The sequence below is a fragment of the Diadema antillarum genome, unplaced genomic scaffold (assembly GCF_040938485.1).
Source record: "Diadema antillarum isolate AM-2024a unplaced genomic scaffold, OU_Dant_1.0 seq00000597_RagTag, whole genome shotgun sequence".
In the NCBI taxonomy this organism is placed as follows: Eukaryota; Metazoa; Echinodermata; class Echinoidea; order Diadematoida; family Diadematidae; genus Diadema; species Diadema antillarum.
The window spans coordinates 186,451-250,000 of NW_027271528.1; the positions used below are offsets into that span (position 1 = coordinate 186,451).

A 63,550-nucleotide genomic window follows, 5' to 3' on the forward strand; every position below is an offset into this window, starting at 1 on the left:
GACCTCCAGCTAGGCAATATAAAAGATTGGTCATGTGATAGCTCTAAGCCAATCATTTGGCTAGGTGCCATAACATAATTGGTTTATTTTAAAAAAATTGTACCATTACCAATAGAACGCAGGTGTAATGGAAACAGGAAGCCACCCATACTTGATGTCACTCCTTGTTCTGACATAGTCTCGTTTCAGTCGCAACGTCACAACGTCAGATCTTATCAATCTTTTGTCTGCATCCTTCATTTAACTATGTAATACGTCAGAGGAAGAAGCCACTGCTCTTTAGGTCATGTATTGTTAAATACATCCTAAAGCCGTATATTTCCATTCAGAATATTTGCGTAAATTTGCTCGTCTACGCGCACGTAAGTTTGTGCGTTCTGGTCACACACAAAAACGGGATCGCTGACGACTTGAACGTTGAAGCCTTCTTGCACCAATTGCGTCTTCTTCTGTTTGAATGTGGCCGTATGTTCCAGCCGTGCCGAAACGCGCACGAATCGCGGACAAGCGTAGTTTGGTAGGCTGGATGTCACATGTTTGTATGTGGCGCGGGGATTGAAGACTTCGCCATCTTTGAGGGCTATGGCGGTCATCCCTGCCTTCCCATAATGCCCTGCATTTAGTATTGAAATGACAAGAATAACATCTGAGAAGTCTTGAATTGTGAAAATGCCTAACGAAGGCATAAAACATGACGAAGCATACATTTTTTTTTAATGGATAAACTACCAAAATTACATTACGGATTGTCCGTTCTTAGCTACTCTGACTGTTATTTAGACATGATAGCGCCCTCAGGAATATGCATTTTATAGCAGCAATTTTGTTTGAATTTGTTGCTGTTAAAATGCAAATTACACTAGTGTTTGAGTACTGCGATGAAATGATTTAATGCAGAATTAAGCTTTCAAATATGACTTGAATTTATCAAGATTATGGGACTAATATGAAAAAAATAATAATAATAATAATTTGCGCTGGCTTACCCGGTACGGTGACGCCATACACACTCGCCTCCAGAATTTCTGGCAGTTCGTTCAGGGTTTGAGCCACTTCAGTGGTCGCCACGTTTTCACCTTTCCACCTGCAAGACAACGGTGACATAATCATTGAGTGTATAATTATTCAATATATTTTCAAAATATATGTTCACTGAAAATATTTTATGAATTAAATGTTGCCTTGTGTTTGGAAATCAAGCAACTTGGCTGCTTCTGCACATAATGATGGTTCTAATCATACATCTTGTACTTTTTTGTGTTTTTATGTAATGGAGGGCTTTGTAGAGGGCTGCCTCATACTTTTAAGTCTTTATTATCCAGTGTATCAACGGAACTTGATTGGGTGAATACGTGAATGAATCAATAAATCAAATAAGTGAATTGGTAAATGAATAAAACGTCGAACAACGGACAAACCCAATTACGTCATTTTACGTTCTTATATTACAAAAAGTGCCGATCTATGCGATCGCAACGAAACGCGCTCACACTCGGCGCGTGCATTCCTCACAACGCCTACCTAAAGGTGTCACCAATACGATCCTTGAAGAACAGGTTGAAGTTCGCGTCTCGCACGAAGAGATCTCCGGTGTTGAAGAAGACGTCGCCATCTCGCCGCACGTTCCTGACTAGCTTCGTCTCGGTCAGGGCCTTGGAACCCACGTAACCCTCGAGTGGGAATATCCGGTTGATCGGGCATATCAAGAGTCCCGTCTCACCTAAAACACACATACAATGTCAAAAGGTATATAATGCAATTAAAAGTTAGAAAGATTGACGTTAAAAAAAGCTGACGCAATTCTACAAAATCGATGCTTATCAGTGTAAAATATAGATTAAGCCATCATTAGGCCTACAGAGTTCTCACTGTCTTCATGTGGCAATATTCAATTGAGATTTAGATACGTTTAAGACACACACAAAAAATAGGTATAAGAGCCTCTTTTTATGTGTACCGGATATTATGATTGCACAAAATTCTATCCGTCGCATATTCGCTTCTATTTCAGGAATATTCTGAGAGACTTCGAATTTAAAAGCAGTTTATATAAAAAGCAGACGAGAAAATAACGACCAAGGTTACATTGTTGTCAGTATTTCAGGGTATCGTGTGTGTGAGTGTGTGTGTGTGTGTGTGTGTGTGTGTGTGTGTGTGTGTGTTTAACTTCGATTGAAACGGGATGCGAATATGTACGCATTCAATGAAAATGAGCGTGTTCATAGTTTTGGTTTGACATTCTGTGTGTACTGAGTTTGTCTCGTGTGTAGAAGGCTGTGACGTCAAAAAAAGTCCCTCTACCTACCTGGCGCCACTGGTATGCACCTCCCTTGCTCGTCTCTGATTGGCTGAGACGTCTCATAATCGTACTGGATCAACTCAATCTTGCATATCGCCTACAAAATAATTAGAGAGTCATGCAAACGATAAAAATATGCATAACTTCCGATTCTACACAATGAATGTGCCCTCAGTTAGGTTTGTTGCTGTCAAAACAATTTCCACCGAAAGTGACTCCAAATCCTTTTTCCAAATTGAAATGTAAAAACTAGAGACCTATCATACTGTATAATAGTCGCCAATTATATATCTTCTTGGAAAACCACTCGACCCCAAAACAAACATACATACAAACAAACAAATAGTATATAGATCATCACAATTTGTCATCACTCATATATACAAAATGGCCATTTCAAAATTACTACTCGGACTGTAAAATTGCCGAACGTATAACACAAAGTTGAGTATCGTAACCTAATACAAAATACTGTATACAGAAAGGAAACAATGCATACTTTGTAAGAACGTATAACCTGAGTTAAGTTTAACAACTCTGTGCTAATTTAAAGTCATTTCAATTTCGTATTTGATGTGTTGGAGTATACGTAATTGTCCTTGAAGAGAACCAAGCTACTCTCATAGCAGACTTTCTTTGGCAAAACTAATGTACTGGAACTTTTAAGTATACAGTACATTGTAACACATAAAATATATCATTGGAGGTACAGGGCATCATTTTCTCAATACGGAAATGGGATGATTATTGATAATATAACGGTAACACATTCATCATACAATACATAATTTTCAGTCTCCCTTTTATGCGCTCAAGATCATGAAAAGACAAAACCAATGTGGATGGGTACAGATTTACACTGGGTTCTCATCTTATACACATAAGCAAAGCCTCCCTATAAATAGGAACGCTTTCATAGCTTCCTTATAAATACATCCAACGAAGCCTGCATTCAAACTTACGTTTTATGCACGAGGTTAAATACTGCAGGAAACGAGCTGGTGTTATGTTTGCTCTGTGATAAACCTCTGTTGCAGTAATCATACACTGTAAAAACATTGGTGTTAGATTTAACACCATGGGTGTTAAATTTAACACCGATCAAGTGTTAATAGAGGACCACACCCACAGGTGTAGAAAATGCACTGTGATGGCGTTGAAAAGTGTTCACCTGACACTTCGTGGTGTTAATTTGACACTGTACCTGGTGATATTTTGACACTGTACTGGTGTTAATTCAAAAATGACACCACATGGTGTTGATTTGATATTTGTTGGTGTTAATATCAATGGTTTAACACCCGTCCAGCTTCAATAAGAGACCACACCAGCTGGTGTTACTGTGGTGCGAATTTATTTTCACATTTTTTCAAAAATCTAGTATTTTAATGTAAAATTCTTGATTGTCTTGTTTAAATTAAAAATCAACAAGAAGTGCAGTTACTAAGAAACTCTTCAAAAAACAGTTTTATATTTGGAAATGACACCCGGAGGTGTTAATTTAACATCATAAATGAGCACCGAAAATTTAACACCAGCTCGGTGTTCACTATTTAACACCGGACTTTTTGCAGTGTAAAGCGCCATGTATAGTTATGCTCTGCCAAATGACTGCCTCCCAAAGAAATGATAAGTTTAAAAAAAAGAAAAAGAAAAGTGAAAGTCATAGGTATAGTACCTGAAGAAGTGGCGACCAACGTCCGACTGAGCCCACTGTGTTGTCGACGTTCATGAGACCGAAGTTGGCTTCGGTGGCGCCGTAGAGCTCGACGATGCGATCGATGTCGAAGCGGTCGCACACCTCCTGCCAGATGTCGGCGCCGAGCCCGTTGCCGATGGCGAGCCGCACGTTGTTGACGCGGTCCTTGTCCGTCTGTGATGGACAGGAAGTAAACGGTATTGAGTATGACAGAGTCACATTTTTAAGAGTTGACTTTGTTGACCATTCCATACTGAATTCTGAAATCCCCACAGACTTAATACACAGGCCACCAGGTTCCCGTATGGAACGGGTTAATGGTGATGATTAGCTATTGATAGTGACGTATAGTGGTCGTGTTGGACGCTGCCAATGGTTATGATGAAACTGATGATGTTAGTAATTTTTATGACAATGATGACTACTATTATACAGTTGTTTGGTGGTGATGGCGTACGTGACACAGGTCACACGAACAGACATATTATATTTCAAGCACATTTGCCTATAACAAGTCTCAACATTAACGGTGGTCCGGGGCCATTGAAAATTGATGCGAACAATTCAAAAGGCTAATTGGTGGTCCGATCGGGCATCTAAAGTTCAAAATGAATTCTTTATATTTCTTTTATTTCGGGTCACTTAGTAGTCTACATTTCTTTTTTGGGCCACCAAATTTTCAAAGTGTCGAGCCCTGCAAATAATATTAAATAGCACACCTGTATGTAATAGGCACACGAATCTGTGGATAACCAGAAAGAATCAAATTGAATCACTGATTGCTGCTGATAAAGAAAAAAAATGATAGTGCTTTTATTTCAAAGAATTATGAAAGGCATAAGGGATTCTATAAATATGTTTATGCTGAGTGGTTAGTGAATATGTATTCCACGCAACGATTGATTATGTTTTCATCGAGATATGAATGTCTTACGAAATGTTTGAACGTTGAAGGATCTCAAAACTTAGAGGTAAACTCACCTTTGGTTGAGCGATGAGGTAACGAAACAGTTCACCGATATACATAAACATGGTGACGTTGTGCTTACGACAGTCGATCCAAAATTTCGACGCCGAGAACTTCCGGCGCAGCACGCATGTAGCTCCTGTAAGAAACCGTCACATGTCATAAAATGAAGTCAATTTTACATTTCGCATGAGATATAAAGTTGTATTATGTTCACTTACTTAAAAAAAAAAGATCTTAATTCGCTTCTTTCGCAAAAGTTGCGATTCATAGTTTAGTAGTATAATGAGCAAACAGTAGAAGTAGATGCCGATACTGACAGTCTCCGACCGCAGTGTCTCTACGTCTATAAAATGGAAAGAAAGAAGCTACAAGGTGCCTGCATTAAATTCTGCAAGTACCTCCTCCCCACCCCCATTAAGACCATATTAATCACAATGACGTCAGAGAATGTGACAATATCAGAAACAATGTCAAGCTGAAAACTGTAAAAAAAAAGAGAGAAAATGGTCAACAGAATTCATTTCGACAGGACTATCTGATTGGGTGCTGAAGGCGATAGAAAGTTACTTGTTTAATTTGTAATCCGGGTTTCCAGTATATTACTGGCAAATAATCACCATGCAGACACAGACAGCTTTCATGGTGATTTGTGGTTGTTGGAACGGGTGCACGTCACGAGACCGACACCCACGAGTCATACAGCCCACGAGTTATACAGCCCATGAGTCATACAGCCTACGAGTTACAGTTCACGAGTTATACAGCCCATGAGTTCAACACTAAGAAAACAAGGCCAACGAGACCGACACATTTAGCCCCGTGCTGTATCTGTCGAACTCGTGGGCTGTTTTTACCTAGTGTCGAACTCATGCGCTTTATTTGCCTAGTGTCGAACTCATGGGCTGTATGACTCATGGAGCTGTTTTCAATGTCGAACTTGTGGGCTGTATGACTCGTGGATGTCGGTCTCGTGGGATGACCCCGTTGGAACCCCGTCACCATCAGAGCTTAAAGGGATTGTATAGTATTGGTGAAGACGAGACTTTGGCTTTTAACTTTTTGTGAGATATTAAGAAACCACTTATGAATTAATAGTACAGAGCATACAATTTTAAGTGGAATTCAAAGTTTATTAGATGAAAATCGGTTTTGAAATTGCTGAGACATCCAAAAACAAAGCTCTTTTTTAGATATCTCAGCCATTTTGAATCCAATTTTCATCAAATAAACGTTGAATCCCTCTTGGAATTACATGCTCTTTCATATTTCATGAGAGGTTTCTCGTTATCTCACACACACACAACCCCCCCCCTAAAGTTAGGTCTCAACCAAAATTATACGCTCCCTTTAAAGTATGTCATCAATACGTTAAATTGTCTATCGTGTTGTCGAAGTCGTGTCCGTGTACGCACCGTTGTTGATGACGTTGCTGAGCCCGATGAAGAGAGCCGAGATGTGGTATAGCGGAAGCGTGATGTACATGACGTCATCACATGTCATCTGGAAGGAATCGAGCATAAATCCACCGGCAAGTAGTTTAAAGTGGGTGAGTCGAGTAGCCTTGGGTAAGCCTGGAAGGAGAAAACAACAAAGTACTAGTAAGCAATACGTGTATAGATCCTTTCTTTTTCTCAATTACAGAATCATGGGCGGTAAGCTTAGACAATGAGTGTGCACTGCGACAATTTGTACTCAAGCGTTTAAACAAACAAACAAACAAACAAAACCAAAAACAGCCGTCGACGACTGTTAGCTGCACAGGTTGATGCGCGTACTAAACGTTACTTTGATTACGTAATCACGCGTTCTTCAACAAGAGATGTATGCTTATACTAACTTACTGTCCCATTTCTGCTAAAACGCAGATATGCAATCGATAAAACTGAACGGAAGGAAGCATTTTGGCAACTGCAGTGTCGTATTAATGATAATATAACTTTTAAAAATATAACAATGTGATAGTTTACCCGGTCGAATCATCAAAATCCACAATATTTCCTCCCCGTCACTTACCAGTCGTTCCCGAGGTGTAGATGTACGCGAACGCGTCTCGTATGTTGAGGCCATTTCTGACGCCACGTGGTAAATTGGTGTCGTCATCGGTGATTTCGGACGGCAGGGGAAACCCCGGATCCAAGGTCCAGACGGATACAGACCTCTGCTTCAACTCGGGTCGGATGTCATCGACGTGTTTCGATGACCCATCTCCTGCGATATGATTACGATATTGAGAAAGAGTACAATAGAGGAGTTTGACTCAATAATTTCAAACTTTACCAAGCTATCTCTTTTTCTATGCCCTTCCATCAACTTTCATGAGACTTGATCAATTTTGGCATTAGCGTATTAACTGTAGAATTCAAACAATAAGTCCCAATTTGGATTTTTTTTAATGGAAAATGAAGATAATCGTCCAATCTTCCTTTGTTCCCATGAAAACCTTTTCTGTTTATATCGGATGATGCAATATGCCCTGACCTGTTGCGGTTAGGTGCATGGTTAATTATTGTTAATGTTTCAGTTACAGGTGTATAATGTAATATAACGTGAAGACTTCGATCAAACTCCCCTATTTATAACAGAAATAAGACCTAAAATTGTTCAGACGATCAGAAGTTTATCGTGGTACAATGTGTATAATAAACAGACAAACAAAAAGAAAACACACACAAGCACACATACACACACAACGAGAGCACATTATTATGAATCCCAACGCATATACCAGTATACCCTCTATGGCATCAGTGACTTGTTATAATTTTTCTTTGCGGTAATGAAAATGGGTGTGTCCGTGTTGTGTGTGTGTGTGTGTGTATGTGTGTGTGTGTGTGTGTGTGTGTGTGTGTGTGTGTGTGTACGTGTGTGTGTGTGTGTGTGTGTGTGTGTGTGTGTGTGTGTGTGTGTGTGTGTGTGTTGGGGGGATGAGTGTGAGTGTGCGTTTATGTATACCTATACGAGTGAGTTCTCGGTGCCACTTTCCATGCGCCTTTCATCGCGATGCCAAACAACTATGATACTTTGTGACTCCACGGGGATCAACTATGTTTATATCGGTGTAAATTTTTGTCGTTGATCTTTTCTTATACCGAAAAAAAGATTTATTGCATAAATTGCGAGTGATACATGATGACTGCTACTTGTTTTATTGCTCATCACTTTTTCAACTATTACACTGCTCCCGCGGGTAGTTATGAAAGCATTCCATTTATTGACATCGTTATACAGAGATTACCCCCATGGGGAGCGCACCAGGCACGTTGCTGGCGCACCGCCAGAGTTGGGCGATGCCCAAAACACAAGGCGCAGACACTCGATTCGGTACCAATTAGTTTCGGATTGATCATCCCAACATTTAAATTCAGAAAGGGTATATGCTTGAAAACTGCCCTATATACACGCGTTAAAGGCATAATTTACCATTTGCTGATAAAACAAAAACCCAGCATTAGTGCTTCAAAATAGTTCTAGAATGTGAGTTAGGGATAGAAAGAACCAAGGTAAAAATTTGAATCAGTATAATTAATGTTAAGTATTGTTAAATATATATAAAAAAATGTGATCAATAGTTAAAATAAAAAAGATGTTTCTCGACTAAACCGTCTACCACGGTTACGGTTTATTGAGAAAAATAGTGATATCTCCTTATATTTTAGGCTTTATTGCAAATTTTTTATATGGTAGGATGTTTTGTGATACAACTGACGTACGCATTATGCATCGATATGTGATATCTCAAACATTTTTTTTTATGTTACTGCTCCCAAAGGTAAACTGTACCTTTAAACAGCCCTCCGTCAGAAGAGACAGCGTTGATAAACAGATTAGATAGATATCTATAGCTTACATAGATTTCTTCAATTTGACATGTATATATGTATTAAAATATACACAAAGATTGGTCGCAGACTCTTTACACACAAATAAATATAATCACGAATATAAATAAAATTATTCTGAATATGATATAATGAAAATATACAATAATATGTTCAACAATGATATAACAGAAATACGGCAATATAAACTTTATGAAAGCAGTTATACATCTCCATCCGTGGAATCGAACTCAACAGCCATTCTTTGTATTAATTCAAAACCAGTTTTATCTTGGGATTGTATCAATGAAAGAATGTTAGTCTCTGCTGTCTCACAATATATTTTTGTAAGAGAAGCGAGCAGGGGGTCATTACCCGGGACTGAGTCGAGCCGCTACAGAGGGCGAGGGCTCGTTTGGCTTCGGTTCCCTTTGCTCACAACTTTCAGTTACTATCAGCGAAATGGCCTTCATAGAAACAAAAATTAGTGATTTGCAGTAAGTATTTGAATACAATCACCCCCCCCCCCCCCCAATCACACAATGCTTCTTCGTGAAAGCAATAATGTCAGGGTTGGGGATCGACGAATGAGTAATTTATCCCATGTGACTGCTTCACTGCCAAACTTTGCTAATGCACATGCTCGGTCACGAGGCTACTACTACGAAGAAACTCATCTTCACGACCAGTCCCTGATGCAACTTGCCAAGATTCATGCACGCCGGAGCATTGTTATGATTGTTAAATTCATCATTTTCATCATCCTTAGTGATTCACCATAGAGACGCAGAATCAACTCCGCAGTAACATGCCCGTGGCTTACACACGTGTGCAACGCCAACTATGCGATCTATGACCGCCATGGGGCAAAGGGCTACATGCACGTTCTTCGCTTTACCCCTGAGATGCTCAAGCCCCCCTTTGTATAATATTATCTTTTACGCTGAGATGGTATTTATAACTAACAATTAATCATGCTCCTGTAGTAATGGCCTCGATGGAGTGTGTAGAATTATTCTGAACTCGCAAATGACTCCTAGATGAACTTCGTGGAATTATAGTGTCACGAGGCTATAAATGCACACGATGCGACGCGATCCTGGATTTCGACTTGCAACCCGCAGCTTTCTGCTTTCAAAGCAGGGTCTATCTATTCTGGTTGCTTTAGTTTATGATTTTGAAAAAGTTGGTCGGATCGAATAAAGTCGGTGGCTTTTCGGTGCACTCAGAATGGGCTGAATTCTTGTTTTACCCAAAGTCAGAATATACGGCAATTACTAACAATTTAAGTTACTGTTCTTTTGTTCGCGACAAACGACATTGGTTTTGGTCGCGATATCCAAAGAAGCTATGGAATATGTAAAATCGTAGCCATGAAATTCCTCAATCATATACATTCTATAAAAATTGCTTTTCAGAGGCGACTTGCAAGGACAGTCAACGGAATAATTGGCGGACGTAAAACAAAGATACAAGAGATAAGAGGACACAAACCACTGGTCCAGGCATCCTTACCTGACGAGGTGACGAGAGTCGATGCCCCGCTGATCTCGAAGCAGTGGAGGAGCGACTTGGATCGAAGGTTCACGTTGAGCAGAGCGCAGGTGACCCCCAGCTTGCAGAATCCCAGTAGAGTCCAGATGAACGCTGGTTCGTTGCCAACGAAAAGTGCGACCTGTCGAGGGGCACGTGAGAAAAAAAAAAGCAAAACAAAACAAAAAACAAAACAAGAACGTCAATCAAAGGTCAAAAACTCCAATCCTTTCTCCTTCACGTAAAAGGAATGATCGTCAACAGTTCTTCAATGGAATAGCATGTGGACATGTTTGATAAAAATCTGCCTGCCTGCAAGATTCGAATATTTATTGTTTGTTTGCTTTTCCCCCCTCCTAATCCTCCCAATTTCTCCGCATTATTACAATAGATAGATAGATATAATAAGAAAGATGAAAAGATAGATTCATGATAATAGATACGTAGAATGAAAATTAAAAAAATTGATACATAAAAGTTGATAACGATTGATATGATTGTGCAGAAATAAATCAAGAAATCAACGAGATTACGGTTCTTCCAATCGTGAACATCCATGACGTGCTTTTATTGCAAAGGTGGCAATTCATCATTAATATCACAAAAAAACGTAACCTCTGATAAGCCGCGGTAAATACCATTTTTTAATAGCCTTAAAGAAAGGCAGTCATCACTTTCCCTTTCCTAGAAACGTCTGGCATTATCATCATCGCGCCTTTTTCTCTTTGAAATGAAAACGTGCAAAGCTACATGACGCTATCATCATGTGTCCTAAACATAATATCCGAATCATTACATGGTGCAAAACGTTTCCGGATACTAATAGGCCTACCTGGCTTTATGGTACTGGATGTATACGCAGCAGCCGTTCAATAAAAAAAAAATGCCATTTTCAATTTATGTTTGGATTTCACTTTGTTGCCGCTTGGTGGCATTGACCTGCATGCATGGTCACGCGTCACTTGAACGCACGCGCCAAAATTTTGCTCAATGCCAACAGACGTCGTATAGAAAAAAAAATCAAATGTGATAAAAGAGGGTTATAAATATTCTTGAAAAGAGGGTAATGGTTAGAATCCTACCCCGGGAACACGTGCATACATGCTGCAAATGATTGTATAGTTTTAGCGAAAGGGATGCTATTTGACAAGAATGAGCTATTTGAAATTGATGTGTAACGATGCGATTAGCCTTGACCTAAGACGCACCTTGCGAATATTTTATTGGGGTCACTCTTCACCGCTGTCATACTAAGATTTTAAAGTGGCAGTTGGTAGAAGAATGCATTTTTTAAAAGCACAATCGTGACCATTGAGAGAAGTCTATGTCGCTCGACCGCACAAGCCTTTTCCATTTTGCTTTAACCAGGGAGGTGTTCCCACCTCCCTGGTTAAACAGCCGTTCTCGAAGCTGTCATGTATGTGCTTCTTCATATAGGGCCTATTTAACTATTAGCGATGCAAAACGATTGAATTTCTACTTGATTTGCATAACTGATCTCCGGAATGTGACTGACCCAGGAATATTATGTAAATGTTGATTCTTCCATCAAAAGCAATATAATAATTTAAGATCCATAAAAAGGTGGCATAATTATTATAACTGTGATGAATATTATCATTTGTCAGTGGTTCTGAGATATAGGTCGTTTTTTGACATACAAACGTGCTGTTCTGACATGTTTGTTTTGAAACCAAAATTGATATTCATATTCAACTTTGGCTTTAACTATAATGGTGTAATAAAGGTATTATTGCAGTTTCGATACATTTCAAATGACTTTTGTGTTCTTTTCCACCACGAGGTCCTATTAAAGTTTTCCCCTCATTGCCACCTTATCGATCTCGTTTGAGGAGAGATTATTAATCTGTCAAAAAACTACTTTCTTTCTCTCTCTCTAATATTCATGTCACTCACCTTATCACCTCGTTTGAACCCAAGGCGTTGGGCCATCCGAGCAATCCTATTGGCTCTCCGGTTGATGTCGTCATAGCTGTACGTCTTGTCCTCGAAGATGAGCATCGCCCGTTCGGGAGTTTGAGCGGCGTGCTCCTCAAAGCGATCGACGATCGTAAACGGTATCGCCATCTTGGCGTACCGTGACAGGGTGTGCTGTCTGCGCAGTTGGGTGAGGATGAAGTTGGCGTCGCTGAGTATCGTTGGGTACCGTAGACGCACGCACACCATCAGGCACACCGCCAAAAGGAGGACTACGCCAAGAATTTGCAGCATTGTTCTATTCTTCGGCGCAGCTGTTCACAGAACAATAAATGATAATTATTGGTGTGTTTTTTTAATTCCATTCTTCTTGAATTCTCAGATTGAAGCACACAGAGGACGTGTTGAGGACCTTCTGATAAAATAATACACATCAGCAGACTAGATAATTTGTCAAATATATACTTTATATTATTATGTATTACCTGTTATTATGTATTACCTGTCTGGATGGAAATAAAGTATAACTGAATTGTAAAAAAAGAAAGAAAGAAGAAATGACGTGATATTGATTTGTATTCAAAGCAATGTCTTTTATATTTTATTTTGTTAAGATAAGATGATTGCAATGAGGGCATTCTATTACAGTATAATCAAAGAAGTACTCCTGAAAACAGTCTTTCGACTAATGATTACTTATGACAGTATAAAACAAATTGATCTTAGGACCATTATAAAAAAGAAAATCGATTAGTTTAGACATTTCAAAAGTCCATTAAGAATTCGTCTCTCATGTTTTATGTGTTAAATTCATTCATTCAAACAAACCTCGTGATAGCAGGTGGTGGTGCAGATTTAGATTAGATGTAAATTTGCTCACACCATAACGCTTATATTATATTATCTTTGGAACCTGACCTCCTACAAGCTTTGCTTTTTAGTAGGTTCCTTATAATATCATAATATCATTACACATCACTTGATTATGTCCTTATACATTTAAGCAATTTCGATTCAAATTGACTGTTGTGTTTAAAGTTTTTTTTTCTGAAATCAAATGGAATATAAAACTTGCATGAGATATGGAATATGGAACAAGAATTAAAAGAAAGTGTACACCTTTTACCATTTTACTTGTTGCCTTTTGTATTTTGGAACAATTCATGACTGTAATTCTGATGTTGTTGTTGTGGTTTCTTTTACATGTCATTGTTTTTTATGTTCATCTGTAACACCGAATGCTTCATGTTGTTTTTATTGTGATTGAAATGGAAATAAACGAATTGAATTGAATTGAATTGAAAAAAATGCCCTCACGTTTGCACGGAAAGTCTGCTGCAATATCTGCCTATACCAATCTCGTGGCTGAAATATTCCTGTATCACAAGTGTCCAGACATTATTGATTCCGTGTTTGCTGCTGACCGTCGGCGATTTGCAGTCTGTTTATTTTCCCGTCAACTGAGCAAGATATAACTCAAAATTGGCCATGAAACTACGGCCAGTGTGTATCGGTATCCAAATTATTTGTGTTCGGAATGCCATATTACTCTCAACAATCATCCACGGGGACCACTGAGTGCTTCGCATTTTCCACGAAAAGGAACGTTAACTACTACCTTGACCACTGGGTGTCAAGGTTCAATGGACATTCATAAAATGGACGTTACAAAACCGTTAATGACCGAAAGTACTTTCTCCGTCACCTACCCCCCCCCCCCCAAAAAAAAAGGGGGGCACCCCAATAATGGAATGTTCTCAACGGACGAATGGAAAAAGATATAGAGGCTATATATACAATACACTGTATAATATTGATATCAGTTTTTGCCTTGGTGCATGCGTGAGCGTGGGAGCGTATAATTTTGTATTGTGTGTGTGTGGGGGGGGGGGGGGGCGTGAGGGGATTTTAAAAAAAAATGCTGCACAAATTATCAAACCGACACTGGATTTGCATTTGGGGTTTTAGTTCGATCCTGTATAGGCCTATAGAATATTCTAGTCTGGAGTCTTGTATAGAAAATAAGAATATTCGGAAGCATGAGAGCATAATGGAAACATTAATGCGTGCGGAATGAGAGAGAAATAGATGGGGGGGGGGGGCAACTGCAAATTGCAAAGAGCAAATTGAGCGACATCGATTGTAAATAAAGAGTGAGCATGACGGTCAAAAAGTTATCGATTTTATCAGTGTATAGCGATATTTCTACAGGGCTATTGGTAACACTGTGTGTTGAAAAGACATACATGCAATAATTACCAAACACCATGTTCTCGTTTTTCAATTGACGCCGATATTATTTTCCAAAATTTAAGGTCAAGTGAATTTTCTTAATTTCAATACATGCAGAGAATAGTGTTCGCCTGCCATTGATAAAACGTAAGTCTGAAATATTGTCTAAGTGACTGAATAATGCTCCCGGTTGAAATAACGAAAGAAAATAAATACAGGGTTAAAGTGTAAGAACTATAGCACTGGACGTTCAAAATTTTCTCGTAAATTTGTTTTCAAAATACTTTCACGTGTATATTCAAATCAAAGAGGGCTATCCCACTTGATTTGATTGTTCCTTTCGTTTGCATCATGTCATGTTATCATCATAGCCTGAAGTAAAAAGTCAGTACTAGTATTCACAAGGTTCTTATAGAGTCGTATATATAAATAAGAACACGATAAAAGAAATAATCAAAGTCAAAATTATCAAAAAGGACAAAACTGAAGATTTTCAAGCATGTCATTTGATATGAATTTATACCAAATCATCACTACCATCGTGGTGAAGGTCTCAAAACTGCATAAGGTGTGACTTCCGGCGCATGACCCTGTAGACTGAAAACAATCTTTAAACCCTGCTTTGTACCAACTGGGACAGAATGACTAATAGTTTACTGACGAACAAGGTTTGATCTAGGTAAGAAGAGTTATTCTGTCAGGTTTATTTTACCTTATCCTAGACGACACATACTTCATTTCTGGGATTTATATTCTACCTTATTGTGCTTATTTCCTGGTTGACTGAGGATTGAGATAATTAGTTTACCTAATCAACTTATTAAAAATAAGTAGGCCTACAGAGTTTAAAACCAAACTTACGATAGCGTTATCTATAATATATCCGAGAAAAGAGAATGAGAGGTCCACTAAAATCGATGCCTGTGTATGCGATTATAGTGAACAACTCGCGCAATTTATGCAAAACTGACTTTCTCGATTACAAAAGTAAAAGCAGACGTAATTCAGGATAGACATTACAAAACAGACAGAACAGGAAAAAAAAAGCGTAAACACACACACTCACACACACCCAGATAAAACACGCAACATTTATAATTGCAAATGTTGAAATGCCTTCAAACTGATAATGAGCAATAGGAGAAAAGATGAGCAAGACAGTGTCACGGAATAGCTGGCGATTCCCTACAGCTGAAAAATTGAGCTTGCTAATCACAAAACAGAACAAAACATTCAATTCATTATCTTGGGATGATACTTGAAATTGTCGTTGATGAATTAGAAACACTACCTCGGCATAATAAGGACTCAAAAAGAAAAAATTTCAACTTGCGTTTAAAAGAATTCAGCGACAGAGTGCTGTTTTGTTGTTGTTGTTGTTGTTGTTGGGTGTTTTGTTTTTTTGCAGTCCTGAATAATTGAAAAATGTATGGCCTGTGCATTATGAATGTATTTTGAGCCACTAAAGTTCTTACGAGAGGTAAACGAAAGTCATTAGGCCCCTACCCCTTATGGATGATACAAATGAAATGGTGCGTTTCTCGGAAACATGGAATCGAAGATAAGATGGCTTGACAATAACCGATACATCAGAATCTTGGATGCAGTCAAGGATTGTGAGAGCAAAGAATATTCGTAGTGAATATACAGTATAGGCCTACATACTAAGTAATTAGAATTGTCAGTATACATTCAGGGCCCTCGGAGGTATTTGACATCAAATTAATGACCTGAATGGAAAACGGTGTACATTTAGGCCTACACATACAATCATAGTTCTTAGTGATCAAGGATGATATTGTATGAATGAATTTCGGAGAAAAAAAAAAACCCTGCAAGCTGTTTCTTAGATCAAAATGATAAGGAAGACCCGACCACTCCCAACCCCCATAAAGAATGATTATATAAGGTCGATTATAAATATACCTTTAACTCTGTTTCCCTCTTTGAAACATGTTATACCACCACAAAGAACTAGAAAGAGAGACAGGCAAACTTGTACAATGTTTGCTTTTACCATAGTAAAAACTGCCAATAGTTTTCGGTATATACTCACCAATTTCTAGCCAGAGAAGATACGAGAATCACGCAAAGGGAGGTTAGCTCCTCGCCTCTCTGAGAGACAGACGATCTCGTTCCGCTAATCCTCCTCGCACCCCGAGTGAATACTGTTTTCCTAACTTGACCCTTGCGTTGCACTTGGACCTGCCTTTCCAAATTCGTGGTTGACGTTTGAAGCAGTATGACTTTGTCCGACTAACAGCATGCTGATAATACTTTCAGGTACCGTATTGCTCTCATTTATAATAATTATTGCTGGCATATTCTTCACAAACTCGTACACAGCGCGCGCTCAAGGACGACAAAGAAACGAAGCATCCTGATTGGATGAAAGGTATAACACGTAAGACTACAGTCATGACGTGTAGCCCTCGAAAGCCAACCGCCCTGGGAGCTGCGTACGTCATAAAGATATTACACGTCAATGGTCAATATAATTTTATTTCTTTACACGTTTTAAAAGTTGAAGAAGGGGGTAAAAAAAATGCTTTATTTCTTAATTTGCTTACATTTGTACTTCCTTTTGTCGTATCAGAAATTTGGTGATACGACATTTGCTCCTGCGACTATTGATCTGGTCTTATTTTCTCCAAGGACTTAATAAAAATTCGGGTAGACTTATAGGGTTAGGGTTGTGATAAGGTTTTAGTTTTAGTTTGATATGGGATTAGAATTAGGGTTAGGGTTACGTTTGTAGGTAGATTTTATGCTTGGCTCAGGGGTAGATATACTTCATGGGAGCAATAGACGCAGGAGCAATGTCATCGAACCACAAGAGGGATAAAATGTTCTATTGTTGTGGAAAGAGAGGAAGAAAGAGACAATTTCGTTACTTATTTATATGAAGAGTTTGTTTGCAAAAACCGATAAGTCCATATTTGCCAAATGGAGATATTTGCGATTAAAGGTCAAGAAAAATGAAGAGAATAGAAAGAAAATTTTTGCTTCTTTTGACCATAACTTTAAAAATGTACCTTTATGTAGTGACCGATGTATCATTCAAAAGGTATTATTTTGTACTTCGTGACAGAGACATTACTTGTAAAACGAGGAATTTTCGCGTGCATTTTAATTTCGCGAATTTCGCGAGCGCCAAGATTCGCGAAATTAAAATGCACGCGAAAGTCTTTGTTTACACTATACGCATTGAACGCCAGTGGTATTTCGCGAAAATTTCATGCCACGAAAAAGGCTGTCGGCTCACAATTCGCGAAAAATTCATGCCGCGAATATATTATGTTTTACTTCAAAATCTTCAAAAATGGACTTATCGCTTTTTGCGAACAAACTCTCCATATGAATGAGTGTTTTTCCCACTCTTTATTTGATCTATAAATATTACAATCTGCAGTGTTGAAGCAGATAACATCTCATGAGAAATTTAAACGAGAAAAAAAAAAAGATCGAGAGAAAAAGTTTCTATGCGTGCGCTGACAATGTTCTTTCACACCAGAAACTCTACGTTATTATCATATGAATGACTCAGTCTCATTGATGATGGGGACGCTATCACTTCAAAATCACCTTGCGGAGGATTTTAGCTGGATGATATCGGGTGGGGGGAGGGACATAAAGTGCTCTCCATTGTACAACTAATATTATGGAATACATTCATATGAGTATGCTATTGGTGTCCCTGAGGTGTTTATCTTCTTCACTTTTCTTTGTTCCGTATATATAACATGGACACCGTTTCAACTACACCTCTTCCCTATTATGTGTGACGTTACTGTCGAATTTAAAAGAAATGATTCGTGCGTTGAGTTGTTTTTATTGCAACTGATAGACATTATCAATTGCTCTTCATGGACGTAAATAAACACCAGTTATTCAGTGCCCGAATAGTTACATGGTATACTATATAGTAGCCATGATAAAAAAGTATGGGAATACATACTTGGATGAGATTCGATCTAGCATGATGAGGTGGACAGTGGCATGGTACCCGTATTTTACGAGTATCTCTTTGGCCACTTCCAATTTAGCAGGAGTCTCGAGGGTTCTCGCTGCTCAAGGACCACAATAAATTCCACAAATCTACACATGGTGCTGTTGATTTGTTTGTTTGTTTGCTTGTTTGTTTGTTTTATTTAAACACGGGTTAAAATACTTGCACTCAGCCGTTAGGCTGTTTTTCAGCAAGTCCGTATGATATACACGGTACAAAAAAACAACAGAATGTTGTACAATCAACGTATGGGATATTACAGAGAATAATCAGTAAAACGAAACAAAAAGATGAGTGAAAAAAACATTATACACAACACTCTTTAGCAGAGTCAAATACAAAAACAGTAGGTAGCAGAAAAACAAAATCTCGGAGAGAAAGTGAAATTAAAAACAGAAATTATTACTTAGTACTCAGAAATGGGAAAAAATTATGTATTGCATGATGTGAAGTTTTGAAAATCGTCTGGAATACCCCTTTAATCGTGGTTGTACCTCTGACACTGAGTAATCGATGTGTTATATCATAGGCTATTTACGTCGATGAAGGGGAATTTATCAATCCGTTGCAAGAAATGTCGAAATGAATGTCTATCAGCTGCTTGTTGTTGCTGTTGTTGTTGTGTCAAGTGCTTTTTGCTTAAGGGATCCCTTTCAGTTCGCGTGTTTCTATCAAAAAGCGAGCAGGATTTTATGCCTGTGGTTCAGAGTGGGTGAAAACCATAGAGCGTCTCCTTGCTAAAAATCGTTATCTTGCATTTCCGCATGGTATTTTGTTGGTTGATCCATGGACCTGTGTAGGTCCATGGTTGATCCTTTCCTTTTTTCTCCCTCTTACAACCTGACCTATGACTATACCAGGAAGAAAGAATCCTTTAAAGTCACATTTCCCCCTCTCTCTTCTTTCCCTAAAATTGCAGCACAAGGCATGTTTATTCGATGATGTACAAAAATTTTCTTGTTAATGGTACCTACTTAGGCCCTACTTACGTGATAAATCTACTTACAAAGAAACCCGTATATGCTCCTAAAAATTTTGTGAGAAATTCCGAAACCTAATTCTCAAAATTGTAATCGTACGTTTGATATATCGTGACATTAAATGATCATACAGTGATCTGCTGCCTTTGTCTATAGTTCAGCTGCCTTGCTAATTTCAATGAGGAAATTACAAATCGTGTATGTAGATTCTGAACTGTAAAATAGTAGAATTATTCAAAGTGAACTGATGAATATATGCTTTTTAATGATATATATAAATTATATATATATATATATAACCCATCAGAGCTTTAAGATGAATACTGGGGGGGGGGAGAAGGGGGAAGGGGGAAAGGGAGGGATTGTTCTGAGAGATATCTGTTTATTTTGTATTATGATTTTATTGTTTCGGAAATAAAAAAATAAAAAAACATGTCTGTCTGGTTTCCTTCGGCTTATTATTATTATTCTCTCTTTTTTTGGTTGTTGTTGTTCTTTCTCGGTTCGTTTACTTATCGCATTGTTTTGATTTACGCAATATCCTGTAATAATGACAAAAATGGTGCTGTTATAGTATGCAGCACATGGGTGGAGTACGTGCCTAAAATTGGGGGGGGGGGGGGGGGGGGAGAGGACGAGGCCGAGGGTCGCGGGGTCGGTGTGGTAGGTGACCTACGTACGTACGCGTACGTGCGCGTCCTGTTTTTGCAAGGTTTCTTGGCGAAATACCGCCTCATCTGGAAAGTCGGAAACGGCTTTATTTTTGTGGTCTATTTGGCCATTTTCAGCACCCCAGTTGCTGACAGCGTTAAACTTGTGCTTCATAGCACAAGTTTGGACCCATTTCATCGATTTTACGTCTGTTTTTACCTCATTCTACAGTGGTACACTTCGTCTACTGTTGACCTTTTCTTCCATTTCATCAATATGGCGCAACAGTGAAGAGCTAACATGTCTCCTCAGTCGTACGCTCGTAACCAAGTCTCCTCCGGAGCGGTTTATCGCTCAAAATTGTATATTCTAAGTCACTCAGTACATGGCCAAAGAAGGCAGGGATATGGAGAAGAAAATTGTGTCTTCACCAGCACGACTCAATTCGTGTGAATCAAAGAGTAAAGGTAAATATGTGAGCATTTCATGTACCCATGTTTGTGTGCCGGTTTCGGCGGTCGAAGACGGTTTCCACGGGTAGAGTCCTTTACATAACAGAATCCATAATACACGTAGCTGTATTATGAGCGCGCGTATGCTATCAACGGCGCGGGCTTGCCCGCATCTATATTATGCAGGGACCATCAGTCACTCCCCAGTGCGCGCTCGCGCAGATTCACCACAGTCCGCCTAACTAGTCTAGCTAGTGTGCCAGCGTGTAGGGTGAACGGTGTGTGAAGCACTAATTTCTGGAGTTTGCAGTAGATCCAGACAGATTACAATTTGCCCTTGAGCCTCGGCCTTGGATAGATATCAATACAACGATAGATAAATACATTGATAAAATAGGGTCAAACAATGCCGGGCAATCGATCCACCCATCCATCCACAAAACCGTCATTGCCACATTGGAATGCACCTTCTCCTCAACTCGGCATTAACTTGCATGTTCCCGCGCCATGTCTTTTGTTAGTCACATCACAGAAACATGTAGGCAGCTGAGCTACGAGTGGAGGGGAAGGTGCATTCCAATGTCTTTTGTTAAAGGCAGTGTATAAAACCACACGCGTGTGTCTTTACCATCCAGCCACACGAGTATGGATGTAGCCATGGCCCGAGTCACTGGATACAGCCACACTCGTGTGTAATGACATGTATATCCACACACACGGAGAAGCTGATTGCCGTCGTGCGTGTCAAGCACATGAACACAACACAACCAGCTTGCTCGCAAAGCGATGAAAGTAACCTCATTTTCATAACTTCATTATTTTCTTACAAATATTTTTTTTTCGCCCCATTCTCATTGTATTTGCTTGATACGATGGGTTTAGATTCGAATAGAAAATTAGAATACATAATAGCAAAGTTACAGCTGCCGCTAAATCGGGGGACTTCGAATTGACATCACTAGACTGCCGGTGCAGTGGTGGTAGGCCCTACATCGTGACTTCGGATGCTAGCGATCGCTCAGAGCAGCTGCAGCCAGCGCAGTCGTGCCGCCCGCCCCAGCACGGACCCGGGCGCCAGCTGCCTGTGTACGCGGTAGAGAAAATGCGCTGCTAGCTAGCTGCGTGATTTTCGAGTACCCGTTCACATGCATAGCATGCAGAGCAAGCCAGCTATGAGAGACGAGCCAAACGAAGGCGGAAGTCTCAATACGTACAGGCCAACGACGCGATGCATGATCAATCATAAATCAAAGTCCCTAATCAATTGTAACTTTGCTGTTGATTTTAAATTCATCTTTAATATCAAATAAAAGAAATGAGAATAGAGTTTAAAATGAAAAAAGTAAAAGGAAAAAAGTGATATAAATGAGGTTAATCTAGGAGGTAGGTTATTAATATTTCATCGCTTTGCGGTGGTACATCGCGTGTTGATGTGGCCACACACAGCGTGTTCCCCGATAGGACCTACGCAATATAAAGCTTCTCCGTGTGTGTGGATAGGTATATTACACACGAGTGTGGCTGTATCCAGCGATGACTCGGGCTATGGCTGCAACCACACTCGTGTGGCTGGATGGTAAAGACACACGCGTGTGGTTGTATACACTGCCTTTGTTAAACATATCAGTACTTCAGCGATGATTGACAGATGAGGTCACATCAGGAATATTGGTTTGGAAGGACTTTTTTGTGGGCATCTCCATATCCAAGTAATCTGAAGAAAAAATAAACGAAGAATTTGTAAAATATTATACATATGGAATGTTTCTAGAATCACTAGATCGATGTTAAATCAAATGGTGTAAGTTCTGATTCATCTAGGTACCTTTGTACCTTTATAGATCGATGTTAGTTTCACCGCAAAAGTGATGTTGAGGGTATCATATTAAAATCAACACATATCAACATGCATTTGTATTTGAGAGAGCCTTTAATTGATTGCTTCAGGTGAACCTTCTAGTAATATTTAAGAGAGTGGATATCAGCTTGTATATGTACTCTTGTATCTCGCCTTGCAGAAAATGGACGTGGTAATGGCAGCAAGACACACCGCCATAACAACAGAAGTAGGCGTGACCTACCACAGGGTCGCAGCCCGGCAGACCCTGCCAGTGGTCAGTCGCGCCGACCGGTGCCTCAGAAGAGTCGGGCCTTGGACAAGAGGCCACGTAACAGAGGTCTTCCTGCCAGCAGACGCGATGAGGTAATTATGAGAAACGAAGATAAAAGTAGTACCCAGTAACTAACATCAGCCTAGGTACAATATTGAACTTTCTCTGAGATTGACCAAGTTATGGTTTGAAATGCCTTCCCATTCAGTGCCATGTGTCCATGTCCTGAAGAAAGCAAATTTTGTATCTGTCCTAACTTGAAACATTTAAAACTCTTGTGTGTGAAGATTTGGTTCTTTGGTTGCTGTTATTGCTGCTTGGAACAAGAAGTGCTTTAAACCCATCTTCTAGGTCCATATCTAAATGTTGGGTTAGTTTTCAGGGTTGCATTTGAATCATTTATTAGAATGAAGAAACAGTCATTACTTCTATTTTATCATCTTTTTCAGTAGTAACATGGTAGAAGTATGTAAGATATTAGCATTGGTAATTAAAATATAGTTACGAAAATCTTGGCAGTGATGAGCACTTGAGCATTGATATCAGACCATGTTCATTAGTGAGGATTTTTTCTTCTTCGTTTTGTTTGCATACTTGAGATAATTCCTTTTCTCCTGCTGTTTCAGGTGACGGTGAATCAGAGGGCCGAGTTTGGCTCGGCTCTTCCGCAAGGCCCAAAGAAGATTAACCTGAACCACCTCATCAACTTCACCTTCTCTCCTCGGGACACGGAGGAGTCACGAGGCGCTTGGCGTGGCCGGGCGCGATGGGGCCACCGCCATCCCCGCTTCAACAAGGATCACTTTTTGCAGGCAAAGTAAGTCCTGCTCGAAGGCTTGTCAGTTTTGAAACATTCAAGGCCCTGATTATGACAGACCAGAAGAGAAATATGGTCATTGATGTTTAAGATTATATGTATTGTAATTTGTTTTCTGGTACTGCTAAGGAAGAATGAGTGCTTGTAAGCAAGCTACACATACCAGGAGACCAGCGGCGTCAAGTCTCCTCCGAAGGCCTAGGCAATGAGGATAGAGTGCCCTACTTAGGGCTGAGCTACCAAGTCTCCTTAATTCTACATGATTCTCATGGAAAATTTCAAGATCTCTTCCTGTCTTAACATGAGGATATAAAGATCTTCCTGATTTTGGAATCAGTTTTGCCTAATAAGGTACACGTACCACAAAAATATCTCTCTGATTGCGCTTCGGGTTCTCCCCAGTTTTGATGTGGGAATGTTGGAAGCTCTGCTTGAGTAGAGGCATAACTGCTGCTGCCAGGGGACATGAACCAGGGACGTCATGATTGATAGTCTGTAATCTTATCCACTGACCCTCAATTGCTCCTCGTATTATCATGAGGCAAGCATTTCATAACATGGCCATCCATGTCGTCATATAACACCAAGTTTGGAATATGAATCTTGTTTGTCACAGAGGTATCCACATGGTTTGTCAGTGATTGAAAGGATACCAGTAGTCACCAATTCTCACTTTATGACCCTCAGGAAGGTGTAGAAATTGAAATGTGACTTATGCATTGTGAATGCCAAGCACTTTCTTTCACTAGAATATGGAAGTGTAGGCACTCAGAAAGTGCTTCTACAAACTAACCCCAATGCAAAAGAACAAAGAAGGTGGTCATATGAGCTCATGTGACAATCAGTTCAACTAAAATTGAAATCAACTTCATTTGATCACAGCTTGGTCTTGATTAAAGAAACAAATCATATATACTATATGTATACATACATTCTTTTAAACTACACTTTATATTTAGCTGAATTGACAAATGAGAGAAATGGAATAAACAACAAAAACGAATTCCCAAAACAGCAGGGGTGGTTTTTTTTCCCTTTCTTTTTTTTTTCTTGCTAATCATGTAAACATATATAATACTGTCCCTTGTGATCCTGCATGCCTTGAATTGTGGGCTGTACACGTTTCACCCTCCCCCAGCTGCCAGTTTGTGGTGAAGTCCAGCGGGGACTACGTGCAGCAGTGCGTCGACCCCGACGCCCTGGTGGACTGGGATATGATAGAGCAGGTGCGGATGCTGGGCCACGAGATGCCCTCCTGCCCGATCTGCCTCTTCCCTCCAGCCGCTGGTGAGTGCAGTCTCCCCCTCCCCCCCCCCCCCCCACCCTGCAAGCGTTTTCATGTAATACGTGCCTCTCAAGCCCCTCCCCTACCTGGAGATGTGCAGTTTTTGAATGTCACAAATCCCAGACCACCCGTTTGACTTGATGCCAAGAAGTCACTGCTGTTTTGTATCTTTTGAGAAACAAATACAAGAAAGAGAGAATGAAGAAAAGAAAGCAGATGAGATTGCCTTTTCTTCTCAAATTATGGCTCATGTCTTTTCTTGGCACATTGATAGTCAAATGGACATAATTCTTTATGGATTGTAATGTTTTTAGTAGTCATTGATGTTGGGTTGCATAAATGTGAAGACTTCAGAGTTGTTGGGGGCTTATTTGTGGCAACTGCCAGCAGTTGTGTGTCACTGTGAAATATTGCATGTGTTTAAAAGAGCAAAGAAATTCCCAAGAGGTGCAAATGTCCAGCATTTGAGTGCAAAAGTGAGAGAAGAAAGTATGAACATGACTGAAAGTAATGACGAAAACTACCGAGTCTTGACTTTCATCACTCAGCACAAGTGATAATTCTCACCCTATATCATTTTCACCTTACAGCCAAGATAACCAAGTGTGGCCACATCTACTGTTGGCCTTGCATTCTGCATTACCTATCCCTGGGAGAAAAGAAGTGGCGCAAATGCCCCATTTGCTATGATTCTGTGGTGGCCAGTGACCTGAAGAGGTAAGTTGCATACACTTTACTGGGCCAAAACTGGGGGTGAAGACAAGTAATCCATGCTGGGTTGCCCAGAGCGACCCCATATCTGCCATGGACTGATCAAACCTCTCAAGTAGGGTATTTGAATTCATGCTGATCAAGTTGGAGCAAATTAATGAGTTAAAGGTCCTTGAGTTGGATTGTTTAACAAAGTTCTCCTGCTGTAAGCATTTTTTTTTAGAAGTTTGTACTTGAAATGTGTAATAATAGTCTTATTTAGGGTGCATAATGTAGGATATTGTATGAGCTTTAAGTTGAAGTAACACTTTTGATATTTCTCATATCACATGTATTGCTGATTTCCTCTCCTCTGTGATGTGTGTGTGTGTGTGTGACATGTCAGTGTGGTGGCCAAGTCTCTCAAGACCTTCAGTGTGGGAGACCAGATCACAATGCGGCTGATGAGGCGGGAGAAAGGATCGGTCATCGTCCAGCCCCACGACCCCGGCGGAGAGGCCATGGAGGCCGCGCCCACTTCACCCATCTTGACAGGTGACCGAAGCTTTGCTAATTCCAGTTTATTTGTATGTATGGCATTTCTTGAAGTAACTGCAAATTGTGAAACTGTTGGGAATTGGACCCAACAGCCTTTCTTCACAGGTGAAACTTTCGCAAATTACCGACCATAGAAAAAATGATGAGTATGCTATGTGTGCTAGTACAAGGGATTTGTTGAACACACATGGCTGGTTGATATAAATACTCAACTTGAATCTTGGCTCCTCGCGAAATTTGCAAAAGTCACATACATGCAGAAATTTCTAGTTTTACAGTATTATTTTTCTCTGCTGGGTTTCCCATTTTTGCATGTGGCAAATTGGCCTTTAATTTAGTTTCCATGTCTACACTTTGAATTTCAACGAAGGTCATGGTCTTTGTACTTGTATGATACTGAGTGTTAAGTTCCTTAATTGGTGATGGCATTAGCTGTCCTTTGGGATTGAGTCAATAATTTGATTTTCGCTGCATAAAATCAAGATTTTGGTCTTTACATTGTGTGAGTCAATATTCATTTTTTTCCCCCCCAGTATAGTGCATACCGGTAGTTTTGTGGTCACCTTTGAAATCTGTGTCACATGATATCAGTAAAGAGATCACGTTTCACATGTAGGGTGGTAAAAACAATGTTTTTACTGCTAATTTCCTGTGCTTGTTATGAAAAGATTTGACCCCTGTGATGCCCACCGGTTTTTTATCTTTTATATGCTTTCCTGTATTCAGCTTTCACAACTTGGGCTATGCATGAATTTCCCGTTCTGTGTCTTTCATATCTCATTGCAATATTATAAGAAGTGTTGAATCCCTCAAGTTGTAGCTTAGATTTAGTTAGATGCAGAACCATGTGACTCCACATCCAAAAAGACTTCAGCAGAAGGGGGTTGTAATTTACCAGTATACTGTATTCAAAAGTCAGTGCTGTGCATATTACAATGTACAACCAAGTATTGTGGTCTTAGAAAAAGATTCATGAAAAAAGTTCAGAGACATAATAAATACCTGTCCTTAAATCTTGCTTGTATTTTAACCAGATATCCAAGACGATGCCAGCTTTGCCAAACTCATGGTTGCTTCTCCAGTGCAAGTTCGAGATATGGTTAGTCATCATGCATTTTTGTCAAATTTTTGACATTTTCCTCCTCAAAGTACAATATTGTTAACATGATTTCTCAAGCAGGTGATTCATTAAATTGGGTTTCTTTAAAAAGAGTAATTTTGCAGCTTACAAGAATGATTTTATAGAGGCCAGTTGCAAATGTGGTATCCAAGAATTTGTGTCTTTGTGATGGGAGGGTTGATCTTGCTTACATATGACTCAGTACTTGAGAGTAAGTGCTTGTGATGTGAGATTGCAGAAGCGCAATAATATCTCTCCTGTTGGGCCTCTTTAGTTAGATCTATGAAAGTATCTGGTGTTTTTATTATGATATATGCTTTTTTTGTTTGTTTTGTTGATATTGGACAAAGTTTTACTAGTTCACACATTGTCCACTCCTGGATTTGGAAAATGTGTCGTTTGGAATAGAAGGATCTTGTAATTACTTGGGTAATCTTACAAGTTAATATCTTGTTGTTTGGCATCGTGGGCTCTTTGAGTGTGATGTGGCATGAGCGAACATGATAGCACAGAGTGTGTCAGTTTCACTGATGTGCCATTTATGTTGTGGATTCATCTTTCCAGATTTTGCTTCGTGAAAAGCAAGAGCTAGAGAAGCAGCTGAAAGAATCCGATGATGTAAGTTCATAACATTTTTCTCTTGTAGATCAAAATTTTTTCAAGAAATGCCTTGTATATTTACTTAAGGAAATCCCATCAAACCCATACCCACTTTCTGAAACCCAGGTGATGAATTCTTTGCATACTTTAACTGTCACGTTATGGTGGGGTTAAAGAGAACAACACTGGATAAGTTAGATAAAGTAAGGTTTCAAGAACAACAAAAAACCTGAATTGTATGAACCAAATTGTATGATTAATATCCCATCTGTGATATGGAAAATGTCTCTTCAGTTATTGTTCTATATACACATGTCTGTGTCAGCAAATTTCAGATACATGCTGCTATCCGTATGTAATGTTGATTTGCCAAACATACTACGTACTTTTCATGCATACCAGTCCTACACTGTATACATTTTACCGTAAGTGGCAAACAGTGTCCAGAAATACTTCGTCATGGCAAAACATGAACTATGGCATTTATTTTCATGTCTTTTGAACTTACAGTGACCCCAAAGAAATCATTTGCTATGCAGCTATACACTAAATGGGTCTTTCTTTTTGTGATAATGCTTTTTATTAGCGTCATTTTAGTCTATTTCTACCAGTTATATCTGTGATTGTAACAAACAGTGATTGAAACGAATTCCATATATATCTCGTTATTGTTTTGATATTGTAAAAGTGTTATGTGGCTGGGTAGTGAATGTGTGAAATACTCTGAATCTGTAATTTGTAAACATTGTTTATTGAGATGTAGTTTTTCATTACATGCCATTGGAAAGCATTTATAAACAAATGTGTCAGTGGTAGAAATTTACTCAAATTATTGCCAATGTTGTGATTACTGTCATTATAATATTCACCAAGAGTATTTTTCCCACCCTATTTTGCAGGACTTTGAGAAATCTTTCATACAGAGGGCACTCGATTCTTGGAATGTAAGTCACACTCACCATCACCCTCAAACCGTTCAAAGTACTTGTCAAGCTGCCTTGTCATTTGAGTTTGTGCAGGAGCAGGTCTGGCTGTTTGAGGAAGATAAGAAATGAGAACTTTGAAACAAGCATATTATCGAGATGAATCCCACCAGACCACTGCATTGTAGTTCTTTTCCTGTGTTTGCTTTGTCTCTCTACTTATGAGATTCTGGCAAGAATATATGGATGTTTTTAGTTGGAGTGAAGTTACTATAACATTAAGAAACTATTCTATTAAGAAACTATTCTATTATGAACCCCACAATTATAGCTTGCCAATAAAGAGCTACATGGGGCCATTCATGCACTTTCAATCCTCGAAAAAAAAAGAAAAAAAAAAGAGCCAGTTTTTGTGATAAAATTGACCTGTCAAGTGCCAATGAAGAAACGGTTTTTACTCTATCTTCAGGAGAGAGAGGCCAGTCTGAATCTGTGTGACACGACCGCAAGGAATGTTCCAACCACTCCAGCAAAGGAAGGTATGTGTAATGAATTTCTAATGCAGTTTATGCAAGTATGGCCAAATGTTAATGAAGAGGCAAGATGTGTAGGAACATATTGTTCTAGGAGCGTGTCATGCTGTATACTGTCCGTTGTTCTTAGCCACGCTTAATAGATTTATGTGATTTCTTGATCGATTCTCTCACCTAATGCTTTCTAGCCATGTTGGAGATCCAGAACTTAGTGCAGACATATAAAGTACAGTGAATTGGTACAGTGCATCAGATTTAATTTTATTTCGTAAGTCTCGACATCGAGACTACGCATTACTGCGTATGTGAATATAGGAGATCTCGCGCGCGTGCACGTGTTCAATTTGTGCGCAGCCGTGTTCTGGAAAGGAGCAGTTACAATCTTGCTCCAGCGTGATCGGGATTTCTACCCCTTTTTGCCGTTCTCCGAGATTTCTGTTTCCGGATTGCCTAAGAATCGAACTATATAAGAGATGTGTTCACACTCCAGTACTTACGATTCATCTTCTGTATTGAATGGAGTCAACTTCTGTGTGACAGTGTTGTCTGTCTATGTTATGATTTTCTCCAAACTCTAGATATTCCTCCTGCCACACAAGACATCTCCTTCCAGGAAGATGACCCAGATGTTACAAGGATTTCTCTGACTCCAAAAGAGGTACAATGTCAAATGTCCAGATCTCTCTATCGTGTATAACTGTATAAACTCAAACGGCAGCGGCGCTATTCAATTTCTGTAACAATGTGTTGAAAAGGCTGTGTCGGTGCACAGCGCGAGCTCTGTTTGATCGTACAACACCCTCCTTGTGCGCGTAAAGAAAATAAGAGACATTATCTCTTCTGAGAAATAATGTTAGCAAGAAACATGGGACTGAATTTAATTGTTTCTGTCTCACACACCATCCTCGATTTCCAAGAGCTTTTCAGAATTTTCAGCTTTGCCTTCGGCTCATGCATACTTAAATTGAGGGCAGTCCAGAGTACTATAAAATATGGTTTAGTAGTCTCAGTACGACACTTATCACTGGCTTTGTTTGGGAGTCCATTGTGGAATCTGCTGTGCTGAAATGAGGCTGTCATGGACCGGGTGTTCCCGGGGTTACTGGAGTTCAAAGGTCAATTAACTTGTCTGCTTTGTGCAGTGCAACTTTACTGGTAGACCGAATTTCTGTTCAAGTAAAGCAAACATCAGTGCAAATAAGTAGAATTTGTAGTGAAACTCTATTCCATGTTCAGTTAAAAATTTTTATGAATTGTGTAAAATCGAGCGTCCAGAATGGTCAAATTTTTTATAACAGTTGGACATAAAGCAAGAAAGTTCTGGCTATCAAAGTTTCAATGACACAATGAGTTTGCTCGCAAACACATAATATGCAAAGTAGACCAGGTGATTTCATCACCACACAGGTCTTCACTGACCTACACACAAATCTTCTCTAATTTTCCTTGTTGTTTTTACAAGGAGGAAATGAACAAGAAAAGCATATCTTACACAGCTAAGCCTTTAGAGTCATAAGACGTGTTGGAATCAGATGTTAGAATTGCCGGTGTTGGAACTAGGTGTTGGAATTACTGGTCCATAAGACTTATTTTGAATCCCAAATTGTAGGAAGTACAGGAGACATGAAGTTTAGTTGATCGATATAAACACTGAAATATCACATTCTCTTCCTAACCACAGGATGCAATTGTCTATGCATCGGCTTTCTCTGATGAGGAAATTGATGAGGCGGATGCTCGTGCATGCACTTCACCCGACGTGACACGCTCCGGTTCCGATGATTCGTCTCCACTGCCGGCAGCTCTCGATGGACTCAGTCTGGGTGCTGGGGAAGTCGAAGGTGTTGCCATGGAAACCAGTGGAGGAGGAGGAGGAGGAGAAGGAAGAGGCGGAGAAACTGAAGAGAAGGAACCCTCACAAGATGAGGGATCAGCTGATGAAAGAAAGAACAGCCTTGATGCTGAAGAACCTGGAGGTTCTGGAGCCAAGGAGGAAGATGAGGAGGAGGAGGAGGATGCGGCTGAGAACAGTGGGGCAGCCGCTTCTGCCACGCCAGAGAGTAGCTCCCCTCTTGGAAGGGACCGGAAGATATCAGGAGGACCGAGTCCCTACATCTACTTCTATCAAGGTGAGCATTCTGTGTCTAGCCGAGTAAGATTCGTCACAAAAGTTAGAGCCATGGTTGATTTTGGTGTATTTAGGTTGATGAAGCTTTGCTTTGACCTATTTAAGTTGGGAATCTTGATTAAGGAGGGAGCAAAGGTCGGTGAACTGTAGATCTATGTGTATGTTAACCTTGCATTCATAATGAGGAGGCAGTGCCTACCTGTAATAGAGGCAATGCTAGGTTGAGATTCTCTGTGTGGTATATTGTGATGTGTATACATCAAGCCATCTTTCTTTGTGTGCATTTGCTACAGAATATCATTGTGATATTTTGTAATATATATTATGACAATGCCCTAGCGAACAAACGTTTACTTACCATCATTTCTACATTTATGAGCAAGCCAGAAGAAAAGAGTCAGATCATGTCAAGCTCTTTTGTTATTTGCAATTGATGAATAGAAGGGTAGAATTTTGTTTTATCCTGTCTGTCTCTGACTGGTAAAAGGAGAACTCACTGAAATTTTGAAACCCAAGCCAAATCATATTCCCAAGGTGTAAAATACAGTAGCAGTGCAGGATCGATGTTGTGCCTATGTTATTGATGGGAGTACCAATATACCGTACTGTGTCTCTTTTCCTTGTGTCAGCTGAGGATGGCCAGCACCTTTACCTCGGCTCCTTGAACGCTCGCTGCCTGATCCATGAGTACGGGAGTCTGGAGAACAGTCCCCTGACGATCACAGGCAAGCTGGTAGAGATGGAACACATGTCCATCACCCAGGTAAGCCTCCCGTACCAACTTCGTGCATCTCGTCCTATGAATCTTGATGTTTAAGAAGTGGTGGTGATTGAGTCTTGTGTGTGACTATGCCCCAAAACAAACTGTGTCAAGAGTATTGTTCATATATATCACAGGCAAGCTTTTAGGGATGGAACATGTGTCCATCACCCAGGCAAACTGCTTATTTGTCATCGTCCTCTTTAGTCTTACACACATCTCGTCCTATTATACTTGTTATCAGAGTAGTGTTTGCGATGAGGACCACACACCAGTTATTGTTACCTCCGCCAAGGAGGTAACTATAGTTATTGTAACCTCCGGCCAAGGAGGTAACTATAGTTATAGTTACCTCCTTGGCGGAGGTTACAATAACTGGGGTGTGGTCCATATTCGCAGGTATTTATGGCTGTTTGGTATTAATTGAATTGACATTTGCTCCCCTCAGCTTTGTTCCACTGACCGCATTGACTAGTGCTTAGTCAGTACACATGATCTGCTCAAGTTTTGACAGTTGGGTTTACTGATTGGTGTCCTGTTCTTTCACCCAACCTGCAGGACACTCGCACCAGGCTTCGTCACCTGCAGCACCTCCCCCTGACCTGTGACATCGGTGTCTGCGAGCTAGACCTTGCCCCGCCCACCCTCTCCCCCGCTACCCTGGCCGCCTTCGCCTCGGACATTCAGAAGAAGCAGCAGAGGCGCAACAAGAAGGCCCGCGATGAGAAGCGGAGGGAGCGCAAGATTAAGCTGGAGGAAGACCGCAAGAATGGCAAATGTGAGTTTACATCTCCAAGGTCAAAATCATCTCCTACTTGAAATATGTATGCTATTGAAGCCTGTTATGAGGAGCCACTCTGAGCTGCAAGTTTCTGTCTTATTATCACAAATCTTGTTAAAAGTGGATGCCAACAGATTGCTACATTTACCGTATACACCACATGTACATATTATGTAGGACCGTCGGTGTGCATTACACCCCACTTGCAGGTGAGGAGATCATCTTGCTAGCATGTATATGTGTCAAATGGAGAATATTTTGAATACTGGTAGTAATTTTGTAAATGTGTGATTGTAAAGTCTCAGCTGAAATTCTCAACTTTTTATTTTGCATAATCAGGTTATTGGTAAGTTCACAAGTATGACTATTTATATATGTATATTTTTTCTTCTTCTTTATTTTTTTTAGGGGGCGGGGGGGGGGGGGGCGGGAGAAGAATGTCCACTGACTTCCATTGATAAGCTTTCCATAGATTCCTCCCATCCATAAAGGAGTGAAAGGCAAATGAAACAGTCACATCAAACACTGTGATCTTGTGTGTGCTTGAGCAGGTAGTCTGCTGTACTGCATGCTATAGAAGGGACACTTGAGCCCTTGTGCAAAACATGCACAACACATGTACAGTACATACAATTAAAGGTGCTCTATAAGAACAACCTCTCTTACTAAATGAAATGTAGGAGAGTTGAATATAGTATAGTACAGATAAATGTACCAACAAACCGATCTGTTTTATGTCACAGCATTCCTGTCACACAGGACCCCCCCCCCCCCCCCCCCCCACACACACACACACACATTTTGTTGTTATGCTGTGAGGTGGCAACTTTTTATCATTTCTCTCTTCTCTCTTGACTCCAATCTAGTCCCAAGGGCCCGGTATTCCTTGCAGAGTGCTCGCCAATTCCCATCCTGCGGCAACAGCCCTCCAGGCAGTGCCGCGACGGCTGACTACCAGAGCCACCCGAGTGCCCCGCCCCTCAGACCCATCTCACCGGCGGCTTCTGTGGACTCTGCAGCGTCCAACTTCAGCACTCCACTCTCGGACTCCCATGACGAGGAGCCTCAACATGGTCAGTTCTGGTGTCCCTAAATAAACCCTGTCTTAGATACCAGTGATACTTCCTTTGGGGTACAAGAATAAAGAGATGAGAATTATTTCCCTGGTACCATCCCTGTAATATCTTGTACTCCTACTCATTTTGATAATTTTCTGTTTTACAGGTGACTTCCATTATAACAGAGTGTGAGGATCAGCAATTTTGTTTTGTTACAGCCAAACACTAAACTGTATAGAATATGTAGATAATAATTTTTGGACTTACAAAATTTTTACTTGTTATAGCAAGAGTTTCATTATAATGTCGTTCATTACTACGAGAGTGCACTGTATTTCCTCCTGTCTTGCTACTTTTAACACTGTTAATATAAGAACTATCATGAACACATGGTAGACAACATAGTGTAAAACCAGAATTGTTGGTGTGCAATTTCATTTTCGTGAATTTGACCAGAGCCAGGATTCACAAAATTAAAATGTACGCGAATGCCAGTGACAATTTCCAATCGGCTCGAATTCGTGAAAATTTCATGTCGTGAAAACATCTCATTTTACAGTAAGATATTTCCCTGACTGAGTAGGAAACAGTTACCCAGTGGTTATATTATTACAAGCAAATCAAGATATGTCTCTGTCTCTTTTCAATTGTAGTGGACATTGCTGCTAGTAGCCCACTTGCCGAAGCCGGTATGTGGGGGTCACCAAGTGGTGGCGCTGTTGGCGGTTGGCCTTCAGTCGGCAGCCAGGAGAGTCAGGGAGGACAGCGTTCCTTTGCCCAGGTTGGTTTACTTTCACCCTGCAAGTTTCTCGTGCTCTACAGTAGCCATGTGGAGTTCAATGATTAGAAATAGTAAATTAAAAGTCATCAGTTAATTTGGTCTTTAAATGACTACTCATGTAATAAGTATCTGTGCAAAGTTTCTAAATAGATGGAACTTCTGTAAATGACTTTTAATTAAAAAATAAAGATTGTCGTAACTTGGAGTCAGTGTTTAAGTAGCATATTTCCTTATGACTGGCACATTTGTGCCTTCCAAATCTGTATGTGTATGCCCAATATGTACTGCATCCTCAACCAAATGAACTGATGAGAAATGGGAGGTCAATGATTCATGAAGCAAAGACTTTCTACCTTCTTGGGTATTGTATGAATAAATATCAGCAGATGTCTCTTGTCACGTGGTCTGTGTGATGCTGTATACGCCGAATTTTTCGTGAGGTTTTATTCTCGCGAATTTTGCGAGTCAGGTGCTATTCGCGAAATTAAAGACACGTGAAAATATTGACTCTGATCCCGATGTGGATGTGACGTACATGTGTACATTATATCCATTCAGTACAGGACTCCACGATCTTGAATTTAACCACTCGCGAAATCATCGGGAATTCCCGATTCCCGAAAATTTAGACTCGTGAAAAATATGGCGTACACAGTACATCTTTCAGTAGTGTGGAAAGAAAGGGAGGGAAAGAGAAGAGAGAAGGGAAAGAAATCCAAAGAAATGGTTATCGTACTGCAATAAGTGTCTCTATTTCAACTGCCAATAACAGATGCTACGTGATGGAGCTGCCAAGCCGGTGTCCCCGATGAAGCCTGCCACCCATTCCTCTACCTCCGGGCTGCGAGTGGTGGGCGGCAGCACCAACAAAACTCCTGGCAGGGAGGCTACCAGCAGCAACGAGAGCGACAACGAGGACTACGTGCCCGTGCCACAGTACAAGGACGCATTCAGCAACGCCATACAGGACGCCCTCGACCGGGCTGCACAGAATGCACTGAAGAAAGGTACACGTGCAGGTGCTATTGATCTTATATTGGTCTATGGTGATAACAGATGTCTTGTATGCACAAGGTGTAGTCATGGAAAAGTAGGATATGCATAGTTTTTGGCCAAATTTCTGGCCTTGACAGAGGCTGTTGGAATATTGCCTCCTGTCTCCTCTTACATCATGTGATTGATGTGTCAGATGCAAAAGTGACTATGTGTGACAAAATAGAAGGCCGAGGTATTGGAAGGGGCAGAAAAAGAACTTGAGCAAGGACTTTAGAAAAAGATATGAGATGGCCTTTGCTGTGCCAGGCCAACTGACTCATGTTTTCTTTTAGAAATAACAATTTCTTCAAATCCCTTATAGTGTATGAAGTCACAGATTGTAACAGTATTTAGGATTACTTGATATTCTCTTTAACTGTCTCGTAGTTGGTAACACTGCCACATGCATTTTAACGCCCTACCAGAACACCCATTCTCACTTTTCCTGTTGGCAAGCATGGGGGGCCGCCATGCAAGACGTGCTGAAATGTTTAGAGATGATCAGATAAAGCCGCAATATAAACTATGTTTCACATAATCTCTGAAACTTGCCAAGCCCTCCGGCACTATGTCTGTGGACTTCTAAAATGACCACTTCAGAATATTTTTTGCTTTGTTATGAGACAGAGCTATGACTTCGTGAATGTTTTATTTGTTTCCTAAAGACTCTGAGCCTGACGGCGAGTCGGGCAAGGGTGGCGGTGGACGGAAGAACAAGAAGGGTCGCAAGAAGCAGCTGCTCTTCTCCACAGCTGGGCCTCGCTTCAAGTAGCCGATCAGCGGACGGACGTGGGCTCCCCTGATCACCGTTACCCTCTGCGATGCTAGTCCAGACTAGGGATTTGTAGATAATGCGTCCAAAAAGAAAAAGAAAAATGTTTCAATGGATTGAAGGCAGTGTGTGAAGTACAGGAAGACTTTTGTAAGAGAATTGTGCACATTTTCTCCTTATACCACCCATGTGGTTGTCATACGAGGCAATACATTGTCAGCAGATTTTTTTTATTATTATTTTTTTTTAAACTGGTATTGATGTCTACTACCGTCCATGGTTGGTTTTCATTATGTACCCAGTCTGTTTGTCATTGCCATTTATAGAAGTAGAAATGAAGCCAGTGTGCCAAGTTAGAAGATTGATGTTAAACTGCAGCCGGGAGAAATACCCAAGGTTACTCAATGGCAAAGAAAGAGAAAGAGGGAGTTGGTATCGATTTATCAAGAATTGCGCACAGTAGAGCCTCTCCTCTATCTAGTCATTTGACATGGAATCTATTGGTTGTAGGGTGTAAGGCAAGTTTTTTTAAGGGAATACAGCATCTGCAAGGAAGTTAAAAGTGAATACATGTCATTCTAATTCTTGTCCTACAAGGTATACCTCGTAGTCACAAGTCGCTTTCTGTGTTACAAGGTGGTGCATCTAGAACGAGTGATGGTGTATGGTACTTTTCGTCATTTGCGGCCGTTTGTTACGCCACATTTTTACGTGGTCGTGAAATGCACAAAGGAAAACCATGAAATCATTACTAACCACGCGTGGTGTGCACATCATTACTGTTACACAGTTTTCATTTTCATGGCTTGACCTCCATTGCTTCCATTTTGTTCTAGCTGCAGATTTTTTGATATATTATAACACAGCACAGAGGCAAATGTGTCATATCCTTGTTTAATGTGTTGAAGGTAAAATAAATTGCATATACAGTATATTATGATCTGCAATTTAAGTTGTATTTTGAGAAGAGAAATATATTCTATTAATGGTATTTTCACTATATTGACATTAAACTACTTGTTTGTTGGTTGTAATGCAGTGTGTCTACGTGTGGAACATTTAACCCTGTAATGTAGCTGACTCCATTTGTAAGGCCTTCAGTGAAAGGCACAACTCTGTAGCCGATTGTCCATGCTTGGTAAAGAGATAGTTTAGTGTAGTGAAATCCCGGAAAATGCACCTGTTTTAATTCCCATTCGAAGTTTGAATGTTTCTAGTACGACAGTAATTGCATGTTTGTAGAATCTGCAAAATATTGCCAGGGCTTCATCACATGATAATGATGAGAAACGAAAGAAACTTGCAGGAATTGCAACACCTGGAATTCCCTAAGTTTGATATGTAGATGCCAGTGGTATTTCGTCCATTCCTCCAAATTTCTTTCATTGTGAATCTTTTCATGCAGTGCAGCCCAGGTGAGCGAGTGATAAATCAAACTATTCAGTCGTGTTGTACAGATAGAATGAAACCTCAAGAGCTGATTTTAGCACAGTGCCTTTTCCTTTACATACTGTTCCTGAACCTGCACGGTAGTACATTATGCCATTAGTCACTGTCAGTTCTTTGTGTGTGGGAAAATTTTTTGTCTGAATTCCTGCAGTTTTGTGCCCCTTTCTTGACTTGTACCTTTTGAGAAATGCACATCTATCCTGTCAGCATAAGAAATGATGAAACTGTAGCAGTAAGGGATAGACAGCTATAGATGTACATGTATGTCAAAATATTTAGCACTTAAGAGCATTTTTAAACATCTTTTGTCAGAAGCAGAATGAAAATCAGGGGTTGTATGGAGACTGCATATTTTCTGAAGTTACAGGAAACTGTCTATCTGTGGAGGGTTGTGAAAAATTTTTTTTTTTGTTCATTCAGTAAGTGAACATACCGTCGCTGGGGTGACAAGATCTTGTATCTGCAATTTTGCTGAAAATGACTTTTGCATTTATGGTCAAGTAATTGGTTAAGTGATGTCCTGTCCAAATCCTAGTTGTCTTACCCCAAAAATGAAGCCACCATGGCACGTCAAAGGAATGGCTGTCCCACTCGGGATAGTACTTTGGCCGCTATGTTTTTTGGCTCTCCTGAACATTTGACATTTTGTAGATATGAGGTCTTGTCGCCCCAGCGACGATACGTGACAGTGTGGGTAGGAAATATTAATTGGAGTCCTGTTGATTTTGTCCCACAGCAAATGTCCCCCTGACTCAGTTAGCCAAGAGGTAGGGCCGTTATGGGGAAATTATGTTCATGCTGTACTATACTCCTTCTTTTGAAGGTGAAGTTGCAATGGCTACGTTTCTGATGTGAGCTTTCCTATTCTGTACATTGATTTCTTTGCGTATGAACAGAAACTTACCATATGCTTTATACGCCACTTTACACTTTGTCATTGTGGTTAGTTTGTGTTTTTTTAAAGCAGTGCTTTGTGTTTGGTTATGTTGTACAATTTGCTCAGTTAATAGCTTCCGTTGGGTGCCTCTGCTTTCCTATGGGTCCAGAAACCCTCGCCACTTGCTTTGTCTGTCTCTTGCTTTTTGTTTGCACTTGCAGAGCATTTATGTTACTTTAAGATACTATATTCTTTCATTAATCAGAAGGATAAATGTAACTGAATATAAACAAGTGTAAATTATCTTTACAAATTCTAAAAATCTGATTTATCCAATTCTGTGAAAATCCAAACTGGATCATAGATGTATCCAGTGGAGTAAGTGGAACTATGTTGTACTTTGAAGGAATAAGAAACCAGAAGTCTTGAAACAAAAATGTAACTTTACAATGATTCAATGATATATAGATGTCTCTTTTTTTTTTTTCAAATGTTTTATTTCACCATGTGATGAAATTCACAAGTAAAACCTATTGAGTATAACCCAAGATTTGTCACTTTTCATTTTGTCTTCTCATTTTCTTGCAGAACTTTGTTTGCCCTGGTCATTGTTGTAAATGGAAAATTGTGCCTGTATGTATGTGTGTGTGAAAGAGAGGAAGTGAGTGTGTATGTGTGCATGTGTGTGCTCTCACATACATTCCCTTGTTGGATACAGGGGGATACATGGAATGATACAACACAATGGACGGCTTTCATCCATCAAGCTTACATGTGGGGTACAGACACCAACTTGTTGGGTAGGCAGTACGTTTACAAGAAATTGTGATTAGCAAATTTTTGTATTTTTCTGATACTGTGCAGATATTATGAATGTTACCAGTATCATCTAATCTCTTTCCAATATAGAATACACACTGTAACTTGAGAGTTTCAAAATTTAACAAGGACAAAATGATTTCTGCAGCAGTATTCCTACAGAGCCTGACGGTGAAATTTTACCTCACACCACATTGTCTCATTGCAAAAGAAAAAACATTACTCGGAAAAAGTCATTTGATACACAGACCAGTTCATTGCAAATATACAATTTATTGCTCACCCACAAAAATACTGTATATGAAAACAAAACATGCGATTATACATCATCGGTGGGAGTACATAAAGTACAACATGTAACCCGGGTAGCTGCTATATATTCGTTTCAAGCTTTGTTGGCAAATCCTGTACAAGCATACTGACAATTCTGAGAAAAATATACACTATGTATGTATATATTAGAATATTGCGCTTAACATGATAAATTTTATTTCAAATAACTTTTGTACATATACCTTCTGATTGTTACTATCTATATATCTTTTTCTAGTATATGTGCAATTGTATATACATGTAGTTCGATGATTGTCTTGCTGGTTTATCATTACCCCCTATGACCTGAACAAGCAACATTTTTTTTTTTTTTCCAAATTCGTGTAATTCTTCCCCTGAGTTGATGACAAATTGCCCTACATCGATGTAAATAAGCACTGAATTGATCAGTGTTTTCGTAGTAGCCATGACAAAAATGAATCATGGACATAACTACTAGGCAGGATTAGAACCTACGACCTCCTGATTTCTGGACAGGCATCTTATCCAATACACCACCAAGCTTCTACTCGACAGCAAGTCTTGGTTCTAATCCTTATAGCATGCAGCGGGTACTGCTAGATTATTCAAGTTCATGAAATTCCCTTGAGTTATTTTCTTTTTAAAATATTTGTTTTCTTTGGCACAGATGCCACTTCATACTGCGTGTATGTCAGATCAAGACTATGTTACACAAATGTGCATATTCTTTCATGTCCAATACATGTAGGCCTACTACAATTTCTATGCATGCATGACAAAATCAATTTATAATTAGTCTACCTGCAAGTTTATTCACGGAGGTCAAAGGCCAAGGCGAAATACTGTATAAAATTGCACGCAAGCTAATACATGTAATGACTTGAAGCGTACATCCTCTAGAATAAATGCATAACAAAGCATGTCAATATGTCATAGGAAGTAAAATGTATTGATAAGTGTTTCCCCATGCAAGAATTCATCCTTGTCTGACACAATCTTTCAATGATTGCAACTCTACAACAACAACAAAAATACACTGCTAACCCCACAAGTGCTTTGCCTTGATAAATACCACATAACCTGAGGAATCAAATGCATGACATAAAAGAGCAATACAGACATTATTCGTCTCCTTGTCAAAATTAATCTTCCCCCAAAAATTGTGTGACATCAAATAGCTCCCTCACCATTTAGGCTTACATCACTGCTCAATGCAAAGCATTGGATACTCGACCTAACTACTGGAACACAAAGCATTGCAACACGGCTATCCACATCCCTTCTAGAAAAATACTCCTTCTATAAACAATATGCACTCTATAAACGAACATAAGAACAACACCTCCAAGTACATTTAGCTTGACTGATATGAGAGTGTAGAATGAGGTATAACACAAGGCACAACACAAAACTGTACACCATGTCTTGGTCCCCATAACACTCCTTACCCATAAGGCACAACACACAGCTATACACCATGTCTTGGTCCCCATAACACACCTTATCCATGAGGCACAACACATCTACCGGTATATATACACCATGTCTTGGTCCCCACAATACATTTTATCCATAACACACAGCTACACTGTATACACCAGCTGTGTCTTCGTCCCAATAACACCTTATCCATGAGACACAACACAAAATTATACACTGGCTCTTGATTCCCATAATCAGGGAGGTGGGACCTCCCTGCCATAATACATTTTCCCCTACTAGAGTAACACACACTCTACTCACATCTCCACCCTTTAGCCTCCTACGAATAATTGTGCAATACACAGCATCTCCTCAAGCCCACTTTGATGCTCTCATTTACTGTAAAAGTGGAAATTTTCACGCATTTCGCGCAAACAGAAACTCACGCGAAAATCAAAGCATGTAAATATCTTTGCTTGCCATAATGTTCCCACACTTACTGTCTTGATTCGGCAGAATTAAAACATGCGAAACTCTTCTTTTTATACTGGGCTGAGCGCGAAAAATTAGTCGCGCGAAATATATCCACTTTTACAGTATACTTATTCTGCATTCTGCCTTCAAATACATCAAATCTTTCCATGACTCATTTATCTAAGTACCCCACATTCATCCTTTAGAATTTCAATCTTTTTCTTTTCTCTTACATTCATCAAGTCTTTCCACAGCCTATGAATTTAATAACCTCAAACTTACATTGGAATTCTATCAGCTTGTCATGATAAAACATACAAGTAAATAACCATGATAAACCATCATGAGATAAAACACATCATGAATTCATACACCCTCGAAAAGAGAATAACTCCTGAAATGCCTACCGGTACTTGACTACCCCCAATATCTAGCAACACTCCTCTACTTGACATACAACACAGACATCTTCATTGATTGCATTATTTGAACTCATAAAAATGACAAGCTGTTCAGTGATTGAGCAGGCTAAAAAATTCTTGCATATTATGTCTACCCTTGCCTAGTCACTATGAGCATTTAATATTATCAATTTTTATTTCCTTTTTCTGGCAAATGAAGTTTAATCTGTCATGTATGGAAACCTAATCAATCTATTACCAAGTCTACGGGGAATATAAAATCTTGCATAGAATGGGTTGCCAGGAAGTGTGTGGAGACCTGATCATCAGGGATGGTACAGTATTGGTGGAGATGAGAATTGAGCTTTTAACTTTTTGCAAGATAACAAGAAAACACTTATGAAATAGCACAGAGCATACCATATTAAGAGGAATTCAAAGTTTATTTGATGAAAATCTGGTTTGGAGTGACTGAAACATCCAAAAACAAAGTAAAACAAAGTGATCATAATAAAGGTGGGTCTCACACTTTATTAGAATTGCTCTGTTTTGGATATCTCAGCCATTTCAAAACCAATTTTCATCAAATAAACGTTGAATTCCTCATGGAATTACATGCTCTTTCATATTTCATTAGAGGTTTCTCAATATCTCTTCAAAAAATGTTAGAAACCTGAAATTAGGTCTCAACCAAAACTATACGATCTCTTTAAGATCATGTGACCACAGAAGCAACATGGATTGACCAACTACAATATCCAGATTATCAGTGGGAAAAAAAACCCCACAAAAATACTGATACTCTGAACACTACCTGCAGTATATAACAGTGAGGAAATATAGTGTGGAAAATATATAGTGTGGAAATCTTCCAAACTACGGGTATGATTATAATGGCAGCATTACTGTACACCACAATTTTTTTCTTTTAAATCTCAAGTGCATGACACATGGTTGCATGACACATGGCTCAAATGTTTGCTTACATGGCGGGTAGGTCCTATGGGGAAATCTTGTTATGATGAGAGGGACCTAAAAACCACGATAATTACCTTGTTGTATCAGGTTTTTCACTCTATCAGGGTAAAAAAAACCAAAGAAATATAAAGAGTTGGGCCGTACAAAATCACCTTGTTATGAGAAGAAATGTGCATAATGTAGGGAGAATTGCCATGGTGTGTTATCCTTATATCCAGAGCTGAGCTTATCTGGCATAGTATTTTCAATTGCATATGTGGAGTATTTGGCATCATCAATTTGAACATCAAACATATTTTGGGGTACTGGCAATGGGTAAAGCACTGTTGTAAAGCCCTGTCACGGATGCAATGTGGGATAGCTTGGTAGCATTGTTAGGTGCCGGTTGCCTAGCTTGCGTCTTCATCCACATGCGATGCGATGGAATCAATGCATGCATCTTGTTCATCACTACTCTTTTCTTTGGTTTGAATTTGGCATAAAAAGAGTTTACAGGTTTTCGATTTCAATGATCAATTTGTGGCCATTAAATTCACAATTTATCTCCGGAACACAGCAATGTGCTGGTCAAGCAATGACAATCAAAGAAATCTTCCAAAATACCCTTGGGGGGTGTTTCACAAAGAATTTAAGTTGAACTTAAAATCTAAGATTGACTAAAAATTATGGTAAGCCACTGGTTTCCCTGTTCAATTCTATTAGCCTAATCAACACCCACTTCAAATTATCATTAATGTTTACAGAATAATTCCTTTGTTATTCATTTTACCTTGTATTATCAATGGCTACATGATAAAAAGTCTCCAAAATTTTCATTTTCATTAGAAAGTTGAGCAACATTAAAGACACACGCAGCATACCATAATTTTCAGTCAATCTAAAATTCTAAGTTCGACTTAAATTCTTCGTGAAACACCTCCCCTGGATGAAAGACATGACCCGGGTTGGTTGCTCTGCACAGTGCACAGTGCTTCTTCGATCTTGGTCACATATGCATATATGAACACTGTTCATGTGCTGATCTGACAAGCCCAGATCTGATCCAACTTTGCTACCAAGCCATCCCACAATGCATCTGAAACAGCTAGGCTGGCTGGCATGCACTGTAATATTGGCAGTAGCCGGACTTGTAAACAAACTGTATATCAATTCTTGGATTGTCCACTCATTTTTCTGTTACTCTATGGCAGCTTCTTTGCAAGATTAACCCATAGGCCAATCGACTGCAGTTGAATCCTGTTATGACAATATACATTGTAGTTGTGGCCTTTTCTCATTATACAGAAGTAAATACATAAAATAATGACAATTCAACCATTGAGCCCAACGCACTCTAACAAAATTGTTTTGTTTCTGTATTCTTCATAACAAGTTTCACCTGCATACGCCAATGCAAGTACTAACAATGACACCAACATTTCAAAAACACTTATTAGTGCATATATATGTTTAGTCACACATGAATTCCCTCCATGATTCTTTTGATTTTCCCTTTTACCTCTTAATTCCATCTTTCTTTCCAGTTGGCAAGTTTTTTTCATGAAAGCTTGCACTGCTTCAACATTACATGAAAACAAAAACCTGAAGAGGCCATAAAGAATGCATTGAATGCAGATATTGCATACCAGTAATTATGTGGATTTTGCATCAGCAAATCTCTGGGCCTGTGTTTGTTTGTTTGTTTGTTTTTTTCCTTTCTTTGCATTGGGCACATTTTCGAAAAACCCGTGCATGGGTGAAATGAGCACCCAAAATAATGTACAACCATATGAAACAGAACAAGACAAATACAACGGAAACCACATCAATAACACTGAAATTCAAATGCAGATCCTCTTCCCTTGTCCATCCTTTTTCTCTTTTATTTTTTTTTTACATCGTTGGAGGGGGAGTAAGAGTGGACGCTACCATGGTGGTCACGTTTTGCGGACCCAGAAGGCACGTGACATTGTTATTCCCCCACGATGGGTAGGTGAAGACGTCAAACATGACCACGCCCATGGAGCTAATGAGGAGATTGACGACGATGATACCGATGATGTTCATCACGATGCCAGCCCTCACCTGAGGAAGGGGAAATTTAAAAATAATCAAAGTAAAAAAAAAAATGACATCAAATACCCTTTTATACTGTGCATGACTTTAGTATGCTTCGCTTCTCAAGCAAGATAAGCTTAGCTTGGACTAAAGTAGCTTTATACTTCCATTCTCGACCACGCACGCTAAGTGTGAGACGAGACCTACAATATATTGCCCACCCCCCACCCCCCCCCCCCCCCCAACATACAACATCATCCCGTAGCTGTGCTTTCCACAAGCGCAAAAATTCAGTAGCAGTATGTACACTTACTCACGAGTAGAAATTCAGTTCTGTTGCTAGAGAGTTTTATATCCTGTTTTTCATCCCATTTACTGCATGGAGCTCTGTTAGGTGAGATTAAGCACTTGAATGGACCTTAAACTTCAAAGCCTCCTTTCTTAGTAACATTTTTTTTTTTAAAGTTTGTTTTTTTTACAGCATATGCTTTTTTCTGTTATTTAGATAAGTAAGAAAAGTCCATTTGTATTGAGCTACAGGTCATTTTAAAGCTTAGAGTCCACTCTTTCAAAATCTTTTCTTAAGCAAACAAGAAAAAGATGAAAATGTACAATTTGGGCCCCACTAGGATCCCTCCCTATCCCCCTCCCCTGGGTCCCAAGGGGGGCACCCCTAATTCTGCCATGAACAAACTTGAAACTACAGTCATCAATGTAATAACTCATAGTACTAACTTAGCTCTATCACTTCTGGTTCTAGAGAAGAAGATTTTTTAAGATGTTTTAATTTTGGGGGGTTTGGGCCCCTCTGGGGGCCCCCAGGTGGGGCATGGTGCCCATTTGAACAAACTGAGATCCTATCCCCCTAGGGATGCTACCTGACAAGTTTGGTGAAAATCGGTCGTGGGGTTCTCAAGAAGAAGATGAAAATGTAAAAAGTTTACGCACGACGGACAACGGACGACGCACGGCACACTAGGCACGCCGGACGCCGGACGAAGAGCGATCGCAAAAGCTCACTTGAGCCTTCGGCTCAGGTGGGCTAAAAATGTTAGTGGTATTTACTATGTATGTTTTTATATCAAATGTTGACTTTTTGTTGGTTTTGTGATGCAGGGTCACACCTGACTGTAAGGTTTTCACCTGAAGACAATAACACCCCAAACCTCCACATCAGTAAGCTCAATTTTCGTTTTATAGGATTTGCAGAGGTGGCAGTTTTTAACAAGATATTTCCAAGGAGACATTACCATGTTCGGGACTGTGATGGAGCCGTACGCAAAAGCGATGGCATTGGGAGGCGTGGCCACCGGTAGCATGAAGGCATAAGAACAGGAGATGGTAGCTGGCATTATGACATACAGGGGATTGATGCAGATGCTCTCCGCCTGGAAAGAGCAAATTGTATGACTGTTGTTGAATAAATGATTTTTTACCATAATCCTCACCCATATCACTCTGAAATTCAATTTTTTTTCTTGAATTACTTTTTCATTTTATCAATAATGAAGTTCAATTTTCAGATGTCCTTCATGATATTAAGAAACAGATAATTCAATTGACCTTTTTTCAGTAATCAAATCACAGAGAGAAGGTAGATTGAACAAAAAAAAATCTCACAGATATTCATTTGAAATATCAAAATTCAATTCAATTCAATTCAGTTCAGTTTCAATCAACATTGCACATTTGGAAACTCATCTCACTTCGAGTCTTGCGCATAGACACATAAAACATGAAACAAAAATATAATTACACATCACAGGATATGCATCATTAATACAACTTTGACATCGATATGTTTAAAAAAATCCAACATCTAACCGAATATCTGAAACTTCAGTAAACTTTGATTTGAATACTGCACTTAATTTTTTCAGAACAGAGTTTACCATCACTATAATTCTACATTATAAATTCAAGAAAAGACAAATTGAGAAATAACTTGTGAAATAAATCATTACATTGTGCATAGAAATGGAACATGCAAGGGTGTGACCACCAAAAGCTCCATAAATGGCTAAATTTTGATGACACTTGCATTAAACTTCAATTCTTTGACACAAATCATATTATGCAAATTGGCAACAAACTGCCTTCATCTTGCACATCATGATGAATATCAGAAATCTGAAAACAATCACAACTTCTAAATTTCTATCTTCCTTTTTCATCATCCTAAATATGTGAATTGTGATGATGATGATGATGATGATGATTATTATTATTTCATATTTAAGCGGAGAAAAGGTGAGTAAATTGTGTCCTCTACAGAATATTGAAAGCATTTGCTGACCAGGGATGCAAGGATGGGGAGGAATATGGTTGCCGTGGCGACATTGCTGGTGAACTCGGTGAAGAAGCAGATGATGACGGTGATGATGAGGACCAGGACCCAGGGAGGTAAGAAGTCCAGCACTGCGAACTGGTCTGCGAGCCACTGGGACAGACCGGAAGCCTAGGTGGAAAAAGAAAACTTTAGTGAACACACTTTAAAAATAAGCAAATCCCAGGGACACAATGAATCAAATTTGTAAGATTTTTGAAACAACCATGTTTAAGAGGTCACAGCTGATATCTATCTATGAACACACCTATCTATCTATCTATCTATCTATCTATATATATATATATATATCTACCTATCTACCTGTCTATCTATCTATCAATCTATCTATCTATCTATCTATCTATCTATCTATCTATCTATATATATATATCTACCTATCTACCTGTCTATCTATCTATCTATCTATCTATCTATCTATCTATCTATCTATCTATCTATCTATATATATCTACCTATCTATCTATGCGCATACTGTACGTCTAAAGTAAACTACGTAGCCTAAGCCCTGAGGATACATAAAGACAGCTAAAACGGTTTCAGATGTGGAATAAAATGGAAATATCTAGGACCCTAGATGTGGAATATAAAGCAAATAATCAACTTTTAGTTTCAGGCAATGAGACAAACTATCACTTCCTCGGCGATCTGAACGTGTACGCTATCTTTCCTCAGCTGCGCTTTGGAAAGATAGCTACATCCAGATTGCCTCAGAAGTGATAGCTTGTCCCATCACCTTCACCAACATTGATTATTTGCTTATTACTTCAAATCAGCATTTTTATCTCACTTTATAATGGCAAGTCTTCTCTTTTTTATAAATTTCCTAATCCCATTAAAATCAAGTTTGTGTTATTGTTGGGAATATATATGAAAGCAACTACGGCAGCTCAAAATGTCATAATCACATTCTCTTTTTCTCACTTTAGGCCTCTGCTCTACTAGCTGTTCTATTAGTTCACATGCTACAACTTATATTGTAGACTCGGGTATAGAGAGAAGAAACAAGACCTGGAATACATTTTGAACCCTCAAAGCTATTTTGAAATGAAATCCCTGCTGGATGTCCAACCCACCTCAGTTCCTGCAGCCAGAGCAAAACCTCCTCCAAGGAGGAGGATGATGTTCCATGGTAACATCCTCTGAGTTGTCTTCCAGTCGAGGAGTGCATCTCTGGATTGAGGTTTCTCATCTGTCATTAGAGACATGACATAATCCCAAAGAGTTATCTTTGAACACTTATTTCACTTAATCATCTATTCATTCATATCTGATATATATTTGTGTATGTAATCTGTTACTTTCATTAAATATTGTGAATTCAACTCTAAATCTGTATTTGTATATAATCTTATGTATCTAATTGTTCAAATGGGATCACATTTGCTGATAGCCTTTGGCTATTTCTTTGAACTCCCCGTTACATTTTACATTTTACATATTTCTGTTCTTATGATAATCAATAAAGTGAATTGAAATGAATACGTATAAAACTTTGGAGAATAAATATATGAATATACACAGAGAGAAAAAATATACACATAAGTACATTACAAAGATATGAAGTATCCAGTAGACTTAAAGCCACTTTAAGTTGTGATACCGTGGAAGATGAGCTAATGACATTGGTATAGTGAACGCCTTTCCTTCATTTCTGCAATCTTACTTCAATTCTGATTGACTGAGCAATTTTTTTTTTTTTTTTTTGGGGGGGGGGTTTGATGTATTATGGAAAAAGTTTGGAAAATTTGCAATTACAGCAAAACAACAAAAACAACATGTGGCCAACAATCTGCTGTCTAAACTACTAGGTATTCATCCTGCACTTCTTCTTTGTTGTTGTTGTTGTTGTTATGTTTTTTGAAATGTTACCAGCTCAAATACATTATGTGCTTTCTTCTGGGAAACAATTTCATATTAAAGGAATAATTCAAAACAAGGCATAGCTGGGTTTCACAATATCCATGCACAAAAATAAAAAAAATAAAGAAATATCTGAAACGCTTTACCATTTTCCATCTTAAAGGGACCACATTTCATGAACCATGGTGGGAATGCTGGAAAGATGAAGAGCAGGATGGAAATCAAGATGGCTGCCGTCGCATCGCTGATGTAGCTGCAGAGACAAAAACATGGCCACACATATGTAAAGAATCAAGTTAGGAAATTCACTGCTGGACACATAAAAGACAAGTTGCACGAGATACCATAAATGCAAAATATTTCCGAGTGTGAAAATTTTGTTTAGAGCATTTTGCCAAGAAGAATTTATACTTCAGTTTGTAATGTGTCTACGTCAGTAAAATTCACACCCATCTGAAATCTTATTTGCCAAAGCAAAAAAAAAAAAAAAAGTGAATCACAAGTTAAAAAATAAGCAAAAATAAACAATAACAAAATTATTTCTTTAGATAAAAAGACCCTTTAGCACTGCATACGAGCACTACGAATAACAAAGTGTCACTACTTTGCAATAAAGTTCACACACATACCCTGATGTAAACTAATATGGCATAAAACCAATAAGTTATGAATATGCGTAAGAAATAAACACATTAGAAATGAACATAAATACACACAAACACACAATTACACACAAGTTTATATAACAGGGTCTACTGCACTTACTCTGGAACGGGGAAGAGACCGGCCCAGCCTGTAAATCCTGGGACAAAGTTTGGGTTGCGAAACAGCCAGAGCAGAGCCAGTATCACAAAGTGGCACAGGACTGCTACTTGACCCCACCTGTCAAAACAGAGTAGTGATCAGCGGTAGCAGTGAGATGGGAAAAGTGTTTTTTACTGATAAAAATCAATAGTTACCACTAGAAATAACTGTATTTACTCACTACTTATTAGTAATTATTACTTGTATTTACTTTTCCTTTTGTTCAGGTACCCATGACTCTAATTTTTTAAGTCTTGTGCACGCTAAAACTGAAGTCAATGAAGAGTGTGTTTGGCATTGATAAACTCATTACCTTCAACACTTTGATTTCATGTGATGATGATGATGGTGATATTACTACTACTACTACCACTACTTTTACTATTGCTACTACTACTACTACTACTACTACTACTACTACTACTACTACTACTACTATTACTACTACTACTACTACAACCACTATTACTACCACATCTATTACTACTGCTGCTTAAAGTAAAAATTTTCATGTTATATCAGTGGGCAAATACAAACGACAACAACAAAGTCCACAAACCATGTCTTAACAAGCTTGTTGATCAGACGACTCAATTTTTGTCTACAGATAATAAAAAGTTGCAGACTGATAACATGCCTAATATGTCCATATCAGCATCAGTGCAAACACCAAGAAAACAATGCAAAGCGTCACAGCAGTATCACAAAAACTCAATTACAATAAAAAAAGAAACACATCGCAACATAAATCACTATTTCCTGGCAGTGTTCCAAGGACGAGATGTAAGATTAGGAGGAATCCGAACAAAGTACGTTACTGTATAAGCCATATATTTAGCGATTCTAACTTTTCGCAAATCCGGGACTTCCCGAAAATTCTGTAGGTGGTTAAATTTGCAATTATGGAGCACAGTATCAAATGGAGAAATGTATCCGTACACGTCACATTCATGTCGGGATCAGAGTTCATATTTTTGCATGTTTTTAAATTTGCGAATAGCACCCAACTTGTGAAATTCGCAAAAACAAAAACCTCGCTTAATATTCAGCATATACGGTAACATCCGATCATACGTACGTCCAGGGACCAAGCTTCGCGTATTCTCGTTTGATCACCTCCCTTCCTGACTTCTCCTCTGCCAAGGCCACAGCCATGCCTTCCGCAGACTGCTTTCTGAAACTGAGAAATAAGGCCGAAAAAGAGTATTTGAGTATCTCTGGCCACATAAAAGAAACGGAGAAAGATGGAAGGGAATAAAAACAGAGAAAATAATGGTTGGAAAATAACATATCACTAAAATATAGTAAAAATGTAAGAAAACAAGAATCAGAATGAGATTGAGCAAAATGTAACAGAATGGATGGGGACGATGGAACAAAAAATGAAAAATGCAAAAGAATTAGAAGAAAGGACCCCAATTCATAAAAGATGGTAGGATATCAATTCTTGCTGGACTGGCAACTTCTCATAGCAACAGCCAATCAGGAAGCTGAATTTTTTTTCATTACCATGACGATTTCCATTCCAGCTAGAGTTGACATCATTGCAACTTTTTATGACATGGGGCTCAGAGGGTAAGAATATGAAGAGTGAGAAGAAACTGAATGAGAGTGAGAATAGGAAGAAAAAGAAAAAGAAGGAGGAGAGAGAAAATTTGGATGATAATGATGATGATGATAATGATGATGACGATGATGATGATGATGATGGTGATGATGATGATGATGATGATGCACACATGATAGAGGAGGAGGAGGAAGAGGAAGAGGAGGAGGAGGAAGAAGAAGAGGAGGAGGAGGAGGAGGAGGAGAAGGAGGAGGAGGAGAAGGAGGAGGAGGTGAAAGCCAAAACATCTTACCATGGGACACCAAAGAAGAGGAGTTGGAGCCAAATCCAGCACAGGATGAGGTTGACAATGGTTCCTGGCAGTGAGAAGAGGAGCCAGCTGGCAAACGTTATACCGGAGTCTGGGTACAATCTGGGTGGAGAGAGAGAGATAGAGACATATTGATATATAGACAGACATATAGATAGATAGATAAACAGATAGATAGATAGATAGATAGATAGATAACTAGAAAGATAGGTATTCATATAGATAGATAGATAGATATATAGATAGACAGACAGAAAGATAGATGATTAATAGATATATAGATAAATAAATAAATAAACAGACAGATAGACAAGTAGATAGATAGAAAGATAGACAGATAGATAGATAGAAAGAGAGATAGAAAGATAGACAGATAGATAGATAGAAAGAGAGATAGATAGATATATAGATAGACAGACAGAAAGATAGATGATTAATAGATATATAGATAAATAAATAAATAAACAGACAGATAGACAAGTAGATAGATAGAAAGATAGATAGATAAATAGATAGAAAGAAAGAGAGATAGATAGAATGATATATAATAGATAAGATAGATAGACAGACAGATAGATAGATAGATGAATAGACAGATAGATAGACAGATACATGTACGTAGACAGAAAGCTAGATAATAGATAGATAGATAGACAGACAGATAATAGATAGACAGACAGATAGATACATACATAGATACATAGATAGATAGATAGATAGAGAAATAGAGAGGGAGAGAGAGAGGTGAGGAACACTCTTGTCATCAGCCAGTAACTGAATACATATGGTCAAATTATTTTGGTGAACATGTTGCTTTTTATGCCCAGGGGCAAAATGGGCCATCCCATTCTCCAGTGGAAGAATATTTGTGCATAATAAAATTGAACATGATACTGTAATGACAGATATATCATATTTTTTGAACGATCGATAAAATGAATTCATGTAATCTATGCAATGCTTAAAAGTCAAACAATTAAAGAAACAATGACTTTCATGGTCAGAAACATACATTGTGTTGTTACCTCGTGTCTGATTTTATTTATAATTTTTTTTTTCATTTATTTATTTATTTATTTATTTTTTTTTTTGGGGGGGGGGTTATACAGTGTGACATTCATCAACAGTGTTTCAAACATTTCAGCTGGATCGTTCTGTGAATTTCCACCTCTACCAGTCGACAGCTTCTAATGTGCTTACTCGTCAATCACCCCAGCAAAGACGACATTGGGGCCCGTTCCCGTCAGCGTGGCTGTGCCGCCAATGTTGGCGGCATAGGCACAGCACAAGAGGAGACCCTTGCACAGCTTCTGTTCCTCGGGAGTCAGTGACTCGTAGTCAATCTTTTGCGATTTCTCCATGGATTCCTCCACAATAGGTTCCTCGTCAGGATGTTCTTTCCTGAAGAAAAAAAAGAAGCATGATGAAGAAAAATAAATTGGAGAGGTAAGGAAGCAAGTATTATGCAGATATTGACTTTTTAGAGGTGTAGAATAAACACTTGATATCCCCCCTGGGAGGTACACTGTAAAACACGATATTTTCGCGGCATGAAATTTTCGCCACTTGGAGGCGATGGCCTTTTTTGTGGCATGAAAATTTCGCAAGTTGCCTGTGACATTTAATTCACATAGTGCAGACATGAATTTTTGCCTGCATTTCCATTTTGTGAATCTTGGCTCTCGCAAAATTAAAATACACGCAAACATTCCTCGATTTACAGTATTTACCCTAAGGGATTGGATTCGGGAATACATCCTGGATATTGAGGAACCAATGAAAAGGGAAATATAACAAGGTAAACGCTACATCTTGAAAAATTCTTTTTCTATCACAGTTGTTCTCACTATATCTGATAAATCACTTCACACATAAAGAGGGGAGAGGTGGGAAGGCTACAATGCTATTCTCCTTACTCCACACCCACGAACAACAATTACAAAAAAAGCTACCTAGCCCTTCTATTCTATTCCTTAGACACCGTCCAGAACAAAGAAGTATACAATGCAAACAGCTGACATCTTTTATACCAACGCTTTTCTGTGAAGTGGAGAATTGGACAAGGTAGAAGTAGATACAGGGGAGACAAACATTGCATGTACCATACACCACCGCCACCATTTTCCACCTATTTGCCCAGTCAATATTTACAAAGATGAATAATTTACAAGTATCAGTACAATCACAAGTGTCCCAGATAAATGACCTCAAGGGGCTAAGAGCACTTCTAGCTGACTGACTGTTTGATATAAAGTCACTAGAAAGAGATCAGGGGTGTGTTTAACCTTCTGGGCAAAGACTCCAACCTCATGCATCTCTTAACCCGTTGAGGACAAGTCCCAAGTATACTCAGGCAGATGTCTATGGGAAATGCACGTTGTAGCAAAATCAGTCTGTCCTCAACGGGTTAAATGGGAGATTCTCTCTCGCCTGGACCCCTCAGCAAACGGGAGACTCTGATCTCATGAACATGCACAAAGTACTACGTGCGATTAAGCAAACATCATGGGCTGGAAGCGTTGACGTCCCTTTGCAGCCAGGGTCCAGCTCTCGTTCTAGTGTTATAATTGCTCTCTGGTGCTATCTTAGCCTTATTTTCAAACATTTATGACAAAAGTAGAATTGGAAGAGAGAAAGTTAAATTCTAAGTGGGAGAAAAATACATCTGAAATGGGAGACACGTAGGGTGCGTTCAAGTGCTCTCTTAAGACATATCAAACTGTACCCTACCCATGCCAGAGGAGCGCTTGAACCCTCCTAAAGTGTACCGTACTGAACTATACTGAGCGAAAAGCGGACCACTTACTGGTGAGCTCCAAAAGCTTACCAAGACCATACCAGAAGTTGTCAGGTGAAGAATGTGGGTAACACGAACATACATCGGGATCATAATGCAAAGAGTTCATTCGCTTTGTTCAGGACAACAGTAAGTAGTTTATTAGTGTGCCAGGTGAATCACCCTGTTGCTACATAACTGTGTGACCCCCTCTAAGAATAACTCGTGAGGTACGCTTTCTCCAAGTCTGGCGCAATACAGTACGGTTTGCTTTGGTTCACTTTTGAGCACTCAAACGCACCCAAGCTAGAGTGGGAAAAGTTCAAGCTCAGGAAATAGAGCAGAAGATTTAAGAAAATGGTCTCAAAGCTGGAGATTTAGAGTCTCTTTCTGGGTAGTACACTATTGCTTGCAGCCCCCTTGCCTGCATGTGTGTGAGTATGTTGCAATACAGTGTTTGAAAATGTGTTTATGTATACAATGTACTGATGTTAGGGTGAAGCACATGAAAATATATGTGTCATGCGTGTCAGTGTATGTGTACCCATGAAAATGTGCGCCTGTGTGTGTGTTGGAGTACAGTGTTTAAAAATGTCTTTGATATGTTAGCTTGTAGCATGTGAAAATATGAATGTCATGCGTGTCAGTGTATGTGTACCAGCTGTCAGAGTGTCTTGGGTGCTGTGTATGAAAGTTTGTGTCTGTGTGTATTAAATTGTGGGGTGAGTTGTGAGAAACGTGTAATGTGTGTGCGTATGTGTGTGTATACGTTGGGTTGCAATGTGTAAAAATGCAGACATGTCTTTACATGTTTTAATATCAACCCTGGGTCACCTACTCTACAATCTAATCCACACAAATACGGTACACAATGTAAATTAGTGTGAAAGGTCATAATAATGTAGAGCTCTTTTTCATGAGTAGAGGTAAGCATTGCATGAAACATCCTTCTATTTCATTCAAGGTCATAGGAGTTTATCCACTGAACTACTCATGTTGTACAAAGAGCATTCTTGAATGTTTGTTGTTTACCATAGATGTAGCGATTCTTAATCTATAGTATCAATTATTCTTCGCATGCAGGTATGTATGTATGAACGTATGCACACACAAACATGCATAAACATAAATACTGTACTATACGGATCTTACAAAATACTGTAAAAGTGGACATTTACATGCGACTAATTTTCCGTACTCGGATGGGTAAGATGAGTTTCGCATGTTTTCATTTCTGCGCAATCAAGACATCAACTACTGGAGCATTATACGTGGCAAGCATAAATATTTGTGTGCTTTTATTTTTACGCTAGTTTCTGGTTGCGCCAAATGCGCGAAAATTTCTACACCATGAGAATTTTCACTTTTACAGTACCTGGTAGTTATTTTACAAACACATCTAGCACACCTAATGTGAGCAGTAATATCACAGAGGTTGTAAAGCAACCAGGGGGGTGTTTCATAAAGCTGTTCGTAAAGTTACAAACAACTTACGAGTGACTGGTGATCAGTTCTGATGTGCTATACTATTCAGAATTTCCACAATTCAGCACAAGAATTGTGACCCGCTACAACAAAAGGATCCTTAAGTTGCTGACGGGTGAGCCGAGAAAATCTAGTTTGAAGTCAGATCACCAAAATCTGTCAAAACGTTCGGATTTCTGTTTTTACATAATTTTGTAGTCTAATGTATCTTCTATCATCTGCCGAAATTTCGAAGCTAAATGATCAAAGGAAAGGCCTGAAAATAGCATTTTTCTGGGCCATGCTTGGCTCGCCCGTCAGCGACTTTAGGATCCTTTTGTTCTAGCGGGTCACAATTGATCACCAGTCACTCGCAAGTCATTCGTAACTTTACGAATAGCTTTATGAAACGCCCCCCAGATGCAGACAAATTGACTTCTTAATTTTAAAAAACATACAAACAAACAAACAAACAAAAATGCACATACACACAGCCAAATCTAGACTGCCAATTTCATATGATAAACAATGTAATCCATCTTGATGGAAATTTGTTCCAGGGTCCAATCCTTATTAGATTCGTTACAAGGTCAGAGGCGTATCAATTAAACCGATGGATGAACAGTTGCAGCAAACCATTAAATGATAAGTGACTAGCTATTCAACTTTGAGAGGAAGCTCATGATACGATCATTATAAAAAAAAAATGTACATAAAAAGATTGCAAGCCCGTGAAATCACCACTTTACTTACGATTTTAGAGACATGGGGGCCATAAAAACAATTAACTCCTTTACGTTTTGAAGCCTTTGCCCTCCTTATATCACCAATAAAGTGGCCCATTATTGCTGATAAGGTGCATAAAACTCTGACACTGTTCATTTTTTACTGGCTCACTCAAACGATAATGGATCTTACCAAAATAGCTTCTTAATGAATAAAGCTGACACCATTAATGTTTTCACTGACACTCATCATACGATAATGAATCTCACCAAACAAGGGCGGGAGTAAATATCATTAACAACTGCTGAATCAACAATGGTGTAGGCACTGATGTGCCACATAATAATCCATAAAGCAGCAACATTGGTGTATTTCCATGCAACACATTCAGGTCAAAATCTCTTAACATACTTAAGGTGGATGACTTGCTCCACCTGCTTTGTTTTGCTTTATTTTGTTGGGGGTGGGGGCATGTAATCATTTAGGCTAAAAGAACAAGAACAAAAAAAAAAAAAAATGGTACATGCAGTATGTTTACAAACCGAAGCAGAATCTACTTTGGACATTTGGTCATTACAGAGCATTTATTAGACTAAAACATATTGCTCACTTAACTTTCATGCTAACTGAAGATATAGTGGTATGGGCGCGCTAGTTTATCAAAATAAATCCAAATAAGGAAGTTATACGAAGGCCATGAAATTGAATGCACGGTCCAGTAAAACATGAGTAACATTCGACTGACAATATGGTGGTTTGCACCATTTGAAATTTGGTAAATTGGGTAATAGGGTAAATTGCACAATAGAGCATTTTAGTAACAAATACAGTCAAACCTGTCTGTAGCAGCCACCCAAGGGAGACGAAAAACGTGGCCGTTATAGACAGGTGGCCGCTAAGGCAGGTTTGACTGTACTGTAAAACCATAAACATTCACAGCATGAATCTTTCATGAATTGGAGTTGACAGTTTTTTCATGGCATGAAGTTTTGAAGAGTTGCCGCCAGCATACATTAATGCACTGTGTGAAGAAGAAGAACAACAACAACAGCAGCAGCAACAACAACAACAAAATACTTTTGTGTGAATCTTTACTTTTGCAAATCTTGGCTCCTTGCAAAATTTGTGAAAGTTTCATTCACACAAAGATTTCTGGTTTGAAAACAATCCAGATCAGCTCGGGTGCCATCTTAGAGCCTCATGAAGATAAGAGTAGGCCTACTGTAATACTGGGCAGAGTTCAATTGCATAAGCCATTAAACTGATACTGGTCACACAAAAAAAACGCGCTTACTGGGCAGTTCACCCTAAGCTTATGGGGATAATTGAAAGCAAAACCATTGGTAGGACATGTCAGTGATGTTTAGGGAAAATCTGACAATTCACTCAAATTCAAAAGTTATGAATTGTTAAAGCTTTGCTTACATCCATGCATAGTCATTGCTGTGGTGTTGTTGTTTTTTATGATAAAGAGTCTTTGACTTTATGCTTTAAGAAGGCAGGGGTAATGATATCTCCATTCTAATGTCAGTAACAAGTTGATGAAATGTGCATTTGCCTTAGAAAGTGAACTTTTGTGATATTCTCTCTTTGTTGTTTTACCACTTTTGCAACATATCACGTAGTGCTGTAGCCTTCCAATTTTGCAATGAGGCACCTCGATTCAACCAAAACCATAAAAATTCATAACTTTGGGAAAAATCGTCCACACATTCTCAAACTTCAATGACGCATTCACTGAATCCTACTGCTGTAAAACTGGAAATTTTTGCATGCATTTTGATTTCAAGAATTTTGCGAGACCCAAGATTCACGAAATTAAACTCCGCATGAAAATTTTTGCCTCTACTATATGATCTGAATGCCAGTGGCAATTCACGGAAATTCATGCCGCGAAAAAGCCGTCAGATCCAATTTGCGAAAACTTCATGCTTTACAGCATATGTTTGGGCGAAATTCTCCCTGACTGCACCCTGCAATTAAGACAGCGGCAGAACGACGTAAAAGCCAACTGATTAAGATGCAGACATGGAGACACAGCACATCACTGGAGCATACCTACCCACCCTGAAGCTTGATAAAAACTAAAAAGGGGGATAAGAATGGGCCCAAAATATAACTAGAAATGTCGCTATGGCGACTGGTATGCCTCCGCCATAATGCATGATTCTCCTAATAGGTCTAGATAGTACATGTGGACAATGTATGATTACATTTTCACAAAGCTGGCAAACCTAGGTTTAAGTGGATGAATAGGAGAGCACGTATTTGGAGATTTAAGGACTTTAACTTGACTTTGACCCATTCATACGTTTATGAATATGCATTGAGTATTGTATGGAGAAAAAGTGCAATTTCTGTATTGAATAGTAAATTGTTACCATTTTCATCTGGCCTTTGACCCTAAAATTCATAAGATAATCACTGTCAGGCAGAACATGCATAAATATGCAGTAAGTTTCAAGATAACTTGAGCAACTTCCGAGATATGGAGGAAAAAGTTAGTTCAGCACTTTCACTTGATCTTTGACCTTTTGACCTTTGAGGCAAAAAAAAAAAAAGAAAAAAAAACTTTCCAGAGACTCTCTATTAGGTTATACATGCATACACCAAGGGTAAAAAAAAAAGTCCTGCTGGCATTGCATAAACATGACAGAAATAGTAAAATTTTGAAGTGTTGCCCTTGACCTTTGACCCCTGACCTTTGACCCCATGAACCCTAAATTATCTAGATAATCACTGTCAGTCAGTACATGTATATATACTATGTTCCATGAAGATACCTTGAACAATTTCCAAGGTACTGAGATAAAAAACAAAGTTTTAATATTTTTACTTGACCTTTTGACCTTTGACCTTTGACCTCATGACTACAAACTTTCACCAGAGAATCTTAATTGGGTAATACATGTATACACTAAGTTTAAAGAAAATATCTTCAGGCATTGCAGAGATATGGTGGAAATAGTGAAATTTTACGTATTTGACCTTGACTTTTGACCTTTGACCTTGAGCATGTGCACCCAAAAGTTGATAGGCACAACTTCACTCCCTAATACACATACATGCCAAGTTTCATTAGGATGCCTCAAAAGGTTTTGTAGTTACGCTGTCCACAAGATTCATTACGGACGGAAGGACGGACGGACGGACGGACAACCCGAAAACATAATGCCTCCGGCACCACTTCGTGGCGGAGGCATAAAAACATACCAATCTTCCATACTTCACTATGAGCAGAGAGAACTTGGTAAGGAATAGAAGGATGAATAAAGTTTCTTCTTTATTGAAAAAAAAAAGGGTGGGGGATGTTTATACCCACTGGGGAATAGGTGACAGAAGTGATGGAGCACCCTTACAATCACAAAGATCTTCGTAATCACGAGTGTAAATGCGGCCACCGCAGACTTACTTTTCTTCCCCCACCTCTTGCTCTTCGTGCAAGTCCGTGACAGACTGGTCAAATGCCTGATTGGCATGTCCGTTGAAGGATGTTTCGCTGATCGGCGTGAACTTTTCTTCACCACCCTGTCCATCCATGTTTACGACGGTCCCGTTTTCGCTCTTTCCCTCTCGTAACCGTCGGTGCTACACAAATGTCAAAGAGATGAGTGAAGGGGAGAGAGAGAGAGAGAGGAAAAAGTACGAAATGATAATACAAGGAGTTGATGAGCTCATCTCAAATAACTCTCAGAAAAGATTATGAAATATCCACTACTTGCTTGTTCTGAAGGATGTACTTTAAACACGGTATGACAATACGTTGGGATGAGTTTCACATGACTGGCAAGCTTTCAAAATGATGTGTTTGAACATTTGATGGCACGACCCCATAATGTGTCGAGCGGTTGTAAATAAGTACTATATAATACATTACTTAAACCTAGTTTCCTTTGACTTTTTAACACATGGTCTACAATTTTCTCCAAATAATGACAATCTAAACATACACCAATTTTCATGACAATACTTTGAAAAATTTTCAAAAAATTAAAAAGAAAAATGATAAAATTGTAGCAATTCACCCTTGACCCCACGGTCCAAGTCTTTCCTATTGTGTGGTAATGCATGTATGCACCAAGTTTAATCAAGTTGAACTGAACTGAACTGAACTGAAGTGTATTCATTGAATCATTTCAGAGGCATGGAGAAAATAGTGTAATTTCAGCAATAGATAGGGTATTTGTAGCATATTAACCTGACCTTTGACTCTTGATATTTGACCCAATGATGTAAAACTTCCTTAGAGAATCACTGTCAGGCAATGTGTACAATTGTATGTACTATGTTTCATGAAGATACCTTGAGCCATTTTGGAGATATGGAGAAAACAAAGTGACATTTTAGGCATTTTCACTTGACCTTTGACATATCATGGCCCAAAACTGTCTGTCGTATTTTCAATCTGGCAATACATGCATAAAGTAATTTTTCTGAAAATACCTTTAGGCATTGCAGAGATATATAGGAAATAGTGAAATTTTATAATTTGATCTTAACCTGTGACCTTTGACCTTAAGCATGTGGGCCAACACGTTGATAGGCACAGCTTCATCCATTCATACATGTGCATATGCCAAGTTTCAGTTGGACACCTCAAGTTGTTCCATTAAAGTGACATCATCCACAAAATTGATTACGGACAGAATGGGTGGACAGACAAGCTGAAAACAAAGTGCTTCCGAAGACACCTTGTAGCAGAGGCATAAAAAAAGACATACTTTTTCTTTATCTCATAATAGAGTCAAACCTGTCTACAGTGACCCCCAAGGGAAAAAAAAAAAAAAGTGGCCGTTATAGACAGGTGGCCGCTGTAGACAGGTTCTTAAACATGCCTTTTCTCTCGCAGGGAATCGTTTTTATAGTGGTCGTATACGGCAGGTGGCTGCTAAAGACAGGTGGTCGTTATTACAGACAAGTTTGACTGTACAGTGAGATTTGATGGGGATCAGCCCACAGTGATACCAGAATTTGATGGACCCCAATTCTCCCTATCGCATATAGCTCTCCGAATCTGAACGCATGTGGCACTCTAATTTTTTTAACCTTTAATTCTTGGGAAATAAACTTCTAGTTATGGAGGCGCGCTGTGTAAATGTACACTTTTATGCACGTTGAACGCAGAAGTACTAGTATTAAAATCTGTCGAATAATTAGTTATTTTCTAATCTGTAACCTTACAATTGATGAATGGGATTCTTCTGCAAAGCAGCCCAATCCTGGGCTGATGATGCAAAACAATGAAATTATTGAAAATATCCATAGATAAAGGACGTGACATGGGTAAAACCGCAAAACCGGAAGTGTACATTCCAAGAGCGATCAATCAGATATCGGTATCGTGAGGTGATATCAGCTATATGCGATAGGGAGAATTAGGACCAGGTGGGATTTTTTACCATACGGTTGTTCTCCAGGACCTGCTCAGCGATGGAGTGGGCGATGGGAACCATCATGGCTGTGGTGGCAGTGTTACTGATCCACATGGAGAGAAACCCTGTGGTTATCATCAGACCCATCATCAGCCTACCGGAAGAGATGAAATTATTGGTCAATCATGACTTTCTGGAATCTCTACTAGGAGATCTCAGAGATGGATGACTGCATTAATAGATGAATGACTTCAATCCATGCATGAGTGAGTGAATGAATGATTGTATGAATGATTGTGTGAAAGAATAATAAATATAGAATATATAGATAAATATATAAATGAATAAATGAATAAATGAATGAATAAATAAATGAATGAACAAACAAACAAATAAACAAACAAGCAAATAAACAAATAACTAAATAAATTGATAAATAAATTGATACATTTTGACAAAAATTGAATGAATAGAAAATCAATGAACTTAGGAAAACTTTCCAAGCCTTGTTTTAAATGTTTCAAAATAAAGTCTTGTGCTCATACTTACTTAATACTAGGTTAGGTGAAATAACATCATAACAATGTTACCATAACTTTCAAGTTTTTAATTGATGATGTTTTGTGATTGATACTTGCAGGTCTAAATTTGCATCTTGCACAGATTTCTTGTCCAAGTTGTAACTGAGTAAACATACCAGAAGTCTACTTTTTGCTGATCAGGAAGTTGTGAATTTTGGTAGCACTTTCTCTTTGCGTTGTTCTGTTTCAGTTTCATTTAGTTTAGTTTTGCTTCATTTTGTTTTCTGGTGACTTTCAAATAGTAAACATAGTTCTCTGATGATATGTCATATATCCTTTGCACTTTTTCCATGTTTTGCTTTATTTCGGTTTTGTTTGTTGTTTTTTTATGGTAGCTTTCAAATAGTAAACACAGTGCAATGATGACATGTCATATATCCTATGCCTGCAAATGAAAATAGGCAATGGCTTTCATTCCTGTATGAGTAAACAAATTGATGATTCATTTCTACAAAT

General features: G+C 39.0%; 3 protein-coding genes across 3 annotated transcripts in view; 1 reads left to right on the forward strand and 2 right to left on the reverse strand.

Moving 5' to 3' along the window:
* Positions 1-305: 305 nt before the first annotated feature.
* LOC139735779 (long-chain fatty acid transport protein 2-like) lies at positions 306-12,551 on the reverse strand. The gene is made up of 10 exons (XM_071646529.1): positions 12,237-12,551; positions 10,302-10,461; positions 6,982-7,176; positions 6,381-6,539; positions 4,980-5,104; positions 3,978-4,172; positions 2,306-2,396; positions 1,522-1,720; positions 987-1,084; positions 306-613 (listed from the first exon to the last, which is right to left on the reverse strand). The coding sequence occupies exons 1-10, from the start codon at positions 12,549-12,551 to the stop codon at positions 306-308; spliced, it is 1,845 nt and encodes a 614-aa protein (XP_071502630.1).
* A 7,652-nt stretch (positions 12,552-20,203) lies between these two features.
* Positions 20,204-36,543, forward strand: LOC139735781 (E3 ubiquitin-protein ligase RNF10-like). Its single transcript, XM_071646532.1, has 18 exons — positions 20,204-20,596; positions 22,600-22,784; positions 23,319-23,509; positions 24,648-24,796; positions 25,385-25,511; positions 25,891-26,039; positions 27,077-27,141; positions 27,727-27,780; positions 28,662-28,706; positions 29,155-29,224; positions 29,797-29,876; positions 30,900-31,347; positions 31,976-32,109; positions 32,665-32,884; positions 33,754-33,972; positions 34,599-34,726; positions 35,499-35,733; positions 36,427-36,543. Exons 1-18 carry the CDS (start codon positions 20,515-20,517, stop codon positions 36,531-36,533), a joined length of 2,688 nt encoding a protein of 895 aa, XP_071502633.1. The 5' UTR covers positions 20,204-20,514; the 3' UTR covers positions 36,534-36,543.
* An 8,260-nt stretch (positions 36,544-44,803) lies between these two features.
* LOC139735752 (Na(+)/citrate cotransporter-like) overlaps positions 44,804-63,550 on the reverse strand; it is a 33,905-nt gene continuing 15,158 nt past the window's right edge. The window contains exons 5-15 of the mRNA XM_071646504.1: positions 62,541-62,667; positions 60,554-60,729; positions 53,376-53,576; positions 52,158-52,277; positions 51,377-51,478; positions 50,260-50,376; positions 49,641-49,747; positions 48,708-48,823; positions 47,581-47,742; positions 46,535-46,672; positions 44,804-45,311 (exon numbers count right to left, since the gene is read on the reverse strand). Coding sequence (XP_071502605.1) covers positions 45,120-45,311; positions 46,535-46,672; positions 47,581-47,742; positions 48,708-48,823; positions 49,641-49,747; positions 50,260-50,376; positions 51,377-51,478; positions 52,158-52,277; positions 53,376-53,576; positions 60,554-60,729; positions 62,541-62,667 — 1,558 coding nt within the window. The 3' untranslated portion in view covers positions 44,804-45,119. The remainder of the gene's footprint in view (positions 45,312-46,534; positions 46,673-47,580; positions 47,743-48,707; positions 48,824-49,640; positions 49,748-50,259; positions 50,377-51,376; positions 51,479-52,157; positions 52,278-53,375; positions 53,577-60,553; positions 60,730-62,540; positions 62,668-63,550) is intronic.

Bases quoted from the DNA above. Each gene is read 5' to 3' on its own strand.
- LOC139735779 (XM_071646529.1), bottom strand. From the start codon at position 12,551: ATGCTGCAAATTCTTGGCGTAGTCCTCCTTTTGGCGGTGTGCCTGATG. The intron at 5,105-6,380 runs GTGCGTACACGG...GGTTTCTTACAG, and splicing joins CAGCAACGTCATCAACAACG to GAGCTACATGCGTGCTGCGC. The intron at 1,085-1,521 runs GTAGGCGTTGTG...GTTGTCTTGCAG, and splicing joins CGTATTGGTGACACCTTTAG to GTGGAAAGGTGAAAACGTGG.
- LOC139735781 (XM_071646532.1), top strand. From the start codon at position 20,515: ATGGCCAAAGAAGGCAGGGATATGGAGAAGAAAATTGTGTCTTCACCA. The intron at 32,885-33,753 runs GTGAGTTTACAT...ACTCCAATCTAG, and splicing joins AGACCGCAAGAATGGCAAAT to TCCCAAGGGCCCGGTATTCC. The intron at 34,727-35,498 runs GTTGGTTTACTT...TGCCAATAACAG, and splicing joins GACAGCGTTCCTTTGCCCAG to ATGCTACGTGATGGAGCTGC.